Source organism: Corvus kubaryi, unplaced genomic scaffold (genome assembly GCF_017639235.1).
Source record: "Corvus kubaryi isolate FWS band 111438036 unplaced genomic scaffold, C.kubaryi_AGA036_p1.0 137, whole genome shotgun sequence".
NCBI lineage: Eukaryota > Metazoa > Chordata > Aves > Passeriformes > Corvidae > Corvus > Corvus kubaryi.
In genome coordinates this window covers 23861596-23933525 of record NW_024580671.1, presented here as the reverse complement: position 1 = coordinate 23933525, position 71930 = coordinate 23861596, and the positions used below count along the sequence as shown (strand labels likewise).

At 38.2% G+C, this 71930-nt stretch overlaps 2 protein-coding genes across 5 annotated transcripts; one reads left to right on the top strand and one right to left on the bottom strand.

Annotated features, from left to right (window-relative positions):
* Window positions 1-5897: 5897 nt before the first annotated feature.
* Window positions 5898-22490, bottom strand: MLC1 (modulator of VRAC current 1). The gene is made up of 13 exons (XM_042018237.1): window positions 22409-22490; window positions 21755-21892; window positions 20905-21088; window positions 18712-18801; window positions 16643-16696; window positions 16382-16483; window positions 12771-12872; window positions 11816-11887; window positions 11276-11392; window positions 10500-10556; window positions 9256-9378; window positions 7657-7824; window positions 5898-6457 (listed from the first exon to the last, which is right to left on the bottom strand). The coding sequence occupies exons 3-13, from the start codon at window positions 21082-21084 to the stop codon at window positions 6383-6385; spliced, it is 1140 nt and encodes a 379-aa protein (XP_041874171.1). The 5' UTR covers window positions 21085-21088; window positions 21755-21892; window positions 22409-22490; the 3' UTR covers window positions 5898-6382.
* A 3191-nt stretch (window positions 22491-25681) lies between these two features.
* Window positions 25682-61191, top strand: MOV10L1 (Mov10 like RISC complex RNA helicase 1). Of its 4 annotated transcripts, none has more exons than XM_042018235.1 (27): window positions 25682-25885; window positions 29900-30081; window positions 33124-33280; window positions 33676-33788; window positions 34588-34778; window positions 36841-36981; window positions 37867-38108; window positions 38242-38437; window positions 41074-41139; window positions 43257-43371; window positions 44819-44996; window positions 45598-45668; window positions 46046-46137; window positions 46855-46913; window positions 47467-47582; window positions 48685-48712; window positions 49849-50027; window positions 50541-50687; window positions 51404-51525; window positions 52322-52421; window positions 52816-52980; window positions 54361-54534; window positions 55297-55446; window positions 57113-57220; window positions 57914-58051; window positions 58846-58937; window positions 59448-61191. In XM_042018235.1, exons 1-27 carry the CDS (start codon window positions 25807-25809, stop codon window positions 59455-59457), a joined length of 3411 nt encoding a protein of 1136 aa, XP_041874169.1. In that variant the 5' UTR covers window positions 25682-25806; the 3' UTR covers window positions 59458-61191. The 4 variants fall into 4 exon arrangements, with proteins under 4 accessions (XP_041874169.1, XP_041874167.1, XP_041874170.1 ...); XM_042018233.1 differs by having other exon boundaries at window positions 40945-41139; XM_042018236.1 differs by lacking the exon at window positions 41074-41139.
* Window positions 61192-71930: the final 10739 nt, after the last annotated feature.

Here is a 71930-nt window from a genome sequence, read left to right as displayed (position 1 = left end):
GTGTCCTAGTGAAGCTCAGTGTAGTAGCAGACAGTATGGAGCAGGCTGAAGTTTTAATGCTATCTTTTTTCTTTCACATTTCAATCTTCAGTGTTTATATAATGCAAATAAAAATTACTCTGCTTTCATGTAATTTTTTATATAAATCAGATGTTGGAAAGAACACAAAATAAATACAAAAACTTCAAGATGAGCCATATTGAAATAAATGAGACTCTTTCCACATCCTTCAATGGAAATGGGCAAATGAGCAGCAGAACATGATGAATAATTTAAACCAGGATTGCTGGCAAAGAGTACATATCCTCAGAGCTGACCCTGAGTGAGTCAAGGCCTTTGTCTAGAAAAACAAGCTCCAGAGTAGTTATTAATCCTGGTTATTTGTCAAGTGGTGATCCCAGGAACAACCAAGAACCTGTGACTATCCCTGCACTGTCAATAGGGCCCAGTAGGAAAGTCCAGCTGATACAGACAGTATAGAGGTAGGAAACACAGAGGGAGGAGGCACTCCATCAGCACCTCCTCTCTGGGGACACTTCTGAAAACCAGAAATATTGGGGCAAACTCTAGCAATTCAGCCTCTGCAGAAGCAGTTGGCCTCTTGTAGCTGCTGGGAAGCAAGAGCTGGTAATGCAGGAAGATTCAGGAGCTGCAGAAATTTCCAAGCTCCTTCTGGATGTCCAAAGTCTGATGGCATAAAGCGGAAAACCATGCAATACAAAACAGCAAATTATCCTATTCACATGGTGCCTTAACACTTATTTTCCCTTTCCATAACATACAGGTAGTACAAATCCCTGAAAACTCTGAGTATTGGGATTTCAGCCTCTGTAGTTCAAAATAGTGGAGGAAGAAAGACCAGGGACTATTTAAACCTAAGCACTCTGCACTTTTGAGAAAACAGCCGCTACCAAACATCTATTTAAATGTGTTTCTTGGATTAGGAATGTGCTGGGTTTGGTTGGGATAGACTGAATTATCTTTACAGTAGCAAGTATGGGGCTGTGGTTTGGATTTGTGCTGAACAGTATTGGTAATATAGGGATGTTTTCATTGTGGCTGAGCAGAGCTTACACAGAGTCAAGGCTCTTTCTGCTCCTCACCCCACCAGCAAGGAGGCCGGGAGCACCCAAGGAGTAGGAAGGGGACACAGCCAGGACAGCTGACCCCAGCTGACCCAAGGGATATTCCAGCATGGTGTTATGCTCAGCATATAGAGCTGGAGGAAGAAGGAGGAAGTGGGGATATTCAGAGTGATGACATTCGTCTTCCCAAGTCACTGTTACATGTGATGGAGCTCTGCCTTCCTGAGGATACCTGAACACCAGCCTGCCCACGTTTTGCTTCACTTGTGTGTGCAGTTTTTGCTTTAAGCCCACGAGTTTTCTCACTTTTCTCATTCCCTCTCCCATTCCATTGGGGAAAGTGAGTGAGCAGCTGTGTGGGGCTTAGTTACTGGCTGGGGCTAAACCACAAAAAAGAGCTACAGCAGATTTTAAAATCAGAGTTGGGTAGGGAAAAAATAATTTTAAAAAAAAATCAGTATCACTTTGATTGCTTTTTTTCCTCCAGAAACAGTTTATCTTTATAGAACAGAAAACAATTAAAATCTGTTCATTACTGAAGCTGTAATTTTTGAACTAATGAAACAGAAAGATTGAGTAGGAAATAAATATTTAAAAAAACACTCTGAGAAAAGTTCTAGTAAGCATTACATAAGGATATTTTATACTTTATAAAATAAAATAAAGATATTTTATATAAAATATATAAAATAAAGATATTTTCATGTCTTGAAAAAATAAGTATGAAAAGCAATTTTTTCTTATATTTGATGGAAATAATTAGATATTAACAAAATACTGATTAGGAAATAATTAGCCACAAACTGTTCTCATGGGCATTTCTTTCTTCATTGCTTAAAGATAGAAGGCATGTTTTTCCTTTTGCATGAATCTCATTCATCACAGCACATTCAGCTCTATCACTGTTACTTCACTCCTTGGCTGCCTTTCCTATAAATATATGGGCATAAAAACAGTTTACTGTGAAATATCTCAGAATTAGACAGGTAAAGGGGAAAAAAAAAATCCAAAACTCATATTTTGAAGATACTTTACCTTGGATACTACTATTTATAAAATGGATTATACTAATATTTTCTTTTTCCTCAGTGTCTCCCTGAGGCACTTCCCACTCAGTAATAACCAAAATTACTTACAATGTTTGAAAAAACAGGAAATCATTATAAAACCCAAGCAGCTACCAGGGAAGCCTGACTATTCCAGTTTCTGAAACCAATTTAGATTCTGTTATTTTGATCCCATGTGTTTAAAAACAAAAGATCCAGATCACGAAACATGCAATCTTTTACCTGAGAGACTCCAGCTATTATTTACAGTGATCTACAGACAAACTGATTACATGGTCAGTTTGAAGTTGTCATTCCTGGTATGGATCATGTGCAAGTCTACTTTTTCAAACAGGGAATGGAGAAGGGCATATCATCAAGGCAAAACATAGACAAGGAATGTGATGGGAAAGGTCAAAAGAAGTGCTAACAAAAGACAAAAAACCTGTTGATCTTCCTCCAATGAGGTAGAAGTCCAGTTCTACATTCAGTTGGTATGAAGACATAGCCAAGATCTTATAGCCCCTATGAGTCTGCTTGTGTGCTAACCTGGCTAAATCAGCAGGATACTATTCAATTCTTAATCAATATTTATTTTCTGCCAGTCTAATAGATACCAGCCCCAGCTAGGACAAAGGAAGGGGAGACAACCCCATTCAGCACTGAGTTAGATCAGCTAATTCATCTTCTTAATATTATAAGAAATATCTAAAAAACTCCTACCAGTTTAGAGCTACCCATGCAGAACACACGTGCATAAAAAACCCCATATGCATGGTGCATTTGGCACAAGGTCACCCTTGGATACAGAGAGCTCTGCATTCCTGCTGTGGGAAGGCAGTGGGTCACTTCATCCAGATCTCTCATTCCAGCTGAGCACCCAAAGGCACTGTAAGCCCAGGTTCATATCAGTAGCTTAGGTCCAATGAACCCACAGACATATTGTTTTTCTAACCATTAACTAGTCAAGTGTCTAAACAGAAAAACAGTTGATAGAAACACCAAAGGTAAGATTTGATAAATTAGATCCAAACTGCAGTTTTCCCCCTCACGTGCCTGTTCTTATGAAGCAAGTTACTATGAAAACAAAAAATATATATCAAAAGTCGACGGTGTGTTCTTGTTTCTGGAGAGATGCTGCAAGAAATTCACCTGCAGAGAGGATCAAAATATGCTCTTAAAACTGCAAGTTTTCCCTTCACTTTCCTAGCTTTTCCTAGCTAAATTTTTAGCTGAGGAAGCATTCATGCACCATGTGCATACAATTTTTTTTTCAGGAGATGCTTTAGTCTGCTTTTTTGCTTTATTTTACCCACGGCTATATTTTTTTAAGCTAGGAACCTAACTCCTGGTATAAGCTAAGCAGCAGCCCATGGCATCAATTCTAGTGATAACCAGCAAGGCAGGCATTTCCGAGCAGAAACCCTTCTAACCTGGCACATACACATTTACCTTACCAGGCTGACCTCAGAGAGGCGTATGATTTTTGTCCTTTGAACAGGCTTTCTAGCTGTGTTGTGGAAACAGATCATCTACCAGCAGACCCTAATTAAAGCTTCAAGCCATCAAGATTTACTCTCTGTCAAACATCAATACAAAAAATTCCTTGGTAAAGAAGGGCATATGGGAGGGTGTTGTTTTGAGTTACAAAAACATTGGCCCACAGAGTGATATTTACAGTGAAACTTTCTCTGCCTGAGAAATGCTTTTCATGTCAGCAGCCAGCCCAACATCAGATATGATTTTAAAAGCCTGCCTCTTACCTCCATGATTTTCCTTCTTGCAGGGTATGAGAAAATTCAGCCTCCAGAGGGGTATCCATGGTGGGGCTCCTAATTTACCAGGCATGCAGGGAGAAGTCCTGGCAGCTGGCAGATTGTCCAGGCTCCACTGTGCTGAACAGAGCAGGAAGGGAGCCATGGCCAGGCAGAGAGCCCTGGGGTGCTCATCTTCACTGGAAAGCAGAATCTATGGCTGGCAGCTCTATGACAACCTCTTTTTTTATTCCCATCTATTCCTTACCCTTGTTAATCTAAGATGACTACAAAACCTCAGATACAGTCATATATCTCAACCATTACTCAGGGTCAATCCATATTTTAACTCAATCATCCTGTTTAGCCTATTTAGTTTCTCTCTTTCTTTTGATGAATGCTATTTTCTTCACTTCTTAATAAAACACTAAATCATTTTAGTTCCCCAAAAGAAATGCAAATATCTCCTATTACATATCCTGTCATTAGTTTCTTTGCAGTCAACCCAATAGCAAAAAAAAAAAAAAAAAAAAAAAAAAGGAGCTGTTTAAAAGAATCTCACTTTTTAGAAGAGAGCACCTCGAGCCATTTGACTCAAAAGGAGGTTAAAGTGCCTTTGTCTGCTTTGTTGGTATAAGCATTTTGTGAAAAGGAAATTCCATCAGCTGTGCAACTTCACTTAATTTCTTTTCCCACCTAAATCATTTACAAAAGTAGTATCTCCTTATATCTAACCTGGATAACCAAAGCTAATCATCACTTGACAGAAAAGAAACAGATAATCTCTGAAAGAACAAGATTCAGTTAAACAAAGGCAAAATGTTTTACCACATAAAGGAAAACAAAGCAGTAAGAAAACAGTTAAGTTACATTTGCACTATTCTGCATATTACTATCTTTTCACTTTACAATAATTCATGAAGAAATTCTACACCGTCTACAGTCTTTCTCCACTTTCATGTATGATATTTAGAAAGTTGTTTAGATGTTTATTTTTAGGTAGAACCGTCATTATTTCTTTGCAGCTTTAAAAAAATAGTGTACCATCAAACCCTAACTTTTCCTACTTGCAAAATCAGTAGGACTGTGGCGGATATAAATTCAATTAGCTGTTAGGTTGAGAGAATGTTCACACAAGTACCACCAGTACAGGCATGAAATTTTGCATTGTTTAAGAAACAGCAGCTGCAGCCTCTGGTTGTTGATGTACTACTCTGGACCAAAAGCATAGCCTATTATTTTAGGTGGACAGGGAGGTTGCTGTGTACAGGCTCTTAAGAAGCACTGCTCTAAACTTGAAAGAGTACCCTCCATGTATTTAAATCCCATAATAACTGCCAGCTTTCCCAAAATGAAAAGAAACATGCTAGTGTACCTGAAAGGCTCTGCACTCTACACACCTTTTTCTTTTTCTTTCCCTTTCTCCAAAGCAAAGAGTTAAGCTTTACAGCATGCTCTGAACAAATGAAATTATCTGAGTTATTTCAGATTAAAAAAAGAATGAACTTCGAAGTCTTTAACCTCTCAAAAATCATCAATAAAATGATAAAAACAGGAAAAAATAATCCCACCACCATCTTGTCAGCAGCTATCACCCTGGTTACACCAAAATTCCTATTAACATGGAAATTCTAATAGTGTTTGAAATCTACATGATCATACACACAGTTCAGCTATAGGAAAAGGTAATCTGTATGGGGGATGTCCCTTGTTTCAGGGCAGCTACGTTTCATAGGTTTTCAAGATAGTTAGGAAAATAAATAAATGAAAAGTAATATACCTAAAAATAAGCTTTCCTATGTGAAAAAATCCTCTTTTAATGTCAGTATTATCTCCCGTTATTTGGCCAATTGCTTCTGTTTGTTGGATGTTTTTGTTTTGGCTAGTAGCTTTTGTGTCCCAGCACTCAGAAAATGCCACTTCCCCTTTTAATAGTCCAGAAATTGAAGTTTAATGGGAAAGAATATTCTGTAGTCACCTCTCTGATTAGAATGTCAATCCACATTCTCGAGTTTCCACATAATAAAGACTTTTATTTATATAAAAGCAATAAGATGCAGAACAACTTTACAACTCCTACAAAAGTGAAGTATAAGCAAAAACATCAATTATGACTTGTACTCATAACTTTACAAAAGCATTTATCAGTCACACTGACTGCATAACTGCAGTTATAACAATCTCTTGCAAATATATGAAGCCTACTACGTATTGCAATATTTTACTTTGCCATCAGCATAAATCCATGTGACCTGTTTCTAAAGGTATCTTCTAAAGCAACTCTAGACTACAGATACCAACAGAAAAGACAGATACGTTAAAAATATTATCAAGGTATTTTGAAATTATTAGAAAGATACATCATTTACTGTGTTATTCCATGGCTCCTACTGCTGCAACTATATTGCTGTTTAAAAATTGAAAAGTTTTTAAACTTTAATTCAGTTGATTGACTGTATTGGATTGTGCTGTATTGGCTGCATTTGTAGAATCCAAACTATTGAGCCATCTGCACCACAACTGCTTTCCAAGCTTTATCTTTGTCAAAATCCTTTAAGGTATTATTGGAAACCTAAAAGCAAAAAAATTTCAGACAAATGCAAACATGAAAAAATGTTTTGATTAAAACCTGAAGTTCAAGCAAATAAATAGCTGAGAGAAGCTAGGAGAATGCAAATGTGAATAGTTACAGCCAGAGCTATTAAAATATTCTATACGTTTGTAAATCACATAGTTTTGTATATTACAGAGTTTATATTTAGGATATAAAACATAATAGTGTAAATTGTATAATATTTGAAACATTTGGGTCAAAGAAATTTGGCCAAATTCCTATTTTAAACTTGTTACTTAAGATACTTTTTCGAGATTCTTTCTAAAACATGACTGAAAGCCCTCACACCTAAACCTTTAAGCCCAAAGCCAGAAGCAGCCCCTAGTGGTGCAACTGAAGCAAGATTCACCTACATACATGCAAGCAAATTAAGGCCTTGCCTAAGAACACAGACTTCTGAGAAGCCAAAGGGACCTGCAACTTCACCTATAACATTATTCATGTGTTTAAATACTAAAAGGTAAGCAAAAAAAGTGTTGCTTTTGTGGAGAAAGTGCTCCTTTTAGCATTTAACTCGCCCAGTTTTTCAGTGACTCACAAACCAGGAATATTTTTGTAAATAATCCTCAGCAGAGACGTGTTCAGCCGTGCCATGACCTATGCTCCAAAATGTGACTTGCAGCAGTGAAGGGCTGCTGTGCTTCATCTTTTATACAAAACATAAGTCTCAGGACACAGATCCAGAAAATAAGCAACCTACACCAAATACCCTCAGCAGCCTGAGGGGACACAATTCCAAAGCTTCCACTTTCCATTAGCAGCTGTTTACTGACTTGACTGATTCCAGTCTCTGCTCCCAGTGCTTTCTATCCAGTGCTGTTTCAGTCCAGATGCTCTCCTTAGAGCAGGGACTGAATTCAGCACTCTCTTTCTAGTGCAGTAAGCATGAGTTACTCATGCTTAAGGGTCTTTAATCTTTAAGGGTGTAGCTCTGTACAGCAAAGAGGAAAGCCTAAGGGGTACAGTTCTGTGCTCTATGTCATGCCCAGTTATCATCCAACCAGCAAACTATTATCTCTTGATTACAAAATTCTGTTTCATAGAACAGCTTTTAATTGTCGTCTGAATTAAGATCAGAAATTAAGACCACAAAACATTACCAAAAGATTATTTTAAAACAGATATTTTCAAATTTTCTCATGGGTATAAATACATACCTCTGTTGTTCTGTATTCCTGTTTTTTAACCTGTGATGGTGTCCATGATGAATCTTGTAGTTTCATTTTTGTCTTGTAATTCACACACTGTATTACAGTTCCAATAGTAAGGCATGCCTGAATTAGCAGCATCAACATCAGAAGCAACAGGAGTACATCATAAGATTGCTGAAAATAGACATACATTTTTAACTAATAACAGAATAAAATATTTTATAATGTCCCCACCTCTATAAAGATTCATATCTAGATTTTTTAATTCAAATTATCATTTACAGTTTATTTCAGCATAAAGTTTCAACTAAAATTTTAGTGCCTGAGTTTGCTGAAAGTAGAAGAGATCTGTAATTTTTAAAAAAATGTTAATTTGCCAAATTATCTTTTCCTCTGGAAACAGAACAGAACTGAGGAAATCATCCTCTAAAACAGTGTCTTACTGCTGTTTCTGGCCTAAGCAATGTCCCAGCTATGCCTGGGCCTGGCCCTGTGCCTTGCTGGCCTGACCTTGCCCTGCTGACCTGAGTTCCTGGATGACCTTAGATCTGCCTCAGTACTGTAGACTTACCTGGCAATCACTGAAGCATTGATTGAACCTGGCTACCATGGCTGGACCTGCCTTGCTTTACTATTTTTTGGGGTGCTGTAGGACTGCCCTGCTTGCCAATGAAGTTACTGTTCTTTTTCTGCCTTGCTGTTACTCCTGCTCTATTGTTCGTCCTCCTGTGCAGAGCAGCCCACTGTTGCTGTAACCAGACACAGAGTAAGAATATAAGAAATGCTCTGCAGGGCATACCAACTGTCTAGACAGTGCAGTCATCTGTCTCCAACATGTGTGACAGGAGAAGCTACTCAAAGAGGGTATGTAAGCGGTGGCCACTCCTGAGGTTCAACAACACAGTACACTCCTCCAGAATAAGAACAGGATCACATACTCAGAAGCTGATTTTCCAGTCCCTGAGACACCAATTTAATAAACATTTTCCATCCTTTCTTCTAAAATTACAAGACTACTTAATGACTAGTGGATGCTAAGAGTAAAGACTCTTACTGACACTGGTCTAACGCCCATAAGTGGTTCTCTGAACATTGTCAGGGATTGGTAAACACTGCCAGTAGAGCCCTGGAAAGCTCTTCAGCAGTGCATGAGTAACACTTCATACCAAAATAATTTAAACTTTGCAAACTTTTTCTTCTCTGTCCCAATCCAGACTTTGAATGAATCCAGGTACAGGCTTACAATCCCGACTATTAGTAAACATCCTAAGAAACAGAAAAATGTATTCTTCAAGGAGACCTAGAATCTTTAATTTAAATGCTACAAATTATAAAAGCCTCAAGGAGTCTAGCATATTGTATATTATTTTTACTGTGCCTTTAAAATAATATCCTACTTTTTTTAAACTCTAATTCTGGGGTGCCAATAGATGTAACATACTTTCAATTATATCGTAAGTTAAACAAAAGTCGTTAAATATTTTCTATAACATTTCATTCAATCTTTATAATGCAGTACCTTGTCTTCATATATTGCCTAATTTACTACTAACTTGTTACTGTAATAGATAGAGGTTCATTTTTCAATTGCATAAAAACACCTACTTTAACAGCAGGTGGATAACTTTTAAAGATGTCAACCACTTGCATGATACTGAAGGATAAGTATGCTGAAGCGGTGAACAACAAAGGAGAGGTAACACTGCTAATGGCAATCAGGACCTCAACCTAAAAAATAAGATAATAAATGTTAAATAATAATTTTAAAAGTTAACTCTGGTTTGTGAATTGTTTCCTTGAAGCAAGCATAACAAAAGTGTGCAAAACTGTGTAAGATTACACATAAAAGGCAAATACTAAGAGCCATCCACATTTCATGGAGATACAGAAGCAAGCTTTGAATAACTTAAGTTTCCTAGCCAAAACACTGTTGATTTGTAATTCATATTTCATTCAATACAGATGATGATGTTTTTGCTTTATTTTACAAGTGCCTTTCATATGCACATAGAGGAAGCAATACCCAAACTGAAGAGCCAGTATAGAAGTACCATTTATTCTTCAATTTATATGAACTCATGAGAATTAACAACAGATATTGCAGACTTGCAACCTAAAAAAATCTTATGCAAATAAATTTGAGTTTCCCTGAGGCAAATTTATTGCCATACAACAGCAGCCAAGTTTCATTCAAATATCACCCCTACGGGATTATATTCTGACTTCAATTGTGGTCATGCATCATTACTCACTTAAATATGGTTGCATGACTATTACTTGGAACAGATATTTTAAGGAGCCTTAACTGCACATCTAGAACATTCAAGGAATAAATGCACTCTACTAAATATACTTAGTTCTTGTTGCTAATCATGAAGAATTTGTTTAAAATAGGTTCTAGGTCCAGTGTAGCCTGCACACCTAATTTTCTTCTTTCAGAAACCACAACTGATAATGAAAGAAAAAGGGAACCTCATCTCACAAGCTTGAGAGCAGTTCTGGGCATACCATATGAAGCATGTCATTTTTCTATAGTAATATCTTTGCCCAAGGAAGCACTACAAAAAAGAAAAAAAAAAAAAACCAAAAAATATCCAAAACAAAAAACAAAACAAAAAAAAAAAAAAAAAGAAACCAAACTCTTCAAATTCTTTTCTAGAACTGATGAAAGTAAGCCTCCAAAGGATCTACCAGAGTTCTTTTAAGGGATACCAGCTAACACATTTCTGTCACATTTTGTAGAAGCAGCTAAAAACAAGTGAGCAAACTTGATTAGTGCCCACTGTCAGGCAGACTTTCTTAGCATTATTCCACTCTAATGACAAAATCCAAGAATTTTACACACTTACCAGACATTTACTTGGATATTCAGCAGCTACATGACTTGCAATAGCACTTGGAAAGCACTAAAGAAAAAAGTGTAACAAAGTATTTATTGACTTGAAAACTACAAAAATTACAATTGAGTTACAGTAATTCCCACTATTCACAGCTTTTTTTCTTTTGTGAATTCTGAATGCTGAAAAGCTTGTTTATGAACTTTTCCCACTCCATGCAGAGGAATTTTACAGACACAGGAGCCATATATAAACCTAATCATCATTGTCTTCTTTCTCAATCAGTTCCTTTGTGGCAAGCAGGGTGGCACAACATCCTTTATGAATCCATTGCTCACAGGTACAGGCTGTTATTAGGGATAAGGGCTACCAATCACAGGCTCAGACTTTTAAAACAGTTAAAACTGAGAGGTTAAATAAGATGTTCTAAGGATTCTACCACGCTGAAACTAAACTCAACTTTTTCTTTTGCATCCTGAAATATTCTAGAACCTATGACTTTTTTGACAAAACACCTCATTTCTAATATCCTTAATACTCATTTCTATTTTACTGAATTGAGGGCTGAAAATGTATCAGAACACTTTACCTAAGTATTGCAAACCAAAACAGAACAAAAATATTGCATAAATATATTAAGTATATTAAAGTACTAATTCATTTGCTAAGCAGCAATTCCCAAACAGTATTAGAGCCAAATAAATACTCCGGTAGGGAGGAGAAAAGTGAAAAAAACATTAAATAAAAGCCATTGTTTTAAAAGAGTACCTTCCATTTGCACTACTTACAGCAACTAAGATCCAAAAGAACGTTACTGAGAGGTATGGACCTGAGACTAGAACATCCATATTCAAAGCAATTATTCCACCAAATACTGATGAAATTCCAATAATCACCTCAATTACCTAAAACAAATAAGACCAGACAAATTATTAACAACGTATTTGAACGCAAAATTTCCTACTTGCATATAGAAAGGAACTCACTGGAAAGAAAAAAATGCATTTATGCTACTAGCTAGGCATGAAGTCTACTTTCTCACAACTAAAATATGGAAAAATGCTACCTAGCTTACATATTTATGCTTTCATTTATTAGCTCCACCAAACAACAGTTCAGTTTACACTATTTATCCTTAAGTCATTAAATAGTCTCCTTCCCATAATAAAGAGCAGTTATGATTTATCTTGCAATTTTACTATGTATCTCTCATTTTGTCTTTATTCTTTAAGTTCTTAACTACACTGATCTCATCCTGGCTTTAGAGAACCTTAGCACTTAGAAAGATGAAGTAATAAATTGATTTAATGAAGCAATGCTTTTCTTACTGAGTATGATTTCAGAATTCGAGCAGGAAAGCTGACATTGCTCAAAACAATGGCACTGTCATATGCAGTATTCTAGAGGGAATAAAAAAATCATGATAAAAAAATATACAAAGCAATACATTTCTTTCTAATATCTTGTACAACCTGCTACAGATCCTAACAGTGGTATGCAACATCTGGTTGGCCCAGAAGAGGTGACAGTGACACATCAGGATGTCTTCCAGTGCCAGACCACATCAATTACATTAAAACAAAATTAATTAGTCCCAGATTAGTTGTTCCACAGCCACCATTTGATAACAAAATATTGTCATCTTGTCTCCCTTTTCCACTTTCTTCCTGAGCCTTCAGATTTTACAGATGTGGACTAGCAGGAGCCAAAGGACAACAAGACACTACACAATTTTATCAGTCAGCATTTCCAATGGCATAGCATGTTTGCTTCATTCTTACTTAAAAGAAGTACTGTTGTAGAAAAATGAGTGGAGTTTGGGAAAGTACATGTGAATAAAAAGAATTTTATCAATAGCCCCAAATCCAGAAGCCAAGATTCATTGTCCAGATACCACGAAACTGGCATACAAGACAAATACTTCCTCTACATCAGGCTTCAAAAAGGTATTGCTTGCATACATACAAGTTATCATACTCTAATATTTCACACATGACCAAGTTTCATTCTATAAAACAGAAATAAAACATTTGCCATGCCCATTCGTAAGATATTCAAAGAACTCTGTGCTGTATAATTTTGAACAGGTAATTTTGCAGAGGGGTCACTGCACTTTTAAAAGATAGAAGAAGCAATAACTGTTTTGTATGGTACTTTTATTTATAGTTCAAATATAGTTTTAGCATGCAAAGTTATATACTAGAGTTGCCAATAAATTGTCAGTGTATGTAATACAGGAAAATGGAAAATTTTTGGACATACACGATCCTTAAGGGTACCTACTTTCTTTCTTGTACAGCAGTCTTCAGTAGACCTAGCTGAAATGATCACAGTAGTTGCCATGAAGATTTCCAGCAGAATAAGTAGAATCAAGTTGAAATTTATCTGTCAGTAAAATCCCAGACATAAATGAGTTATGTCTTCCATACCAAAAATAAAGGAAGGGGCTGAGTCTAGCATGATTAGGCAGGTTGTCTGGTTTCTGTCAGATTTAGTCATATCTATTAATTACATACTTCATTAACTATTTTATTGGCTCTTGATGAATTTCAAGAACAACTCAAAATCATATTCAGAGTGCCTAACCTAAAAAAGAAATATTTACTTCATTTATGGAAATATTCTGCCTGGATTTTATCGCTGTCTTCCAGAAGAGGAGCTTATGACAAGGGAGCGTTTGCTGTGCACATTTGCTTTTTGCAGGCCCTTCCACGTGAAACTGGAACACTGCAGCAACTATGGAAGATTCTTCGGGGAAGGAGGGTCACAAGTCACAACTCCTAGGCTGCAATCCCAAATGGTGCGCTACCATAGTGGATGCTGAACAAAAACACAAACCAAAGAACTGCAGCAAGGATCCCAGTTCTGTGGCCTGCCTACTGCTAGTAAAGCATTCACAGACACTCTTCATGGTTTCATGACTCTCGCAGACTACACTGTTGTGCAAAAACATGGGTGCCACCATTGGTCATATCCAAGAGACAAGTAAGTAAATGCAATACTTAACATTGCTCATTTGTTCCTTATTATTCTTATGAAAAGAGGTAGATACCTACACTAAATGGACAGAAACATTTCCTAGAGGCACACAAGTTAGGCAGAGTGGATCTCCCTTTCTTGTCTTCAAAAGCACCATGTTTTTTCCACCAGCAGCACAAGAAAACATCTGGTAGTCAGTCAAGCCACTGGGGCAAAGTACCAAAAGTCTAAGGAGAACTGACTCCATTCCAAACCATACAATTATAGTAAACCATTGTTCGACAAATTAGAACAGATTTATATTGTTTCCTCATGTCAGACCTGCTTTGTTGATGATGAAATCTCAGTTTTTCTCTGACACCTATCTTGCAGCACGTGTTTTTTGAAAAAAGTAGTAAGTGGTAGATTTAGGAGGCTTCTTTGGACACTGAAATTCACTTTTGCTTAGGAAATGATAGTTGGAACTATGTGCCTTGCTGTACCCAACAGACTGTACAGTTGCACTAACTCCACAAACAGCAAAAAATGTCATTGTGGTAAACTTCTAGAAAATGTGCTACAGTGAAGAATACAGGAATTATTAGGCAAAAGAAGAGGTTTCAAATGTGTGACCCGCAGAACAATTTAAACCAGATTATAAATTCCCATGACTTAAGACATGTTTTAGTACAGCACTAATACTGATGTGAGCTGGCAAGGCCACACGTCACACTTGGCAGTGCAGTGCCAAGTAGATGCACAAGTGTGAGTCCAGAAGCAATGTAACAAAACTGATGGACCATCTCACTTAGTACAAGTGAGGTACAACCAGGTACAAGAAGTAAATAACAAAAATTAAAAAAATAACAGTAAACAAATTAGAGTTTTATCTTTCCAGTATTATTTTCTGATACGACATATCTAGAGTATCAGATAGATTCTTTCACTCATAAAATTAGTTCAGTACACCTAGAACAATACAAAACTATCTCATCTCCAATTTCAGAGCTTAGATAATTTTCTTGAGTTTATTTCTCAAAAAGAAGTACAGCTAAAGCTAGAAGTACCTTCTGTAACAATGGGAGATTCAATGTTGGATTTTTAAGAGCTAAAGAAAATTCCCTGTACAACTACTACTGTACATAGAATCCATCACTAGATACAGAGAACCAGACTAGCTGTGTCCCTAACCCTCTTCCATGACTAAAGAACATGCAAGTGCAACTGAGTAGAAAGTAGTAAATTACCACAACTTTAATCCAATTTTCTCTGAACCTGCATCAGGTATTAAAATGTGGTTCACTGAAACTGTATGAAAGGGTTGAATTAATGTCAAGTTTAATAATTTTAAGTTCAATACAGTTGTTTAAATCCACACTTTTAATATGATTTAAGATATCCTATAGATGTTTCAAGACATCTGCACAGGTCTGACAAATGACAGAGGATCTAAAGGACACTGGTACCCTCCTGGACCAGTGGCTGCAGCAATGCAGGACAAGCAAGCACACACCTAATGGAGACACACATTTATGGTTAGGCAATCAAATCAAGCACCTACACTCCAGGAGATGCATGCACCCACATTCTCTATATTTCCATTACTGTCAGTGGAGACCTTTTCCATAAGAGAAAAAAGAGGGAGCCTTAAAAGCTACTGGGCCAAGCAGTAACTAGAGGTGGAGTTCAATTATACCAGCTGCATGGAGAATGTGCCTGCATGAATGGGATGTTGGACACAAGACTGAGGGGAGACCCTCACCCATCCAGAGTAGACACAGAAGTCGGCCAGAATATCTCACAGCACTTTTTAAGGAAGAGAAGTGTAAGTTCAGGCCAGGGAATCCTGACTTAGCCATCTATGCTGAGGAAAACAAGATTGCAGGGTCCCACCGACTGTATCCCACAAACTATAATGAAGGTACAGACACTCAGCTTGCAAGGACAAAAAAAAAAAAAAAAAAAGCATGTACACAATTTGGAGTTAATTTGAATCCTGTTCAAGATCTGAACACTTTCAGTTGCAGTGGCCAGCATGCACAAGGTTCCACTTATTTCTGTCCACCAGGTTTCTTATTTTAAGAGCTGGGAAGGAACAGAGTGGCAGCTTGGATCTTTACACATCGCATCCATCACGTTGATAGCAAACTAATGACAGAACTGTACCCTCCTGGAGTGGTCCTACACAGTCATGGACTAGGGCATAGCTCAAATCTTGCATTCCATCTATCTATCTAAAGTTATTTCATGGAAATATGTATCAACACAAGTAACACCAATGAGGGATTATCCAGGTCTTTAATGTGAATTGACTTAATTGGATAAACTTACCCTTTTTATGAGTCTTACTGCTTTTAAACTACCAGCAGTGATTTCAAAGACCTACTATTAGTTTCTTGTGCAGTTTCCCATGGGAAAGCAAAATAAATATGATGATGAAAGAATAGTTAGAGATGGTATTCCACATCTTCTTTGTACCACATGGGTAATGGAAAACAGCTGGCAGTGAACCGCCTAACAGTGAGACTGTCTCACTGGAACAGTACCCTTTGAAGAGGAGGGCAAGTCAGCAGCTGAATTACTCTTAAGACAGAAGAGTTAAAAAAAAGCATCAGAGCCAGATTTGCACACACAGTTATTCTCCCTTATCTTTTTTCAGTAATCAACCACATAGTATGGACAAGAAATAGGCAAGTGAAAAGAATTAAAATCACATAATCATGGACATCTTGTGAATATTATTGCAAGTAACTAACATTGGTCAAAGAGAAATGTAAAGTTATGCTATATGATCTCTCCTCACAGACCAGGCAGGAACACCGGGATATTGGCAGCAAAGTAATGACATGTGATCTCCAGCCACCTAATGTCCCGCCCCGCCTTGTTTTTTAACAAACGTAAATGTATCACAATTAGTAATTGTTTTAGTAACTTACATTTATAGCTGATGGATTGAGGACAAGTTTGCATCCAAACCAAATTAAACACGTTGTTGTAACAGCAAATGTAGAGACAAACAGAATCTGAAAATTTGGTATCTGAAAAACAGTTTCAGAATGGGTTTCTCTCTCATTTGAAACATGTGGGGAATATGAACACACACACACACAGATATAGATATATATAGAGAGAGAGAGATACACAGATACAGACAGACAGATAGATAGATAAAATTGACAATAAAATTTCATACTTACCACATTAATTTTATTCCTTGCTATAGCAAAGCTCACAACTGCTGAAGGAATACACTGGAAAAATTAAAAGAGAAGACTAGTGGGATATTCTGCACAACAAATTTTATATATACTTTTATAGATGTATTTTATGTGTCTGAATTTATATTTCAGTACACTTAGACAAACAGAAGACCAAAAACTCTGAAGAAAATGTGTTACTTGACTGAGCTCATTAATCACAATCAGTGTCTGAGGATTACAAGAAGTTTAAATATACCTTCCATATCCCTCAGTTTTGATTAACTACCCAGCACAACGTGATGAACAAAAGAAAGAAAGTCTTTCATGAGGAATTTCATGGCTTTGTTAGTTTAAATTAACTCTAGAAGGCCTGAGATCCTTGAGCAGGAGAAAACAGTGCTACTCCCAAACTGGGCCTGCACATTCTTTAAACAGACATCATCCCAGTTGAGTAAGCTAAAATTTGCCCAATCTCAGAACAGTTCCGAAGGACCTTGTGAAAAATCTGCTGAGTCAAGATACACTTGGAGAATTGTGCCTGGGATCTCCACTCTGTTCACTAAAAACTATGTTTCCATACTTGAGGGCAAAGATAAATGGAAAAGTCATGCATAAATGAAAATTCTCACAAAGTAAGTTCTCTGTCCCTTAGCTGTTCCCCACCACAACAGACATGGCTCCATTACAGATCCAACTCTATTTTACACAAATGCCTAAAATAGTAATTAAAATGTTCTTATATTAAATAATGAATCATGCAATAAATGCCACATTTCTAATTCTCCTCCCACACATCTGAACACTGACAGCTTAATAATGGAATACTATAAAGAGATTAATACTGATATGTAAAATTCTTGGCAGCACTTCCTTAACACCTAAATGACCTTTACTGAACATAATTAAAGCATCCTTTTATGTCCTGGATACATAGGAATCTCTAGAACACTACAGGACTATGTTTAGGCAACTGAGTCCTAGTACTAGTCCAGATGGTGAATGTCTAGAGAGCAATTGAGCTTCAGGCTAAATGAGATACTTGGTGGCCAGCTGGCTCCACATCTGCCTAGGCTCTTCTGACTGCACTGATGCCATTACCTGCAGTAGGAGCTCTAACACTTTCCTCACATACAGACACACAACCATATACACCTTCAAACCCAATGTGATAACAACCTGCATCCAAAGATCCAGCAGGTCTTTGGAAATTCTCAATAAACATGAAGTTCAAAGAGTCGAGATTAGGGGCAGAGAAAGAGACATCTCAGTAACTAACACTAATGTTGCAGAGAATAATGTATCTGTGAGGATACTGACTGCAAAAAACTACTCCAACTTTATTTTAACACCTTTAGTGGAAACTCAAGTGATAACTTATTCACAGAGTAACTCCTGGGACTTGTTTGTTCCAAGTAAAGCACTAGTCTTGGACCTAACTTAAATATATAAGTCAATTTGAGAAAATAACAATGACAGAACAGAATACTGCCATAAAGCAAGTACATCAGACTCATGAATATCTAAAGTGTAAAATACAGTAAACATATATATGCACCCCTAAAAATATAGTAAAAAATACTGGGCTTTGGAAAATGTCAGGCATCTTTAATGCATACTTTACTAATAAAATAATAATATTCAACAAAACTTTAGTCTGCTTCACTACTTGGACATTATTGCAAAATAAACTCAAAAATCAATACTTTGAGATACAATCTGAAACAAATTTTGATACCATATAGCCAGAAAACTTCCCAAATGCATAGCAATCAAAATTTTCTTAAAATCAAGCACAGAGAAACTCCTCAGCAGATGAATATTGCATGCCAGTGGTGAGCTGATTAACAAAAATGGTAACACAAACCCAGTTGTCTTTATGACAACTGTTACTCCCTTAACCATGGGACAAAAATCCATTTAATGAACTGTTAAATAGAATTAAATCTTCCATGAAGAAAATTAGTTGTAAAAAAAAGACAGATAGAATAAAAGACATAAACCCACAAAAAATATTTACTATTCCATTTGCTGTCAAACAGCCGCAGCAAATAATTAAGAATGCTTACTGAACCTGCTGCACAACGTAAATAATCCATTTCAGATGGAAAAATATTTCCCAGATATAGTGAAAATCCAGAAGTAATAAGGAGGCAAGTCTGGAAAGCAAGAAATAAAATAAATTTATATTAATAAAACTATTTAAAAAATAACAACTAGTCAGATAAAAATCAGTAATCAATCCCTTTCAAACTGAGCTACTGATGAACTTTTAAGAATGCAGGTTTTGTGTGAATAAATTTGAAGAAAAACATCAAAATATGCTGACTTCCAGAGATATTTTGCTGATTACCAAGACTTAATAATGAATAATGTTCATGTTTAAATCAAGCATTTTGTCCTGACCTGGCAAATACCTCAATAAAATACTGAAAAGGTAACTGCAGTCTTTACTGGTACAAATGTTTCTGAAACCTCAGCTATGTCTCTACTTTGCATTCTCTGCTTGACTCCACCAACATTCATTATGCATATGGGCAGCTGGGCAATTGCCAGCTAGAACACAGCAGCAAAAATAGTATTGGGATACATTAATGAGGTTTCTTCCACTATGTTCCTGCATCCCTCCAAATTCTCTTCCTGCTTTCATTCAGCTGCACATCCAAAAATGTTCAATTGCTCCTCTTCCCTTAATAAGCCTTCTGTTTATTTCATAACTACCACAGTTACACACTCTGCAATAAGTGATTAGAGTCTTCTAGTAACATTATTTTGTTTTTCCTTGTCATTCTTCTGAGTAGGCATTTTTTTTAAGGGGCTGGGGAAGGTAAGAGAACGGCTCTTTTGTTTTATTTGGGTATTTTTTTCATGTTAGAAAATTACTGGAGGTCTTTAAAAATCCTTGTTAAATAAAGACAGAAAATAAGGATAGTATATGTGCATGTATAAACACAGAGAGAACTCTGGCAGACTGGAAGAACAGTCTATGGACCACAAGCTGAAATTGTGCTTGAAGCTCATCAAATTGTTTCTGCACAAAACCAGCCCATCAGCCACTCTGATATCACTCTACAGTTTGCAACCGCTCCTTGAAGCATCATTCTGTTCACTATGACTTACGTTGCTCAGCATACAGACTTTCTTTTCTGGACACTGTCTTTCAGTAGAGTTGATAGAGACTAAATGCTTGGGAGAAAAATCTGATAGGAATTTATTCCATTAGTTTATTAATAAAACTGCATTTTCATTTTTCCATGAAGTTTATTCTTCTTGATAATATGACTTCAGCAAATTATCATTAGACATTATTGTCTCCAAAAATTTACAACAACTCAGTAAATTACAGACAGTTGTCCTTTTTGACAAATAAGTTTGAGAAAATTTAGTGCAAAGAAGGCCAGCACTTCTTTTGCTCTCTTTTCATGTGAGAGTACATCTGAAAGGAAATCCAAGCCTTGCAGTTTGTCAGAAAGGAAAAAATGTTCAGCTGTTTCCACAAAAATAAGGCAATACTTTTATTCACTGTGTAAAAACAAGCAATTACCATATTAACAGTGAGACACTTTTAGCACTTAATAAAAATTATGCTTCAAAACACACAAGCTGACAGAAAAAGAAAAGATCAAATTCTAATTGCTATAATGAAGTTTAATTAACTTGGCTCAGAACATGGATAAGCATATGATGTACATGCAAGATGAGTATCCTGTGATTCTAGCAGTGACAAAAAAAATTCAAATCACTGTGATGTTCATGTAAGAAACACAAGTATACACCTCACTACATAATGATTATACCAAATAATTATGTGGCTATTGAACCCTGACAGATGAATGTGGCAAGTATATTTTTAACGCCAAAATGCTATCATGGCAGCCACAGTACATTTAATAGTTAAAAATATTTTTAAAAGAATGCATATGGTCAGCATACTCTATATGCTCTACCAAAAGGCACAGCTTATACATACACTTGGGCTGGTATTTACCACTATCATACTTATTGTCTGCTTATATGATTAGTGTTAATGATAAAAATAAGCCTAACATATCATCTCTGATTAGTAAAAAAATATCCAAAGAATACCAGTAGTCAGTGAATTACTACATTCCAGATTTGCTAATACGGTTTTTTTTTTACAAAGATTTTTTTCAACACTATCAGTGAAATTATGAGTCTTCAAATGATGTCAAACAGAACAGACTGCTGGGCACTAAGGCCTCACATATATTTTTAAATTTGGTATCATTTAAAGTACTTACTCCCATCAGCAAAGAAAATATCCATGTTTTGTAACTAAAGCAAGGATGCAGCCTCTTTGACAGCTGAAGGTCACTGGATTTGATATCTGGTATATAATTTCCATTCTCTTGTTTTCCTCGCTCCAAAGTTGCCATCCTATCATAGCTAAATTCTTCTCTGTAACCTTCTTCCCTGGTCATAACACTTCAGAAAGGCAATTAAATAATAATGGAAATTACGAAGAAAGAGAAAAAAATATTAGTTAGATCCTTCACATACTCAGATCAGTGCTCAACTAGGATTTTTTGTGTATTCAAGACAAAATAAATAAAAGCAATATTTAATTACTGGATGTATTCACATTTCAAAGTATGTAAGCTTTCTAACAACTTACTTGAATACATTAAGTAAATTACATCCTACAGTCACAGTTCATAATAATACAGTACAAGTACCAACAAACTGAAAGTTTGTGTATCTATGATACCTCAATAGATTCTTATTTCAAGACCTAAGAACCAGTTTTAGAGGTATTTAGTCAGTGCATACCTCTATAACCAAAGCTTTTTTCTTTTTCAACTCCAGGACAGAAAAGATAATCAAACAGGTTTCAATATAAATTCCATTTGATTTCAACACTTTTTATCACCTATGAGTCTTCCCTATGAGTCCCATGAACACACATACTCACAATAACTCAGCTACAGCAAACTGTTTCTAATTTACCCAGTATCAACCATTTCTCTCGTTCACTTCGTCCTTTTCTGTTCACCTCCCTGCTTGCCAATCTGTTAAAATACCTTGAGGAGTATCTTATATTAGAATTAAGTTACTGCAGATTTTTCAACAGTTAAAAACCTTTGTGCTTACCTTCCACTGAAAAGTTAACTGTCAGTTTAAAACAGCCCTGTGGACACAGCTGCCTGTACACTTTGTGATATTCTCACCGTTCAGTGAGTCATGCCGGCTTTGAAAAGTTCTCCCTTACACTTTGGCTTTCAACAACATCTATTCAGATATGGAACAAAAGCACAGCAAGAACTTCAGTTAAGCCAGGGAACAGGAAAATGCCTCCTGAATTTTAATTAACAGAACACACTAGAAAATGACTGTACTACATCTCATAGGGCTGCTTCCAAATCAGACCAACAAATTAAAAGTTTCATGTCTCTTTCTTGTTTGAATACTACGCCTTACTTAGCATCTTAAATAAAAGCTTCCTCACAGTTGAACAGTTTTAGCTACCATAATAGCCAGTGATCACAATATCCAACAAACGAGTTCTTGTTTCAAAAGAGCAAAATGTACTTACAATGCAATATTCTCCTAGAAAAAACTACAAATAAAAATTCAAGTATTACAGTAGCTCAACAAGTTGGGAGGTTCAAAAGTTAGAGGTTAGAAATCTATCAGCATTATGATTTTCACTGTAGAACACTTCTTTGTCCTTTTCCACTAACCCCAGTCTTCTGGATTGGTCAGATAAACCCCATACACTTCAATTGTGCCATCATTTATACTTACAGAACAACCAGATGACTAAACAACATATTTTAAATCTAGCAGGCAGCAGTGACATGCAATGGCCAGCGTACTTTGGATCCAGTCCTCCTGCTTATTAGGCAATGAAAAGGGAAACAAAAAAGAACATTTTTATCTTGAAGATGTTGGCACCTTGACAGCTACAGCAATGACAGGGTCTTTTGTCTAAACTTTAAACACTCTTGTAACCAAGACACAATTAAATCTTCAGTATTCTGAAGGGCATCACCTTCAAAGTATGCTAGAAAAACTTCTGAACAGCACAACTTCTCAGTTTGTACAGACTGTAGATTTTCCTTTTTTCATGTCAGCCAATACTGAAAGAATATTAAAATGTTACAGTTGTTTTAATAGATTTAAACAGGGAAATTATTACACTATACACAGCAGTAGACACAGCTGTAAACTGTGCTAGAAAAGAGGGGGAAAAAAGACTGCAAAATTGTCTGAAGTAATTAAGCCCTTCTGTTCCTCTGCTCATGGAAGGAACACTGCACAACTATTTCCATTATCTGTAACTTTCCAAAGACTATGGTTTAATGGAAAAAGGGTATTGTTTACCTGACAGCTTTTTCAATGAATGCTAACACAAATTATCATAGATACAAAACACAATCATATTTTAACCCTTTTGACCAGTTTAGGGAGAAGGTTTGTTTTGGGGGGTTTTTAAATAAAATTGGTGAGATATTCAGGTATTTGCTTGATCTAATCTCTTTGAATAAAAAGAATTTGTAAAGTCCTGTACCGCTGACCAGAGCAGGCTTCAAACCCTGAACAATTTGTTTACAATTCCAAGTGTTTGAGCCAGTATTGTACCTGAAAGTTCCCTCTCTAAAGCATGGTATTACAGTGTCTTCTCAGGTTATAGTGAAATTCCTCCTACCCCCTTTCCTGTGCACTTCTCAGTATTTCCCATTTCCCTTTTGCACAGAGGTTCACCACATAATTACTGTATCCTTTGCATCAGCATCAACAAAAAACACTTAAACTTCAAAGTTCAGCTTCTACTCTAAAAATTTTCTGGGGCCTTTATTTTAGGTTCCCTTCATTTCATGTTCCTAATTCCAGAAAAAGTCTCTTTTTTGCGGATACACAACTATAAGACAAGATCTGGTAACTAGAACACAAGTCACTGACCAAGACCTTGTAATGTTAAATAAGGTACAAATGTGCTGTACCAAGAGATTCCTCCTAATTCTAAAGAATGCATAGGAATCCGACACAAAGAATGCTCCATGTATAACAAATCCAACACAACATGACAGGCTTCTGAAAAGGATTTAAAAATTAAGTGTTTTAATTCTATCTTAGGCCAAAGAACGTCAAGGGACAACAATCAAATCAAACTGTGAGCAGCTATGAAGAACTACATACTTCCACCACAGGATTGACCACTGAACAAATGCAGCTGTAGCAGATACTTGGCCATTTGCCACAGGCTGTGCAATGCCCCCACAGTAATCACAAAAGATATAAAATAGATTAACAGTTATAACTCAAGTGCCAAGGGATAGTGTGACGAATAGGTACATAAGCTTGTCATAGTCCTACTTTTACTATCAAAGACTAATGAAAAAGAATTCTGTCCTGGGCCAGGTTCCCTAGTCCTAAACAAAGGTTTGCCACATGTTCCCAAATCTAAATGAAAACTGCACCTGAAGCTCTGGTGAAACTTACGTTTACCATCCTGACTAACTCTTCCATTTTCTGGTAAGTTAACAGCTGCGCTACACTTGTATTCTTCCACACGATATTTAACTACACTATTTTAGCTCGTTACCTGTAGTCTTTGTTCAATATTTTCAGCTCTTTTAAAATCAGCTCTTTGATGTATTTTCTCTGAAGCTTATTCCTCAGTCCATGATTCCTAGCTCTTGTCTTGGGGCATGTACTGAACCAAGATCAAAATGTAGAGCAAATAGCTTCAAACTGATGTCTTGCTCCCCCAGAATAACATCTACTCCCCCAGTATAATGCAAACTTCTTTGAATTTAGTCCTTCATGTAAACCATCATCTTCTCCAGAAACACAATTTCTTCATCCATCACATTTTGGCCAACTAACAGTCCCCTGCCAGAACTCCACTGGAAACTCAGTGAAAGAAAACAGTAGTTGAAATTCTTTAAACCAATGTATCAAAAGAGGCTAACACTCTCTCAGCACTTTTCTAAACACAGCATTGACTACAGAAATCATACATGTTTCTCCTTCCAATAGCACCATCTCAGTTACTTCAGAATGAAAACTGGAACCTCTGTGCAGTTACTAGCAACCAGAATTTATTCTGGTCTAAGAACTGTACAGAACTCTGTGTTAAAGCACCTCAAATGCATTCCTAGCCCTTCTTTGCCTAAATAACGCTGAGTGAACCATACAAGCAGAAACCAAAAAGTTGCCAAAGACAACTGGTGCTTCAGTCACACAACTTAGGCAGTGTATTCTGTGATTTCTACAAAAAAGCACACACTGCTCTGCTCAACCTCCTGAAACCACCTCCTCTAACAGCTTTATATGGCAGTTCCTATTGAAACTACTGGGATGCTGAGCTCGTCAACTCAAAAAGCTTTGCCTTGTGAAATACTGTTAAACAAAATGCAAAGAGGGCTTATACGAGATATCTGATGTGCACTGTGTGAAGAGAACTGGCGAAAGTATGAACTACAGACATAGTAAGCAAGTCAGTAAAATTCTATTTCCGCTAGCACTACAGCGGCTCCTTCATTCATGATATTAAGACATAACCACCGGTTTTTTTCCTGTTCGGCAAGTTTATCATGTTCTAGAGCTTATCATTTTGAAACCGGTTGCTACAGAGAGCATCAAACCCCATCAACATGCCATTTGCACGTGAATACTCTTCCAACCCACTCCGTTTCACCACACTGGAAGGACTCCATTCCTGGCTTATTCCCAGGGCCACGGAAGGGCACGGAGAGGTCTCAGCCCAGGCGAGGTGAGATCCTGTCCTTGGGTTCTCCCTGGGCGTCTTACCAAAGAAACCCCGTCACACACTGCGACCACAATTTCGGACAGCACCACCAGCAAGCAACAAGCTGCACGCACCCCTTTGCTTTAAGCTTTTCTGTGGTAACCTCGTGCGACACCACCTCTAGAGTGCCCCCAAGCCCGCCAGCCAACACCCCGGGACAGACACCGCGCGCCTCCCGCCGCTCCCCAGGGGCTGCGCTGAGGGCGGCTCCCGGAGCGAGCCCTGCGCGGCCGCGCGGGAGCCCCCGCGGCGCACGGCGCTGCCCCGTGACCGCAGCGAGCAGCGCCATTAGCCGCGGCGGCGCGGGCTCGGGGCGCTGCCGGGGAGGTTTCACGCCTCGGCCGGGCGGACTTTGCAGGGCTCTGACCCTGCGCTGAGGATCTCGGGCATGCTGTCTTTCCTTTCTAAGGCGGTCTCCTTCTTCTGGAGACGCGCAGATGACGAAGATAAGAGATGGGTTCCCTCAGGTAGGAATTCCGGGCCGGTTGTGGGTTTGTGGTGCAGCTTCTGAGCTGTTAGGTGTGCTTGTCCCCCACGTGAGTGCAATTGAGGGCAGACCTGTTTCCTTAAGAAAAGAAGCGTTAGGAAAATTAGTCCACAAACACCAGAGGTTTATGTCCAAAAAGCAGACGGAGGAGTCCTGTTACATTATTCAAATAAAGGGAGAGGTCTTGGGCATTTCCTATGGGGTCTCTCAGGCTGTTTGAGGACGCGGCCTCCTTTTTATCCTAATTTCCCGGCCGCATTTCCCTCGCTTTCCCCATTGGCTGAGGTACTTGAGAGGCACAGACTTCCCGAATTGCCTAGTAAAGACCCTCTTCTAATGTGTACCCCCCCTTCTTTTCTTTTTTTTTTGTGTCTCTGTTCTTTTTCTCTGAATCGAGGGATTTAACGAAGTCTTGAGTGACAGTCTGTGTCAATTAGTGGAATTCCTGTGGAATTTATGGTTCCTCCCATTGCTTCTTTCATCTGTCAGTATCTGGCTTTATCTACAGCAGGCCCACAGTTTGTTAAGACACCTCCTTCTCACTCCTTTCAGAAGTAAGGAGAAGATTGAGATTATAAGCCATCATTTTGAGTACACAGCATGTGGAAGTTTTCCCCGAAGTGCTTTTTTGCCGTTTCCTGGGTAGGACAGGTTACTTTTGCTGCTGAGAGTATGGAGTGAGGTGTAGGAGCAGTGTTGTGGTGAAGCTTTGGGCTTTCCCTTGTGCTAGTATCCTAATGAATAAACTTTCGTTTTACTTGGGCTGTAGAATGGAGATGATAGTGTAGTTTTCATATTTCAAAATTATGTACATTTAAGAATGCTTCTAGTAGCATTATTCAATGTAGCAGGAAATGCCTTTTCATATTTATGAATGCTTGAAAGAAAAAAAGACACTTTTTGTCTTGACTGTGAGTGTAGCTAGTAATATATTCGAAGTCTAAACTAGCATATTTCAACCCACGTTTAAGTCTGAAGTTGCAGGGCAGTGCAGTTGAGTTGTCTGTGTGATACATGAGTAGATAGTACGTATAATCCAAAAGACTAAAAACTTCTAGGTTTACAGAGAAACATCGCTACATCTAGGTTCAGAAGTATATTAACTATAATATCATTTAAACAAATCTGAAGAATTGATTTGTATAGCTTGTTTGCTTTTCCTGCTTTTTCAGTATAGAAATCTTAACTATGTTGGAGTCCCCATGCAAACAGTGCTGACGAGTTTCTTTTGCTGTAGGAAATCTTAAAAATAGTTGATGCCTCACAGCTTTTGGGAGAAGCTATTTAGTGTGCAGGTATTTATTTATTTATTTCAAGTTTTTCAGCATATTTGAATAATTTTTTTAAACATATATATTTGTATTCAAGTGTCAGATTCTGAAATGGAGTAATCCTGGCCTGACTGAACAGAAGGCTTTGGCTGAACCTCAGGAAAAGAACAAGAGAGTTTGACTTTTGGAAGAAGGCGCAGGCAGCTCAGGATAACTACAAGGATGTCATGAGGTTATGCAGGGAGTAAATTAGAAGGGGCAAAGCCCAGCTAAATGTTTCTGTAAATGTAATAGCAACAAAAGGAGGACTAAAGAGAGCCCCCATCTATTTTGGGTCTGGAGGGAAACACAGTAATAAAGGATGAGGAAAATGTTGAGGTGCTTGATGCCCTTATTGCCTCAGTCTTTAATAGCAATGCCAGTGGTACCCAGCCTACTGAGCTGGAAGATAGGGGTGAGGAGCAGAATGAAGCACCTGTAGCCCAAAGGCATGAGTCCATGGGATGGGACAGGATCCACCCCAGAGCACTGAGGGAGCTGGCAGAGAAAGTCACCAAGCCACTTCCCATCATTTACCAGCAGTCTTGGCTAAGCAAGGAGATCCCCATATGCGAGATGGCAAATGTGACAGTCATCTAAATGAAAGGTGGGAAGGATGGTCTGGGAGCTATAGGCCTATCATCCTGACCTCAGTGCTGGGGAAGACTGTGGAGCAGATCATCTTGTGTGGCATGTGCAGAACACCAAGGGATCAGGCTCAGCCAGCATGGATTTGTGAAACACATCAAGCAACCTCATCTCCTCCTAGGAGGTGACCCACTTAGTGGATGAGGAAAATGCTGTGACTATTATCTTTACCAGTGATCTGAAGGGATGAAGGGATCAAAGACACCCTCAGTTAGTTTGCAGATGATCCCAAGTTGGGTGGGAGTGTTGATCTGTTTGAGGGTAGGAAGGGTCAGCAGAGGGCTCTGGACAGGCTGGATCAATGGGCCACGGGCATGAGGTTCAACAAGTTCACGTGATGAGTCCTGTATTTGGGTCACAACCCCATGCAGAGCTAAAGGCTTGGGGCAGAGTGGCTGGAAAGAGGCCCAGCAGAAAAAGACCTGGAATGCTGGTCAACAGTGGCTGAATATGAGTCAGCGTGTGCCCGGGTGGCCCAAGGAGGCCAATGGCATCCTGGCCTGGATCAGAAATAGTGTGGCCAGCAGGACCAGGGCAGTGATTGTCCTCCTGTATGCAGCACTGAGGAGGCTGCACGTCAAATCCTGTGTTGAATTCTGGTCCCCTCACTACAAGAAAGACATTGAGATGCTGGAGCATCAAAGTGTCCGAAGAAGGGCAACAAAGCTGGTGAAAGGTCTGGAGCACCTGCTGAGGAGTGACTGAGAGAGCTGGGGTTGTTCAGTGTGAAGAAAAAGAGGCTCAGGGGAGACCTTACTGCTCTCCACAACTGCCTGAAAGGAGGTTGTAGTGAGGTGGGGGTCAGTCTCATCTCCCAAGAAACAAGGGATAGGATGAGGGGAAATGGCCTCAAGTTGCACAAGGGGAGTTTTATACTGGATATTAGAAACTATTTCTTCATGGAAAGGGTTGTTAAGCATTGGAACAGGCTGCCCAGGGAAGTGATTGAGTCAACATCCCTGAAGATACTTGAAAAGCTGTGTAGATGTTGCTCTTAGGGACAAGGTTTAGTAGTGGACTTGTTAATGTTAGATTTACAGTTGGATTTCCTGATCTTAAAGATCCTTTTCAACCTGAATGGAAAAAAAAGATGGGTACAGAGGCTGGACAGCACCTGTGTAGAATGAGATCAGGGAGTTTGGGTCAATGGCAAGTTGAATATGAGTCAGCAGTGCCCTGGCAGCCAAGAGGGCCAACTGTGTCCTGTCCTCAGGCACAGCATCGTTGGCTGGGTGAGGGAGGGGATTGTCCCACTCTGCTCTGCACTGGGGCAGCCTCACCTCAAGTCCTGTGTGCAATTTCAGATGCATCAATATAAGAGCTACATCAAACCATTATGGTAGGTCTAGTAGAGGCCGACCAAGATGGTGAAAGGTCTTGAGGCTGTGACTTAGGAGAAGCAGCTGAGGTCACTCGGCTTGTTCAGCTTGGAGAAAAGAAGACTGAGGTGTGACCTCATCACAGTCAACACCTTGGGTGTGGGGGATGGTGCTGATCTCTCCCTGAGGACCAGTGATAGGACACAAGGAAGTGGAAGGAAGCTGCATCAGGGGAGATTCAAACTGTACAGTAGGAAAAGGCTGTTCTCCGTTGGGAGGGTGGTCAGTCACTGGAACAGGCTTCCCAGGGAAGACACCAAGCCTCTCAGAGTTCAAGGGGCATCTGGATGACGCACTGAATCATATTGCTTAGTTTTAGGTAGTCCTGTGAGGAGCAGGGAGTTGGACTCCATGATCCTTATGGGTCTCTTTCAGTGTGACATATTCTGTGATTTTTTTTTTTTTTTTTTAAATGGAGCTTAGAGCATGTTGGTTTTAAAATGTAGTTTGTATTTAACTAGCTTTATTAATTGGTTGAAACCATAAATGGCAATAAGACTTCAAGTCTTAATTGTGAAAATAATTAGTTGGCAACTGTTGCTATTTCCGTTTGGCTTTTTGATGGAATGGATGTCCCTTTCAGTAGCATTCATAACTTTTTGCATAGTTCTATAAACAAGTGATTTGAGTTTGTGAACACTTTTCCTTTTGATGCAGGTGATAAGGAATTGAAAAGGATACAAGGAGTAGTGACAAGACTTTGCCATGATTATGGGATGATAGATGACATGATAGTCTTCACGAAGGACGTTACAAAAAACATGCTGCTGGCTGTTGGACAAGAAGTCATTGCCACTGTGGAAGAGGATATAACATCAGGTGGCCTGAAGGCTGTCAGGGTAAGAGGTGAAGATAAATAGCACTCTCACTTTTTCCATAAGCACCTTGAGGCTTTGTTTTGGAAGTTGCTATAGTTTTAGCCTCACAAATTCTACAAAATAGGAGAAATCGCAAGCCCTTCACCTAGTGGGAATAAGCTGGATTTTCTGGGTTGTTTTATTCCATCTTCTTTCAAATTATGTGTAATACTGATTCTCTGAATACACGTGTAGATGTAGTGAATAAGAAGCTATTAGTTGAGATAGTTGCATCAGAATTTTAGTCATAGCTACTCCAGATCTGTACAAGTTTTCCGAGTTTCACAGTCAATTTTATGTTACTGTTATATGAATGGATAAGAAGATCAAAGCAGTTTGATCTTGTGCAAAGTTTGCTCTTTTTGCACTGAAGTAATTTATGTTCTTGTGAATAAGAACAGAAATTTCAAAACTTCTTGTTGTAAAAATTGGCAAGTTAATGTTATAGACAACTATAAAAATGGAGCTTTTGCTACCTTTCTTGCTTGACATTTCATTTGCAAACCTATTTCAACCTTGATTATATCTTGTCACAAATTTTGAGGGGAGTTTTTGTTAGCGAATCCATTTCATGTTGAAACCAAATGTAGTTTCACTGATTAAATAAAACCAAAGAAAGATTTAGTGGGGAGACAGTTTTATTCTGCAATCCAAAATTAAACGTAGGAGGAAAGTAAATGGGAAGACTTGTTTCTAAAGTATTACCAGCTCTAGTGCTATCAAAAACCTAGTGTCTTGTAAGATAACCTTATGTCTCTTCTTATTTGGTTCTGTTTCTCCTTTTTAAATTTAAATTACTTTCTTGCATAAAAACTAAGTATTGTTTGTCCAACAAGCAATTGCAATGCTATTTGGTAAAATAGTACTCACAGTCAGAAAATGGAGTAGTTTAAATCTTACTTTTTCTTCCTTGTTTTTCTTCTGACTGACAGCTTTCACCATACTGATGAAATACTGTCATTGCTCCAAAATATGTAAACCTGGTAACTGAGAAACTGCATATGGATCTACAAAGCAACTAGAATATTTTAGCAGCTGTGGCATGTTTTGCTGTATGTTCTAGATAATGGCAATTTTCAAAAGTACTTTTTTTCAAAAGCATGATGATTTATCTTATTCCAGTTCATGAGCCATAATCCTGCAGGCATCTTGGACTGTTGGCAGTGTAAGCTGGTGGCTGGGTGAAAAGCTTAGAGACAAGTTTATGTCAAGAGCTGACTGTACTCTGTAGAAAGTCAAAGTCCAAGGGCAGTCTTAATACAATAAGCAAGAAGAAAAAGCTCATTTCATCAAAGTCTGTTCTAAGAACATAACAAAAACCCCTAAACTGTTCTGTACTTTGTGATGTATTGTGTTACTTTCCATATAGAGGCACAAACTTGAGATACTCTGAACATTTGATAAGAAGAGATAACAGTATTTGATTAATAGTTGTCTTGGATGATGGAGAACTAAGTCCCTTTTAAACCCATAGTTAGAGGAGAAAATTTAGCTTCCTGACAAGCATAATTATTAAATACTATACAAAATGATGCTTGGATACCAGTACTATCTCCTTCCAGATAACTGAGATACTACCACTTAACTTTGTTTTTTAAGTGATCTAGAAGGTACTCCTCTAATTGCAGAGATGAGTGCAAGCTCTGCAGCCTGGACACTGCAGTTTGGGGGAGAATCTGGAAGGTGCAGTTTAAACTTTGGTGCTGTCAGTGTGATTATGTTACTTGCTTTAAGAAAGAGTGTGGTCAGCCTTGGATGGCTCTCTGCTCAATGTACTGTTTCAGCTGCTCTTTGGAGGTTCTGGCCATGTGTTTTGGAAAGATCCTGGCTCGAAAGTCTGGATTTCAGTTTATTTGAGGTCAAGTCCTAATTAAACTTTGCATGAAATGATTATAGGTTCTGTAGCAAGCTTTAAAACCAGGCTGCTGCCAGAGGTAGTAGGAAGGCCATTTTGATCAAGTATGAGAAAGAACTTTACAGTTTTATTGGTAAGGAAAAATTGACAAGTATCAAAAGAAAATGTATGTTGGGAGTTTTAAGGTGTTTTCATGTCTTAAAAATATTTCATTAGGTCTACAAATTACTTTCAAGTATAACTCCATGTGTAATTTACATGAAATGTAAATTTACTAGTCTTCTGAGGAACAGTTTGCTTACTCATGTTCTATCCCTATGAAGCCATAAAAATCACTTAGGAGAAAGTTTGATATTCTCAAATCTTCTCGGTGAATGTGAAGATATGACTAGAACAAAACATAGATTTTTTTTTTTTCAGTAAGTTTTCTTGTCATCAAAAGGAATATTATGTAATAATAGTTCTTTTAATGAAGTAAAACAGTATGGACTAAAAAATAAATAGCTTTATATCGTGAACTGTAGTGTTTGCAAAACTCTGAAGTATCGGTAGACACAGGCTATTTATTACTATTGTAAATGGTAAGCGTTATGTTCAACAAAATCATATAAAAATTAGTATGATAGTATACTTCAGATTGGATCAGACTTCAGTAACTTACATGTGAGGTGGTGATATGAAGAGTCTGTAAGAAGTAGCTCTAGGGCTTTTCTTAATCAAATAATTAAAAAATGGCAGAGAGTCAGTTTGAAATACATGTAGTGTTTATAAATACCACCTTGAAAACATGTTTTTTGCTTTCTGAAAGAGTCATTTTCTAGTTCCAGCTGTGTGTAGTCACACTGCTGGGGATGGTCCTCTTGTTAATATGAAGAAAATTCTGAAGCAGACCTAAAGAGAGGAGTGTGTGAGAAAGATTTGAAAAATCAGCATGTAATTATAGTAGTTGTCAGCACTGCAGTGTGTAGAGTTGTCAGCACTCTTTAAAAGGGAAGTAACTGTTTGTTATTCATTGTTTTTGTGTACAAAGTCACAGCTACAGTAAGTAATTCTCTAATAAGAAGCTTTGCCTCCATAAGCAGTTGAAATTCTGTATATTTATTGTAGCAATATATGTTTCATTCTAAGTATCAGCTGTTTAAATGTTGGGGTTTTTATTATATTAATAGGTAGACACCATCCGGAATACACAAGAAGATTTCAGTCCTACTTGTGACGCCTCTGAACTAAATAAGAAAACGTTAATTGGCAGTATTACCTCTCTCTCTGTGGATGGTGGCTATATTAATCAGAATACTTACTTTGCAATGCAAGACGTCTGGGAAGGTGTGTAGGGACTTCTTGTTTCCTCTTTCTTAATATTTGTGTGTATACAATAGAAATATCTTCTGATAAAGTTGCCATTGTCATCTCAAATAAGTTCTGATGGAGTATGCAGTGAAACAGGCAGACATGGATGAGGAAAGCTGCCTGTTGGTTCTCACTGAGCATGACCTGCATTTAAGCATAAGTTACATGTAAGCAAGTGTATTTTTCCACTAGCATCTCCTACGTAGTTTGTCGTAACCAGCAAGGCGAAGGTCTGCAAAAAGAACTTTGGACTCAGTGGGCCTGAATAAAGCATTGTTCTGGCTTATATTTAACTTACACTAGTTCTGTAGGGGAGTATTGTATATGTTATCAATAGTAATTAACCTTGAGAAATGCTCTGTTTTGTATAGATTTCAAACCTTGTGAGGGTGACTGGGTGCAAGCAAAATATTATATTAACTCTAAAACATGGAAGAGTGAAGCAGTTGCTGTAAGGCCTTTGAGGTATAAACAAGTAAACAAGGTAAATGTTCTGCACATTGTTTTTGGCAAGAGGAATCTTGGGTGAAGTGAGGTTTCCAGTTGGTTTCAGTTTACAAATATTGGCAGATCTTCTATAACACATCTTTAATTAAAAGATAAAATGTATCAATTCATCCATTTAGAGGATGTTTCTAAAATAATAAGGCATTTTGAAAATGTATACACATTTTGGGTTGAACAGGAAGAGTAACTTACCTATTATGAATTGCTGATTTGTATGCTTACTGTTGGTTATAATGAGGATGTGTCATGACTGGGGAATTTATTATGCTTCATTTATTCAAGTGTTTTGGCTTAAAAACCACCATTATGCCTTTTTTTTATTTTAATTGAAAGTATTTGTTCACTCTAGTAATGCATAGGCTATACTAGGCTTATGGTTTATTGTCTTTGTCTTAACTGTATGTATTGAATATTTGCATGTCAAGCATAGGAAAAAAATTCTTCTCATTACTGCTAGTATGGAAGTATAAATTAGATAAGTTGATATGTTACAAGAGTCATGATTAAGTCAAGTGCACATTTTGTAGTATGCACTTCAGTGAAACTTAATGCCTGTCTGAAGTACTTGTGTTTCTTTACACTTCTAAATCTGAAGACAAGCACAGGGATTCTGGGTTAGAGCTCTATGTTTACCTCCTGTGAATAACTGTAATTTCAGAATGCCTTTTTATTAATGGTAGAAGGGCTGTTTCAGGGGAAAAAAAAACAGGCAATGTTGGTACGTCTGTTAGCTTAAGAAGGTACTATCAAGTAACAGTGAATACAAACTATTACAGGTTCGCATTTCCAGCATCTGTGGAAGAACTGGGACAGTAGATGACAGTATATTTTTCACTTTGGATTCACTGAGACTTCCTGATGGTTACTCACCTCATAAGCATGATCTAGTGAACACGATTGTGGTGGAGAGCAGTCAGTCCTGTTACATTTGGAGAGCTCTCTGCTTGGTGCCAGTCAGCCAGGATGGGTAACATTGTTTTGTTCTCTTTATAACTGTTAGAGACATAGTGCTTACATACAGCTTACATTTCATTGCATCTGTTAAGCAAGAAATACTGTGAGTATTTCCCTAGTTGACTAGAAGGCATAATAGACCATTGGAAAAACCAGAGCATGATATGATTTGGCTCTTTTTGTTGGTTGTTTTTTTTTTTCTTCTTCCAGTAGGTGGGGACATGAGTGCTTACTAGAGAACCAAAACTGGTAGCAGCAGAGCTACTAGGAGCATGAGGGATATTGCTAGGCAGGAAAGGAGTTTGGCATGCATATTAGAAAAATGCCAAGTGCATGTGTTCCTACTAGAGGAGCACAATTCAGAAGAGACTTTACTGTTTGAAAACAATTCTCAGCAAAACTCATATAAAATTCATGTTTCTTTATTTGATTTTTGCTTAAGTTACAGTGATGGTTCAGATATCTGTCCTAAAAGGAAAGGTTTCATAATCTAAATAATAGAGATTCATTGAGCTTGCAGGTACTGAACTGAGAGGTTCTGCAGGCACTTTAGGTGTTATATGTGGTGTGAGGAGGATCTGAACAGACTGCAGAAGAGGTTGGAAAATGTAGATGATGTTCAGTATGGAGAAGAAGCAAAACTTAGTGAAATAATCAAATACACAAAGGTAAAATAGGCAACTAGTCAGACCTCAGCAAAGATCTGGAATATGACGTGCGAGTTTAAGTGTCTGTCCTGTGAAACACAAAAATATCACCTAAATAAATAGATCTATTACCTGTAAAATCTATCACTTTCCATGCTGAGGTCTTGGCAGGATTAGACAGTCTAATTCTGCAGGCCAAAAATAAATTGTCAATCAATTGGAAAGTCCAAAGGGGAGAGCAAAAGGACATTCTGATATTTTTTAAACATAGTCTTTGGGAGTTCTCTAGGAAATTTAGCCAAGGCAGTATGTAAGTCTTCAAAGGATCTTTAAAGAATGGAATAAGCTGTTTTCTCTAGAGATAACAGATACAATAAATTGTACCTAGATGAAACTTGAAATGCATACATCATTTTGCAAAACAGTACAAACTGTTCACATATTTTGTTCAGTTGCACCTATTTTTAGTGATGGATTTTATACATAAATTTATTACTAAAGCCAAATTACAAAAGTAGACTTTCGGGTTGATTTCTCAGGTTGAGTGTACATCCTACCATATCGAAAACTGCAGCTTAAGCTGCAGTGGGAGACACCTAGTGGGCTTGGCTAGTGAATTGATGTAGCTAATGAAAAGCAGCTGCGCTCACTTTCTACTTCAGTATGTCAGATAACTTGGGAATACTAAGGGTGTGTACATATTAGTGATATTATTAAAATATTTCTAATTTATTTCCGTGCCACTTTATCTAAATGAATAGTTTCTTAATTACAGAATAGAAACCATGTAAAAAATTGTTTCTACAGGTAGAAGACACCAAGATGTTAGACCTGTACTCAGTGTTTCTGACAGGAAAGAGCATGTGCCTGGTTTCATAGGCATTTTTCATCAGTTGTACGTGATAAAAGTTTTTAAGGGCACTTTTTGGTTTCCAGCTGTTTTTTAATTTTGTCTTCAGCTTGCTGATTTCAGATTGGAACAGTAAGCAGAAGACACAAGTGCATAGGTTGAAACACTTCCAGTCTAGTCATTTTATCTCTTAGCTGCAGTGCTAATCTTGACTCCTGCTAAGGAGCTGGTCTTTGTTGTGTCTTTGTTCAGCCCCCAAAGAGAGCCATAATGACTTCACTCACCATTTGATTCAGCTCTTCATCAGGGATTAGTTAACTTCTCAATCATTTTAGTCTTGCATCCAAAGTTTTATGCTGCTTTATTGTGCTACTGACAAAAGACTTGTTGCTGCTTAAATTAGTAAAGTTAATCTAATTGTCATCTAATAAATGAACAAAATGAACTGTCTCACCTGCTTCTTTCTAAATATTGTGACTATGCCTTGGTATAGTGTTTCTTAAACCTGTGCTAAATTAAAGATACTTGCTGAGTCTCTCTTAGTGTTTAAAATTTGGTACCTAAAATTATTTTTACAGACAGTCTCACTCTAATGGAGGTAATATGGATGAAGCTTATGAAGACTTAATGAGAGACAAAGGAGAGTTGAAAGTATCAAGAATGACTAACTTTGGAACTCTGAAGCAGGGGGAATCTAAACGAATGATCGTTTGGATAGAGTAAGCCTTTCTGATTGTTTGAAGATTTCTTTATTTCCATCACTCCGCAGTCTGTTCGCCTGTCTTACATACAGAAGCCTTTTCTACTGGAGCCTTGTGGTTTGTGATCTTCAGTTAACCTCCAGATATTATGGAATTAAAGAATTTCATGCTGAATTTAATGTCTGTAGGATAGCCTTTTTGATATTGAGCATTTATCCTGCAGATAGTGCTTTGAGACTCCCCAATCCTATATCTCTTTTCAATCCTAGTAAAATCCTTCTTAGAACGAGGATTGAAGTAAAATAGATTACTTGTGTGTTTAATTTAAACTGCAGATAGTCTGCCATCTTCAAAATCTTAGAACAAGAGAACTGGTGCATATTCATGTATTAAAAGCAGACCAGATTTTTTTTTCCTGGGGTTTTTTTTTTGTAAACTTTGATGCTGAAGAACTATGTTGGTGTATCCTTGGGAGGTTTTTGTTTTGGTGGGTTTTTCTTTTTTTTTTTTGTTCTTCTTTTTTTTTTTTTGGTGCTTTCTTTTTTACATCTGGGTATAAAGGCTTAAATGAATACACACGTGAATACCCATTATTTGTTCTTCTATGTTCTTTCCTTAGAGTTAGTTACCTGAAGATGAATTTTAAGCTCCCATTGGTTTTTATTAAACACAGTATTTGTATATGCTTTATATGGTAGTTGATGTGACCTAGGAATATTAACATAAAGCAGAGGTACTTGTCCTCATGAGTTAGAAGCAGCAGTGCGATTTCTTTCTGATAGCAGTTATGAAATCAGGGTGAGCTAACGTGCTACAGACAATTTTATTTGACTTCAGGTAGAAATCAAATAAGAACATTTGCCATGAACTTAATTATGCAACTAATCACATAACTACTTCTAGGAATAAAGGGAGTGTACCACAGTCCTTAATCAGCTGCAGATTAGCTGGATGGGTGAAAGACAAGCAGTTCAGTGTTGAGATTCCTCAAAAAGGTGAAAACAGTCCAGAACCATGTCTGCTATCTGTTCCAAAAAATCAAGAAAACCTCTCAAAAGCTGAAATTAATTCATTTAACAACAGTGGAGGAACAACATATGAGTCATTGAACCATACATCCATTATGAAGAGTGCAGTCATTCCAGGTACAGTGAAATGATAACATTTGAGTGCTGAATGTTAGCTCCTCAGAAGACCATTAGGTTTGTTGGAGAAGACTTGCCTATGTTAGCAATAGAAATTGTGATAACAAAATCTATTGTTATGTGTTTACTACAGAAGGAATTAATTTTCAAGATACAAATTTATCAAGGACAAAAGAAAACATTTCCTGGGTGAAAGATGAAAATCTACAAAATGGAGAAAGTGAGCAAAAAGATGATGTGCAGCAACCAATTAAGCACAGCAATATTACTGCAGAAATTGTGATACCGCCAGGTGAAAAAATATTCGTAGTGATTATATGCACAGCTGTGTAAGTATTTCTGTCCATTATTTCTAACTAACACAATGGCAACAAGTAATGAAAATAGACTTAACAGTTCCCTCATTCTGGGCATAGTTCTCTTCTTGGCATGTTGTGCTTTAACCCCAGCTGGCAACTAATCCCCATTCAGCTGCTCGCTCACTCCTTCCAGCAGAACGGTGGAGACAATGGGAAGAGTAAAAGTGAGAAAACTGATAGGTTGAGATAAAGTTTAAAAGGTAAAGCAAAAGCCTCATACACAAGGAAAATAAAACAAGGAATTTATTTACCACTTTCCATGGGTAGGCAGGTGTTCGGCCATCCCCAGGACAGCAGGGCTCTGTCACACATGATGGTGACTTTAGAAGAAAAGTGTCATCACTCAGAATGTCCTCCCTTCTTCCTTTCCCCAGCTTTATATACTGAGCATGATGCCCTATGATGTGGAATATCCCTTGGGTCAGTTGGTGTCAGCTGTCCCAGCTGTGTCCCCTTCCAACTCCATGTGCACCCTCAGCCTCCTCGCTGGTGGGGCAATATAAGAAGGGGAAAAAGCCTTGACTCTGTGTTAGCCCTTTTCAACACAATAAAAACATCCCTGTGTTATCAAGACTTTTTTTCAGCACAGACCCAAAACAGAACCCCATACTAACATACTTCATAGCTACTAGCTATGCAGAAAATAACTCTACCCCAGTCAAAACCAGTACATGGTGTAGTGTAAAGTAAGCCAATACATATCAGCAGATTATCTGGAAAACTATGTTAGACTTTGAAAGTAGTTAGCATTTTAGTGCTTGATCCTGAATATTTACTGAAAGAAAATGGTAGTAGTTAATGAAACAATATTAGTTGGAGTAGGTAACATCTCTAAAATGACACGGTGAGGTGAAGATAATGCCTACAGATGGATATATTCTTTGCAGGATATCCATTGTTCCATGAGCACTAGAGCTAATGCAGATTTCCTGGGAATTGCTGTGTTACGTCTGATACGTTTCTTCTAGTCTTTAGTGTCTTGTATTGCTACATGCCCTGATTTCAAGTTTTCCTTTTTTGTGATAGGAGATTAAAGTTATGTATGCTGAAATAACAAAGAAAAAGCTTTCTTCACTGAAGATGTAATTCACAGAGGAAGTAGTTTGCAAGTCTTAGAAAACCCTTCAGAAACAAAAAATACTCTGTACAAAATATTTTATTAATTTAGTTAAGAATGGAAGGTGCCTTTGTGGGAGCGCTTTCATTCATGTAGGGGTAGGAACCTTATGCAGCAAAGCTTACGTTTGTGGACTTTTCACTTATTTCCAGCTGTAGCTCTGCAGACTTTGTGTTCCACTGCCATTGATTCCTAGGATGGTAAAGTAAAAAATTGGACAGAGGAAAACCAGGTTTCATTCATCAAAGTAATGCTGCAATAGTATTCACACTACTTCTCTTACCATTTTAAATAGCGAAGCAAGGGGTAGAAAATTTCTTAGGAGGATGATTTAGCTCTAGTTTGGAAGAGCTCAGGCCTGGCTTGCCTTAATGGAGATAGACATGTAGAAAGAACAATTTATATTTCACTGTAAATCTGTAAAAGCCATAAAGTATAAAGTCTTAGAATATTCTAATAATAGAGAGTAATCCACACAAAACTCCGTGGAAGGCTACAGCATGAACTTACAAGTGTTTGCTGTCCACTTAAGAGACTGTAGAGGCTGCAAACTTAGACCATAAATTTGGACACTTCAGTGTCTGGTTTGAGTTTTTATAACAGAGAAAACCAGGCTATAGTTTTAACCTGAGCAGGTAGTGTTAGTTGGCAAAAGTTTAAGAAGTGGCTCTCCTGCCAAAGAGAAGGTAAACTGGAGTCCTTCTGGGATACATTTGTTTCAGACACATGGAAGCAGTGTTGGACCATGTAGTTAGAGAATTGCACTGTAGTTGTGCTTAAGTTTCTTAGAAACACTCTGAAGAAACCTTTCCCGCCTGATTTCTTCCCGTTTGTCACTCCCCGAGCAACACTTGTAGAAATAAAGTAAGTTTTTCAGAATTAAAGGGTTTTTCTTACTTTCTCCAAGTGTTTTTAGTTAGGATTCATTTCTGGGTAGCCTTTCGCAAAGTGCTGCAAAGCTGTTGCTGCAGACAGTGAAAGGATTTGCATCAGGTTCGTCTGATGGAGCTGTCTGGCTCATCTTTTTCAGTAGCAGTAATTCCAAGATGTTCCTTGTGAGAGAAGTATTAATTCTGTACCCTAGTATGTTGAGTGGAGGAATCCTGCTCTTTTTTTGATGAAATTGTGGGGTTGACATTTTTGCTGTGGTTTTGGGTTGGGTCTTTTTGGTTGATTGGTTGGTTGGGTTTTTCAATTATTTATAATACCTGGATTGAACTTGAGGTGGGGAGTAAAGTGTGAGGGATTACCCTAAGTTAGCAATTCTCATATATAACTGAAATGGGAATCTATCTCATGGCCAGGGAAAATGAAGTGTGAACATGTTGGTTTTAAGAAGATAACTTCTGTTTACTTGAAGGATTCAGGGACACAGTAAAGAGCTTCTGTTGCTTGGCTTTCCTGATTTTACTGTTGGCCGCTATATTGAAGCCACTGTAACAAATCAAGAAGAATTACTTATAGCACCTGTACAACCTTTTTCTCCAAGAAAGCCTAAAATTACTCCAGATTGTCAGCCAAGGAAGACAACAGTGGCTGGCCCTAAACACAGAAGGTACTGTCACTTAGAGCAAAAAATAACACCTAACAGTGCTCTGTTTGGTGTTGCTATATCTGTTCTGTAATGCTGAGAAAGAAGATATGAAACTGGGAGAATCTGTACATGTTAAAATATATATATATATATATATAGTAAACAAGATGGTCGTGAACATTGCTGATAGAAGAGGTTGTTTAAGTAATTAACTGTGATTTCTTTGTAGATTTTTCAAACAGGATCTCTAATGTGTAATGTGGTAATAAACAAGATAAAACACTGTTGCTTAGTTATCTACTTAGTAACAACTGTGTTATTAAGAAAACAGGAAACTGAAAATAGATTTCTGAAATAAGCTTCTTAATTGTTTACACAACTTTAATGTCTACATCTGGCTAATGTTTCCTATCTTTCATTCAAAACTTTAGTTTTGCAAATAAGCTTCCATTTTAATTACAGTATTTGCTTAGTTATAAAAATATACCTAATCTGAAAAAGCAGAAACAGTGTTTTCAAATGATCTGTATGAATAACACTTATTATACAATAGCCTGAGCTGAAAGGGACCCATAGGGATCATCAAGTCCAGCTCCTGGCCCTGCACAGAACCACCCCAAGAGTCACACCATGTGCTTGAGAGCTTTGTCCAAACACTTCTTGAATTCTCTCAGGTTTGGGGCTGTGACCACTTCCCTGTTCCAGTGCTTAGCCACACTCTGGGTGAAGAATATGTTCCTAATATCCAACTTCGACCTCTCCTGACACAGCTTCATGCCATTTCCTGAGGTCCTGTGCGCTGGTCACTGGATCGGTGCCTGTCCCTCCTCTTCCCCTCGCAAGGAAGTTGCAACTGCAGTGAGGTCTCCCCTCAGTCTCCTCCAGGCTGAAAAGAGCAAGTGAGTCAGCAGTTCCTCATAAGGCATCTCCTCTATGCCATTCACCATCCTCGTGGTGGGACAGTCCCTTCCCTTGCCCAGCTGGCAATGCTGTGCCTGATGCACGCCGGGACACACTTGGCCCTCCTGGCTGCCAGGGCACTGCTGACTCATGTTCAACTTGCCATCCACCAGGACCCCCAGGTCCCTTTCTGCAGTGCTGCTTTTGAGTGTCTTGTCCCCCAGTCTCTCCATACATCCAGGTGGACCAGGTGCAGAATCTGGCACTTGTCTTTGTTCAGTGTCATACATACAGTTGGTGGTTGTCCATCTTTCTAATTTGTGTAGGTCTCTCTTCAGCACCTCTCTGCATTTGAAGGAGTCAGCAGGTCCTCCCAATTTAGTATCATTGGCAAACTTACTCCGTATACCTTCAAATCCTGCATCCAAATCATTTGAGGAGATGTTGAAGAAAACTGGCCCTGAGATGGAGTCCTGCATAACCCCACTAGTGACAGGTCACCAGTCAGATGTTACCCCCTTCACTGTAACCCTTTGTGCCCAACCTATGAGCCGTTGCCCACTCGTCACATGATGTATTTATCCAGCTGTGGGCTAGATATTTTGTCCTGAAGGGTGCTCTGAGAGACAGTATGAAAAGCTTTACTGTCTTGTGACATCAGCCAGCTCTTTGAGTACTTCGATGAACACCATCAGGCCCCATAGACTTATAGGGATCCAGCAGGAGCAGCAAATCCTGCAGAAGTTCAGGTTCAACTTGGAGTTCATCATTCTCACAGTCATGGCCCTCCAGGTGAGGGAACTGGCACCCCCTTAGTCCCTCATTGCTGTTGAAGATGGAGGCAAAGAAAGCATTAAACATCTGTGCCTTGTCTGTGTCCCTGTGTGTGAGGTGACCATCCTCATCCTGTAATGGGCTGATGTTGTTTCTGTGGTGCTTTTGGCTACTGGCACATTTTTAAAACCTTTTTATTGTCTCCCTCAATGCTGGACAGCTTCACCTTCAATTGAGCTTTGGCCACATGAATTTTTTCCCTGCAGTGTCGAGTAGCATTTTTGTAGAGGATCTCTTTTTTCCCAGTGTAACAAACTTCTCAGTTGTCCCTTTGAAGGAGTCATTAGTCTGTTATGTGTGTGTGTTTTGGCTTTATAATCTTGGTGATGTGGCATGCTAATTAGCTGTTTTTCACATACATTACTTGAGAAAGCTAAATGATATGTCATACATTTTCATTTTAGAAATAAGAGATGGTGGTGTTCAAACTTTCTCCCACATTATACCATACCGGATGAGTTAAGAAAATGTGTAGAACAGCACTTGGACATACTGACCTTTCAGCCCCTCCTAGCAGAGGTATGTAAGTGTAGCTTTTATAAAAAAAAGTATTTTCTTACATGGTGCTTTTTTTAAGCTTCCTTAACTTAAAAAAATGTGTAGTCCCTAGTGTAAGAGAAGATGACATAACTCTGTTGTTGGGTCGACTTAGACTTCAATCTGGATCCCATAACTTCCATGGTTTTCAGTATGTTACAGAATCCAAGCTTACAAAACCACAAAAGCATAAATGTGAAAAGAGAGTAGAAGTATAACTTCTGTTTATGTGGGGGGGACATCAGAGAAGCTGAACAAAGATTTCTCTGTATTCTCGCTTCTTAGGCATCACTGGAAAGGGTTTTTTGAGGTGTCAGAACAGTTATTTCATAGAAAATGAAAGCACAATTTCTTAAATTACTGCAGTAACAGAGGATTCTTTTCTGGTTGTTCAAAGTTGCTTTCTTAAGCATCTTCAGCTTTAATTCACTACAGCATGTTCAAATTCTTCCACAAGTATAGCAGTTTCAGAATACGTACAAAACACCCCCAAAAAAGCTATAAAGTCTTAACAAGAATATTACAATGATTCCTTTTCCAAAACTTTGCCCTGATTTCTGGTAGAACATTGCTGCAACTCACTTTTTTTTTTTTTTTTTTTTTTTTAATGGTAAATTTTTAAGTACTTATAAACTGGAGCTGACACTTTTTTAAGAGGCTATGTTGTCTGCTGACTGAACAGCTCACATTAAACCTGAGGTCCCAGCATTAAGCTAATAGGTTAGTGATCCTCTCTCTGAAAGAAGATCTGTAGTGTTTAAAATAATTTTACACTGAAGGCCTGCTATTAATGGCTACTTCTTTTTAACCACACCTTAAGTTCTGGCTGGTACTGGTGACTTAAATGTCTGCATCAGAAGGTGCTGCTTATTGGCCTTGTATTTGAATGAGAAGATACCAAGTAAAAAGCATTCTGTGCTATCATTGTTTAGATAGGACGTTGTACTGTTGGAGAATACCTCTGCAGTGAGATTCATTAAGCTCTGAGTGAGAAAATTCAGGTTATTTCAGCTTGCCATAAATTTTATAATCATCAGCCAAGGCCAAGACTGACATAGCTCTCTCTTTTCAGCTGTCTCTGTCCATGTATTTAGATTTTACGCTTTTTGGGAATAAACTGAGCATAGAACTCAGTTTGTAGAGTGCCCCTGAATTCAGATGTTGAAACTGCCACTGTAGTAGGGAGAGACTTGGTTAACTCTTTAGCTGAGTGGCTATTGTATTTGAGCTCCAAGGACTGTACTAATTTTGCTTTGACTATTAAGGGAGTTTAAAATACTATCTAGTGTATGGATGCATGTACTTAGGTATTTTATTTGGCAACCCAGTTGCTGTGCAGTCTATCTTAAGAGGTGTTTTGTATAACATCAGCAATAGTGGGTTCCATATCTTAGTGTACAACAATAATGTATACTGTTTTGTTTTTCAGCGTCTTAACCTAGATAATTATAAAGCAAACTTTTCTACTCTTTTATGGCTTGAAGAGATCCAAGCAGAAATGGATTTAAAAGATTACTACATGAGTGGGGTTATTTTAAAAAGGAATGGGAACTTATTAGTGCTGGAAGTGCCAGGAGTAGAAGAGGGCAGACCTCGCCTGGTTCCAGGTAGGAACGAACATGAGATAAAATCAAACAGCATGTTGATCTGTATTTTCACTCCAATGCAAACTCTGTTGTTTATTCACTTGTTTAAAGAAGTCTTTCACATATTTGAGCACAAAGTTACTCATTTAGGTGATTGGGGACACAGGAACACAGTGTCTCAGTCTTAAAGGTGCTGCTGTCTGAAGCAGCGTTGCCCGTGTCTGTTCTTACAAATGTTTCAACACTATAGGATTTTTCTTTTACAGTGTAAATCAGTGGGGTTTTCAGCAACAATAAACTGCAGTGTAGCAATAGCTTAAAAAGCAAAAAGCTGTGAAAGCAGCTAAAATTAAATTCAGAATTTCAAGTAATATAATAAACAAGATAGCGTTTTCAGGAGGTGTTGTCTGATGGCATCAATACTAGATGTCTTTTAAAATGTAATATACAACTACATATGGCATTTCAGAACAGTACTGATGGATACAGCAACTTTGCTGAAGTTAGCCTCTTCAAATTCCTAATTTAAACATGCAGAAGAGAAAAAGAAATTATATGCTGCAGTAAAAATGTTGCTATTCCTTGTAACAGTATTTTGCCTTTTAACTTTTTTTACAATTAGGTGATAAGGTGATACTGAAAAGTCAGATCTACTCGGAGCATATCATAGAGTACATCGCTTATGTTTCTGAGGTAAGCAAAGTGTCTCTCCTCTTGAAAATACTGTGGTCCACAGGTTTTATAAGAGAAGCTTGTAATTCATGGAGTCACAGACTAGTTTAACCTGACTTCGGAGAAGCTAGGTTTATTTATCTATATTTTGAATGGTGATTTTGTATTTTTATTGTATTTTTGAAGACTCTGCCTTCCCTATTCTTTTGAGATTATAATCTTTGCCTGCTCTGAAAGCACTTTTAACATAATCTAGATTTGTAATATGTTGACAGTAGGTACACCTAGATGTACTTTTTGGTGTTGATGGGGGGTTCAGTGCTTTCAGAGGTGCTTCTTTATGTTTAAAGTACTAAATCTTCATGATTATCCTGACTTTTTTTTAATCTTTGTAACAGATATGTGAGGAAGATGTTACACTTAAGGTTAATGCAGACTTTGAACAGACTTACAACTTGGAACCCATGGATGTGGAATTTGTTCATTGCAGGTGTTTTTATAAGCTTCCAAAGCTGCATTTAATGATTCCTCTAGTAAAGTGACTTTTAAAATATGATCATTTATTTTGGTAGTTACAGTCCTTTAACAGTGAATATGATGGCAAAATTGTGTTGAGGAAAATAAGTGAAAAAATTGGCAAGATTTTAAGTATGTCCTTCTCTGTAACTGTACAAGTGTACAAAGAGCTATTATCTTAATCATTTCTAGGTAGTCACACTGATGTCAGACAGTGAAATGAGGGGGAATGAGGTGAGGTGTTCGTAGGTATTTTTCTTAGTTTTTCTTTTTTAAAAAATGTAACAATATGGTTGCAAGACTATGCAGGACAAAAAAATAGCTGGTGATAATCACCCACTCTTTTATGCTTTTGTTTTATTCATGGGATGTTGTTATCTGTTTGAAGTTACATAATCTTCTCTGTAAATTCAGCCTTGTAAAGAAGTTCATTGAAAGTGTTCAACACCAGGCCATCTTTGTATCACTGAAAAGCTAGAGAATATGTGTATCAATATTATCCATAGCAAAGATGTTTATACTTCTGCAGCATATTTCTCAATAGGTGTTTTTTTTTTTAAATACGCATTTTATATAAAACTCTTTTTTTTTGCATAGTAAAAAGTACCAGATACCTCATAGGTGTGTGCTGTCATAGTATATGAAAATGTAAGCTTTTACTTTAATCTACAAATCTGTGTTGTGGTTACAGGATTCCTAGCAGGCGATGCCAGTTGGCCATTCAGCAAGCTCTCTACCTGGGTGAAAAAGGTACACTTCATTTGACTATTAAGTTGTCTAGAGGAGTTTCTGTGTGCGGAGTCTTGTGGGTTTTATTGCTTTCACATCAGGGCATACTGAGAAGAATGCATTGTAATTTGTTCTTACAGGAGTTTTCCATGTGTTGTTGGGGGCTTTTTGGTTTGGTTTTTAAGAAAAAAAAATGCTGAATGTAGTGAAGGTTTTGTCCAAATTATTTCATCTGTTGGCCATCACAGGCAGGGTGGGTGGAAGCAAACTTTGTGAACTGTTAGAGCCAACAAGAAATGTAGGACTCGTACATACTGCTATAATAATAGCCAGTGAAATGGCCATGTTTTGTGTTATCTCAAAATTTGTTAAAAAACACTGATTTTTTTGTTCTGTGGTTGAGTTGAATGATGCATATGACCTTCATGCAGGTCTTTACCACATTAGTTCTGATAAATCAATTTTGGCAGCTCAGACTAAGCTGATGTATCACAGTAACATTAATCAGTGAAACATAAAGTGTTTGTGTGACTTTGAAATTTCTCTACTTTCTTTTTCTCTGCTAAATGTGAAGTGTTATTTCCGGAAAGGCTTGTGTTACAATCACCACAAGCTGTCAAGACCCAGAACACTGCAGAGTATTGTGCTGTTGATGATGGCCTTAAACAGCCTTCACAGCAGGAAAGTAAGGTATCTATTCTGTAAATGTTCCTTAAAATGTTAACTTCCATTCAGATTGGTTACAGATACTAACTGTACAGCTATTGGCAGGAAGGAGTTGCATAATGGAGTATCAAAGAATCAAAGCTGTATTCTGATGACAGAAGTTTTTGTTTGCTGCCTGGAGATGGGGGATTTTATGATAACTGATACTATAAAGCTAACAAAATGGAAAGTGCGTATTAAAAAAATGTGTGATTGTGATGGGAATTATCAGATTTGCCTTAGACTAGTTTTCATAGCTACTGTTGAGTAGATACTTAAGTCCAGTCACTGTGGCAGGAAATAATATTGTGATAGAAGGTAATCATCCTCTTCTGAGTAGATTTACCCAGGTTCAGCTGCCACTTCTATTAATAAAATGTAGAAATACTTCTTAGAACAGACTTTAGGAGGCTGCCTAATTCTCTTTCCTTTTTGAAGCAGGACTGTCACCAGCAGTAAATCAGTCAGCTTGGGAGATGTGGGCAGCATTTCTTTACTTTTGTCTAGAGTTTTCACAGCGTCTGCATAACCTGTGCTTCACCACCTTTACGCTCAAGATTTTTTCCTAATTCCCTAATTATTTCAGCTGCAATTTGTCTTTTGCAACAAGGAGTAATCAATCAATCTGGTTTGAAATCAGTATTATTAAGATGATTGAGGCATGATGTCCAGAACCTTGCCAACACCACATTCCCTACAAGCAGTTTTCTCCCATGCTACAGTCTGAAAGGACATGTCCATTAAGGAAGATGCATGTATCTGTGCATCTTATGTAGTGGTCTGGAATGTGGCTGCTTTTGTGGAAGCAAACAAGTTGTGTAGTCATGGCTTCAAAATCCTCATCTGAGCCTGCAAAATATTTGTGGAATATATGTTTAATGTTAGCAGAGCCAAGCTATTAGATATCTTAAACTTAAAATGCCAATTCCTGGCACCATCATCTACTACTCTTACCTTTCTGTCTTAACAGTAGATATTCTATTTAATGGGAAAAAATTAAAGCTTAGCAACTTCAAAAGTATTAGGGAAGATAGTTGCCTGTCTTCTTAAGGTTATAAATGCATTTGTCTTCACTTACTGTTTTCAGGTCAAAAAAAAGAACAAACAGACAAAAGGTATGACATCGAGGGAGGTGGACATAACAGGTGTGATGGAAGTAACTCTACAAACAAGCCAACTTGGTGTATTTTCTGTGCTTGAATAATAAGTATCACATCAGTAAATCAGGGCTGAGTAAGATACCTTTAACATGTCCTTGTGCTCTGTCTTTTAAAGACAGATTCTAGAACTACTAACAGGAGGTTTCTATGGAGACTTTTGGTGCATTACTTAAACATCGCTAATTCACAGAATCCTAGAATGGTTTGGGTTGGAAAGGACCTTAAAGATCACCTAGTTCCAGCCCTTCTGCCACAGTCAGGAACACCTTCCACTAGACCAGGTTGCTCAGAGTTCCATCCAGGCTGGCCTTGAACACTTTCGGGGAAGGGGGAGCAAGCATCTGATGATATATTTTTTAATGAATAAATTGTCATATCCCAGTCATTTACTCAAAACTTTTTGGTCATACTGAGGGTTTTCAGTTTGTTACTGGGATGCTGTCTTTCATCTTTGGGAAAGCTTCGCTAAAGATGCTAAAACTTTTTCAAGTATCTCAGATTATTCTTACGCTATTTTTGGAAAATGTGACTTTAAATATCACTGTACTGAAATGCCTAAGAGGGTAATTGTGTCATTTTTTTATCAAAAGGGTGCTAAAGAATTACTGAGTAATTACCTAGAATGCACTTCTGTTCAGGGGTTAGTAAGATTCTGCTGTTGAAAGCTAAAGCTAGACTAATTCAGACAGGATTAAGAAAAAAATTCCGGCAGTTGTAAGAGAGGACTGATCATGTAGTACTGGTACCATCCCCGAAGTGCCAGTTACTGGAAGTTTCTCAAGTTTTGCTATTCTAGGACAAGAAAGTGAGCTTGATTCTAAAATTACTGAATAGAGCTTTTATGGATTGTTGGGTTATGTAATCATGGTCCTTTTCTGGCTTTCAATAAAAAGCCAGTACACTTCGGAAATATTAATGGCTTATTTTCTACTTGGTATTCTATGAAAACTGATTTTTGAGAAATTCATTAGTTGTTACAACAAAAGGAAAATAAAAATTTGCAGAAGCATATTGTGAATTGGAATTGCTTTTATCTACGTATGTTAAAAATACATATGTGAAGTTCTTAGATATGCTTGTCTTGATTATAGTTGGTGAAACTGTGGCACTTAAACAGAGAGATGGTGGATTTTTCAATCCTGTGCTGAATGTGCAACAGAAACTGGCAGTGAAAAGGATACTGAGCGGTGAATGTCGCCCCACACCTTATCTTCTCTTTGGACCACCAGGAACTGGAAAAACAGTAACAGTAATTGAAGCTATTTTACAGGTAGTGGTGAATGACAAATCAGTCATCTCTAGTCTTTTCCATGTTGGAACATTTATAGTATTTCCGTAAGTACCATCATATATTTTTCCCAAGGAGTTTTCAAAATACTCTTTTTAAAATCATTTTCTATAGCTCCATGAAGGAGGAAAATCCCATCTTCATATGGATGTAACAGAAATCTGAATGGCTTACTTTCAAGTCTTTTTGTCTTTAAAACTTCAGTGAACAGTGTCTACCTTGTGATTCCAGTAGTCCATAATGTATTCGTGAAGCACAGGTATACATTGATATGATAACCATGAATTAATTCTGTTGTGGATACACTCAGTTTGAGAGGACTTAGTCGTGACCATTGACAGGAGTGTTACTGAACTGCAGAAGAATGAGTGGATATCACACATGTGCAAAACTCTTCTGGGTTCCATATTCAATGAAATAAAATGGGAATGTTGGTGCTATTGATGCTTCTTAAATAACCTTTTTTTTTTTTAATATCTGTATTCTTTAATATAGATACATTTTAGTCTCCCAGATAGTCGGATTTTGGTATGTGCACCGTCAAATGCTGCAACAGATCTGATCTGCTTGCGGCTGCATCAGAGCAATCTCTTAAAACCAGGAACTATGGTCCGAGTTAATGCTGCCTTCAGGTCAGCAGAGGTAAGTATTACAGATACCTGCCACTTAATATTTCCATTTTAATATTTTTACCTTAAAATGCTGATTTAGTATTTTAACTCTCAGTGGCTATTAGGCTGCTTAGGCTTGCTGAGGATCCAAAGTATTGCTTCAGCTTTTCCAGAAAGTGGAAAATGTTGATCATAATCCTTAATTTGACTGTATGAGCATACGATCTTCACCTCTTTCTTGTAGTGCTTAACTCTACAAGCAGCAAATAGGCATTCTGGGGATTTTTTATTTGATTCGTTGTTTTTGGGTTTTTTATCAGTCCAAGTTAAGACTACTTAGACAGAAAGTAAGCAAGTAGAACCATCATCTCTATGCAGGACACATACATTGTGGGTTCATTACATATATACATATATATTTATACATATGTATATATATTTATACATATGTGTGTGTATATATATAGAGATATATTTGTGTATATATATATATATGTGTGTGGATGTATATATAGATACGTATATGAAGTATCCCAGTGTTCCATATTGATCCTTATAATAAAGCACAGATGTCCTGCATATGTACTGCTTTGCTTAGGCTAATTCATTCATTCATTTTGGTGTATGAATGGGTCTAAATCTATGTGTTTTGCTCAGCTTTTAAAATAGTCTTCAGAGAGCTTTTCTATTCAAATTTTAAAATTCTGGTTTAGGCTGGCATTTTGTTACACCATTTTTGTTTTGCAGCAAATTGATGACATGGTGAAACCTTACTGCAAAGATGGGGATGATATTCAGAAAGCATTGTGGTCCAGGATTGTAGTTACAACATGCAGCAGTGCAGGATTGTTTTATCAAACAAATACACGGTACAGTACCATAGATAGGAATATCACTGAAATGGCTGGATGACACAAACCCCAGAGCTTTTAAAGACTGTCTGAACTGTAACTTGGGCTGTTTTAATCGTTTATTGCGTGCACCTTTATTGTGAAGAAAGCAAAGCACTTGGTTTTGGTAATGTTTCAGCAGGAACTTTCTTCATGGTAAATTTAAGAATTATCTTGAGTAGTGTTTAAGGTTTTTGAAACAATAACTTCTCTGCCACCAGTGGAAATTGTATTGCTCTTGACAATCATTTTGGCTCAAAATGATTGCCACACTAAAAATTATATTGTATTTGGCTTTTACCAAGCCACCTTTACTAACTGTAAACAACTATCAATCATATCAAGTGCTATTAACCAAGGTTGTCTCTGTCTTGGATTTTACCTTTGGAAAAGGACACTCTGAAGCCTTACTATCTTGAGTTGTTTGGCAGAAACAAAGCTTGGGGATTGTCTTTGCTATATCAAGTGCATTGTTTTAACTTAATACCTTAAGGAAACCGAGAATAAGGGAAGCTTATTGGTACAAACAATGTTTTAATTAAGGGTTATGTATATCAGAGTATGTAAGTGAAATCAAAGATGAGAACTTAAAGTTACAGAGTTGTTTTTTCTATATTTCCTTCTGGAAATACCCATCTTTGTTCTGTGTCTGTGGGGTTGCCTGGCATACTTGCCTGTCAAGGATGTTAACAGAATTGCTGAGGTCAACCACAGGGTGGCAGAATGAAGTAATCTGAAAAGAGCCCTGTTTCAGGTTAATGTTGTTTAATTACAGGCTTGGACATTTCACTCATGTGATTGTGGATGAGGCAGGCCAAGCAAGTGAACCGGAGAGTCTGATTCCAGTTGGGTTGGTTTCAGAAGCTGATGGGCAGGTAGTTCTCTTAACATCATTTACTGAAAGGAAAAAAGCTTGTTTTTTATTTTCATATTTTGTGAATTATGTAGAAAGCAAGCAGCCATTTTCGTAATGAGTTTTTTAATAGAGATTATTAATGCATAATATCAATTCTCTACACTAAAACAACTTTCTTTACATCTAGAACAAGTCTATGTTGGTAGGACTGGGTCAGTGTGTGGAAGATATCAAAATAAAAGTATGCGTTCCGTTTAAGACAAAAACACACTTCTGTCCTTTGCAAAAAAATGTTTGAAGGAAAGCAGATATTAATTGATCTCTGAATTCTGAAATGTGTATGTCATTATAAAATGAAGTTTCAATAACAATTGTTTTAATCTAAGATGGATGTTTTTAAATTTCGTATACAGATAATTCTCGTTGGAGATCCAAAGCAGTTAGGGCCAGCAATAAAATCGAAACTTGCGCAGACTTTTGGATTAAGTATGTCCTTGCTAGAAAGACTGTCATCAAGAGAGCTATATCAGAGAGATGAGGATGCTTTTGGTTCCTGTGGAGCATATAATCCTTTATTGGTGAGTTAAACTTTCCATTAGCCCTTTTCAGCTCAGTCAAAAAAGGAGAAGTTGTGGTTACTTACCATGATTTTGCTCCCTGATGCTTAGTGACAAGTCTATCTTGAGCATTAGTTTTCTAGAAAAGCTTGATTAGTTTGCATATGTAGTCTGAACAGTAAAGATGCTGAGCCCTCCAGCATGTTAAAACTTTTCCTTGAAGGGGTCCTCTATTCTTAAGCAGTATAAGTCAAATATGGTGCACAATAATTTCAAATTCCCTTTCATCTTCATTGTCCGCATTTACCATACCATCATAACTTATTTTTTCAAGATGAAAAAATGCAATTTCTGCTTTTAATGTAAAAAGACAAGCAGAATCTCTTCTTTGATGATAAATTTTGCAAACATCATGTTTCACCAAGGGAAGAAGAGAAACTGTTCTTATTTCTTGATCATCTCTTCCTTTGAAGGATAGCTTCCCCAGACTCTTGTATGGGCAAGTAGCTAAAGTCCACATTAAGTGGCAGAGGTAGCATAGTATTTAAACATGTACAGATGTTTGAGCTGCTTTCAATTACTGTCTGAATCTGAAAAACAGGGCTGATGTTAAGCTTCCTAAGATGCCTTCCTATTCTCATGGTAACATATTTCGAAGAATTAAACTGAGAGCAAAGGATGACTAGATGACCATGGAAGTAGAGAAGGCAGGAAATCTGATGGCAGATTTAAGGTGAAAGTGAGGGTATTTGGCCCTCCTCAAATCTGTTACCACAAACTTTGGTTGTTGTGTTCCATATGCAGTGCTTAAGGAGATTTGGCATAGTGAGAGAGCAGGAAGTGTGAGGGCTTTAAGGATACGTTTCAACTGGAATATCCTACATTATCCTTTCTACAGCACTGGGTTTTTTTGAGCTGGTTATTACTGTCTGGAATGCTTCCTTGAGACTGTTCTTTCATTTAAAGACAAATAGTTTCAGATGTCTTAAGGCCAGCTTCTATCAGCTGTTCTGATGCTCCCTTTTTGCCTGTCAGTACTTCCTCAGAAGAACATGTTACATCCATGGAAACTCCATGGAAATAATCTGTCCCTTAAAAAAAGATGATATGTCTGTAGATCAAATGTTTTAAGAAACTGGAGAATGACCAATTCATCTATCATGTACATTCAATTCTCTTGGTTTCCCCTTTGGAGGGGAAGGAGATGGTCCTTCAAAAAAACTGCTTTGGTGTACTTTTTACTTACAGAACACCACACCTGCAGTTTTTGCCTTGAATACAGTTCTTCGGCAGCTTTAGAAATGCTGAATGCTAGCAGATGGTAAGGTAGTAGGTGTGTTCTGAGAAGTCTGATGAATAATTACCTGTTTCAGTTACCGATTTTGGGTTTTGTCTTTGCAGATCACTAAACTCACAAAGAACTACAGGTCGCATTCTGCATTGCTTGCCTTGCCATCTAAATTGTTTTATCATAAGGAGCTAGAAGTTTGTGCAGATACTTCAGTAGTAACTTCTTTTTTGAATTGGGGGAAATTGCCCAGGAAGGGATTTCCATTAATTTTTCATGGAATAAAGGTATGTAAAATGTTCGTACAGTGAACTGTATAGGCTTGCTAGCAGTTTGCTGATTTCTTTAGAATAAATTCTAGAAAGGACATGAAAAAGATTGAACTGTCTCTCACAAGTAATGTGACTTCCTAGCCATCTGGTTTTAGAAACAACTGCTGAAGTCAAATGTTTGCTAAGAACTTGAGCAGCTGCCTCTTGAGGTGCATTGTGGAGACATTTTCATACAGGTTTAAATTCATAGCAGATGACCAGGATGGAGTTACCATCAGCTGCTTTAGATTGGTTTTGATGAGAGTTTGCTATGTTAGGATGGATACAAGCCTCTAAAACTGAAGGATCATGAGGGTTTAACTTGGCAGAGGAAAAAATAGTACCTTGGAAAGTAAGGTTTCTTTAGTCTTCCAAGAAGTTAGTAAGAAGTGGTAATACCTGCTGCTTGGAGAAGCTTGGTTTTGAACTCTTCTGTCTTGCACAAAAGCAAGATACCAGCTTGTTAGCACATGTTACTCTGAGTTGAGATGTAACTCCTTTGTTGCATACTTATAATAATGTTGTCATATCAATTATATTTATAAATGTATAAAAAATATATATAAATTGTGAGGTGATACTTGTTCATTAGAAAAGGTGTATAGAGAGGAAAAGAAATTATATATAACATTCCATCACTTTTTTTGCATTCTGGAGGTATAAGAATAATCTATTAATAAATACATAGTCATTTCTGCACCTGATCTCCATCGTGTCATTTCCTTTCCCCTAATACAGGGCAGTGAAACACGTGAAGGTTGCAGTCCTTCATGGTTTAATCCAACTGAAGCAGTTCAAGTAATGCAGTACTGCTGCCAACTGGCTAAAAGTGAAGCCTCTGCAGTATCAGTGACAGATATTGGAGTGATTGCACCATATCGTAAACAGGTATAATGTTTAACAGGTCTGATGTCTTAAGAGCTTCAAAGTTGCTGTATTTCATCTCATGTATTTATATGGTGGCTGTGGTTTGTTCAAGCAGGAGGGCGTATGTCAGAATTTCACTGTGGTGTGAAATTGTGACGTTACACAGTGTATTATCAGTCATCAACGGTGCTGCCGTTGAAATCTGAACCTAGAGAAAGACAGCAATAGTGACGTTCTACTGGTTTTTTAGTTTTAAAAATCAAGCAATTAAGGAGACCAATTTGGAAATAGAAGAGATTTTTCAGTTGCTGAAACTAAAGAGTGCAAGTCAAGAATTTATTATCCAACAGCTGGAACAGCAGTCTGATTCTGTCACTCTCTGCACTGAAGACTGGAACAAAAGGGAATTATTGTGAAGTAGGTGGCATGACACCTTGTTGTGGCCTTGAGGAGACTAGAGGAAACAATTACTGTGACTTCTTAGCTGTCCTGTAGTCAGACTTGAAGTTTGTACTGCTATTGAAACCTCTAGAGAATGCTGAACATTAACTTGAAATGCTGTGCTTTATTTTTTAATGTATTTGTATCCAGGTGTGTTAAATATGTGATGTTTACTTTCATTTTAAAAATAAACTTAATCCCCTTTCTGTTGCAGAGAAGGTTTTGGACAGTGCACATAATTCTTTTTGGTACTCACATCTCAGCGTTCGTAACCTTGCACATGTGGCTTGGGGGAAACACTGGGAGGTGTGTAGAAAAGACCAAGCGCTTGTGAAGAAACCTCACTTGCAAATTAAAGCTTGTACCGATCCGGCTGGTCAGGTGCATGCACCTGCCTGTGTTTGCAGTCATTTGTTTTTTTCAAATATGTATTCATAGAATTGATATGACTGAATTTCTTATACTCCCTAAATGATGATTTCACATGATTTAATGTGTCCTTCATCTGCCTATAATACAAGGCATGTGATAGTATGGTCCACATTAAGAAAGTCACTTTGTATTGCAGGAACACTGATTAGAAAGTAGTGTTTGACCATAATCTTCAGCTTAGTCAGGCATGATTTCTTCTTAAATCTTTTGGAGCACTTCAGTTAAAATCTCTAAACAGCTTTTAGCAGATGGCAGCACAGCAATCCCACATGTACCAGGATCGCAGTGCCTGAAACTCCTTGTTCTCTTTCTGGTTTGGGAGGGTACTTAAGATCATATCTCACATCTGCCTTTCACTCTGCATGATGCATCTGGCAAGCAAAGGTGGAATCTTTGTAGTCTTCTTGATGGGCTAAGGGAAGCTGCTTGCCCTGCCACGTCTGTGGTGTGCATGGTTTCGGATATGATGCATACTGGAAAAAGAGAGTTTAAGGATCTAAGTTATTCTTTTTAAAATCTGGACTACTAAAAATCTCTCACCTTCTGCTCAATTTGTGGTAGAAGGTGAAGGAGTAGTCTCTAAGTTGTGTATTAACTGTGATACTTTCTTGTAGGAAAAGTTACTATTTTATTCTAAAATCTTGCTAATGATTGATGGTTAAGCTCGGTGTAGTCATTCCTTTCGACATTGCCATGTTGAAGCACATACATATATATGTGGTATGGTTTTCGTTTTAAAGCAGCCCACTCTCAAATGTAAAACTAAATTCAAACCCTTTGGTTTTGCTTTGGTTTTTTTTTTTTTTTTTTGTAGGTGGAAAAAATTAGATTTCTTCTCAGAAGTATTGATTTGGAAGACATAAAAGTTGGCACAGTAGAAGAGTTTCAAGGGCAGGAGTACATGGTTATCATCTTATCAACAGTATGTAAATTTACTGTGGTCCTTTTGAGAATTTTTACATGTGTAGTTCTTTGTGTCTCCTTTTTGATATAGGCCTCTAAAAGAAAATTTAGAAGCCATATTTTTGTCAGTCTGTCACAGTATTTGAAAGCAGAGCTTATTAAGTGCATGCATGTAGAGTTATTTTGCTCTTTAAAATCTGGATTATTAAAAATCTGTTGCTTTCTGTTTAAAATATGGTAGTAGTATTTCACATTTGTAGCTTGGAGGAAGAGTCTGGGGTTTTCTCACTTGTGGTTTTTTTCCTGAGGGCAATGGTACTGAGCTTACTTTCAGTGTTCCACATCGTACCATAGCTTTTCAATCCACCATTGGATCTCTCTTAAAGTAGTTCTAAGTATGTACTATGCTCTTATTTATAAGAACTCTTTATTTAGGTTATGAAAATTTTCTTTTTTCAAAGATAGGTTCAAATATAGATGAAATATGGGTGAAAATCTAATGAGTCATAGTTTTAGCACACTACTTGCTTTGGCTGTTTTTCCTATGCTAAGTCAAAGCACACTGATGAGGCTATTGAAGAAGGCGTACTGAAAGACACATTGTGAAATGTCATTCACCTGAGTGGATTGTTGGAGTAAGGAAATATGTTAAAGTTACCCTGTGTTGTGGTCTTACTATTTTATTTCTAAAACTATCTATAATTAATTTTAGGTGCGATCTCAGAAAGTCCTAATTGATGATGAAAAACACTGTTTGGGCTTTCTCTGTAACCCAAAGAGATTTAATGTAGCAATTACTAGAGCAAAAGCTTTGCTGATTGTCGTGGGAAACCCTCACGTTCTTGTGAAAGTAAGTTTTGGGTTCATATCTTTGAATTGCATGTGTTATTTGCCACAGCAGTTGAATGAATTTGTGGTTTAACCTGATGTGAGGGAGCATCAGAATATGCTAGGAATTTGTACATTGTCCTCAGTCTGCATTTAGGAATATCTGAACTCCCTGGGTTCCCATACGAAAGGACAGTTCAGGCACACATACAGTAGATTTCCAAGTGCAAAGGAAGTGGTGCTCTGTGCATACAGACTCCTAGCTCCTTTTTGTTTCCAGCATGGAGGCTCTGACCTCCTCTAAAGTTCTCCAGCAGCCTGCAAGTCCAGTAAGCATGTTCCGAATAAACTCATGCAATCAGATTCTTCACAAAATGTAATTGCTTCACTTTTTAAATGGAGTGTGGCAGAAGTGATTGTTCCCAATTGATGCAATGAGTGCCAGGGAAGAGGACTCCTTTTGAACTCATGCATAGTCCTTTCACAGGAATAAGTTGAGCTTGTCTTAATATCTCATTTTATTCTATTTTATTTGTTTTATTATTTAGTCTTACTTCAGGAACAAGAAGGAAAACAGTATTCCAGAAATGGTCTGAGTAAAAATTTAATTCACCCATACCTAACATGTAATTACATGTAATTTAGAGTAGCTGTAGATACCTTCCTCACATGTTACACCATGCTTGCACCATTTGTAGAGTTGTTTTTGGAAGAGGTCCTATTAAATCTCTTACATTCATGTGCCATGTTAATTTGTTTGAAAATTCACTTCACAGTGCACCGTGATTACAGTTACATATTAATCTTCTCTTGTAGGATCCCTGTTTTTGTGCACTGTTAGAATACAGTTTAATGAACAGAGTTTATATAGGTTGTGACCTCCCCGCAGAGCTGGAACACCTGCAGAAGTAAGTGTCTTGTCTTCACTTTAACCTTGCTAGATATCGATCCATTTACAGTATTTTTAGAGCTAGTGTCATTTGAAAGATTGATCAATACAACAACCTGTGATATCATAGTAGGATTGGATTTTGCATTCCTAAGTAAATATTATGTGAACATAATGACATGTAATGTAACTCTGTTTTCTCCCATCCCATAAGAGAGTCTGAGTATTAATTATTAAATATGAGCTGTTGTTGACTTTGGTATCTTATGTATCCCCAAATGATGATGGCATATTTGATGATCATAAGGTGGGGGGGTGTACAGCAGAAATGGTTAAGGTGATTTCACTGTAGTTAAAAACGAAGTGCTTGGAATTTGATTTAAGTATGTCCCTTCTGATAACATGTAATAAATACAGTGTTAAATGGGTATTATACACCAGATTATACTACTGGGTTTTTATAATCAAAAAATCATGTTGTTTATGGAAAGGTAAGCAAAATTTTTATGTGACTCTCTTTAATTGACAGGTGTGACTAGTTTTTTGGTATTCAGGATGCAGTCACGGTTTTAGTATTCATCTGTTTTGAAACTAACACTTAACAGAAACTCAGTCCTGAGCAGATCAAGCGCCTGTTGTCCTCAGAGAGAGGCACATGTTCTGAAATGGATAGAAGTTTCTGCAAACAAGATTTTTTTTTTTAAAAGAAGTGAAAAAGTTGTAATTATAAGATAAAATAGTACTGGCAACTTACTAGCTTCTGTGTTTAAAATGTGTATTACTGTGCCTCTGCAAAGAACAGGATGCCTGAATCCTTCAGGCATCAGGAGAAAAGTATTGAAGGACTCCTATGTAAGCTTTTCCTTATTCTGTAATTGTTTCAGCTTCTCAGTTTTCTTGGACTTGTGTAGTGCCACCTAAAACTGGACTGTCCCAAGAACGTAGATGTGTCACGTCATTGTTGTGGGAGTGTTACAGTAACATATCTAGGATGTGAACTGGAATGATACATTAAATGTCTCCATTCAACTGATGCTGAGTACCTTAAGCCAAAACCCTACTCCTAGTTTTTAAGGCCTTTGTATATACAGCTGAGATCACACAGGGTGTTCTTGGTTTCCACTGCAGTCCATCCATCTGCTGTGGTGTATGTCAGAGCAATGCCTTAAGTGGCAGTTAAAGAAAAAAAGAAAATTAAAACTGTGTTTTGCCTTTCTGTAAACAAGGTATAAAATAAAGTATTGTGTTTTATTTTGTCAAAATTAAAACAAAATGATAGGTTAGCAGTATTTCTGCTCTTGGCTTAATTTGGCACTGTGCTTTCCCATTAAACAGTATTTTTCTCTCTTCCTTGTCCTCTCCTTGGTGATTAATTCTTGCACTTTAGGAGTAGCTGGACAACTAGACAGTGTGTTTAAGAATTGCCAGTACAACAAGATGGCTTTCTGTAACAAACAGAAGTGTGTTAGATAGGACTATAGGCTACAGAGAAACAAATGAAGGAAGAAAGAAAGCTTTTGTTTGCCTTGTTTACAGTCCTCTCATGTCACTTCTGTTCTTGGTGTGCACTGTGCTTCTTTCCCTTGCAATGCACAGTATGCAGATACTGCAACTTACAAGATGGCAAGTGGGGTAAAACATCAAAGCCAGGCAGGATATAGGGTACCTGCACTTATTGTGATACAGGGTGGAGTGCCCAGATCTGCCTCTCACCCAGACTGCACTGTCAGAGTGTATCCAGGGTGTCACAGCTGCATTTGAGCAGCACTCCAGACTATTCAGCCCAGTATCTTTGATGTTGTATTATGCTGCTTAAATTGCTTTCGTTCATGACAGGCCAGGATAGATGGTTTGTGTTGTTGCAGTATGGTGCTGAAAATACCAGCACTGATGCCATGTCAATATTCTACATTCAACTCAAGAAATTGTTTAACTAAGATCTCTTCTAGTTGCCTTCGGAAAGACCTCTTGCTTCAGGATTGTGTTAGAATGTACCACATCTCACAAACCACTGCTTCCAACCTTGGATTTTGTTAGTGTGCTCATGCTCTCTTGAGAGAACAGGGAAGAGATCATAATGGAGATGGATTATGCTTACTGTATTGCAAGATACCATCTAGAACTTTTGACTAGTATTCCCATGACATCTGCAGGGCAAAGTAGCAAAGGACTGATTGTGATACTTAATAGCTACAATTTAATAACCTTTTGACTGTAATAGTTTGCATGTTGGCATCAGTTTCTGCAAAATAAACTACTTGATTTATATTTGAGCATTGGGCATTTATTACTCAGTAAAAGTCAGATTACAAATGCTTATTATCATACATGGTGTTCGGTTTTTTTAGAAGAGCTCTCAGTTTAAAGAGCAAGTACAAAATAACATTCACATGTAGACAAGTCCTGGACAAAACTTGGGTCCTTTTGCACTTGCTTTTGTACGCTTTAATATTATAGAATGCAGTTACCATCTTCAAGGAAAATACTGCTTTTGTTTTTACACATGTATGCACAATGTAAAAGGTAGAAGTATGTCAATGTGGTTCATGGGTCACACTTCTCAGTTGGGAAAAAATGTGTGTCTAAACAATATCAAAATTAAGGGAAGGCGAGAAGTGGTGGAAATGCAGAGTAGGAATGATTGCACAGATAAATAATGGAGAAGTATTTCCATGTGCACTCCTCTTAAGGAAAAGTAGTAGCATTGAATCTGCACATGGGTACCTGAAGGTGCTATTCTAGCGGGTGGCTGAGGGAGCTGGGTGGTGCTTTGTGGCTTCTCAGTTCTTTCATAAAATCACACAGGTGATAATGCAGAAGGTCCATGAAACATATCCTGTGTGTCAGGTCCTAACATGCTTGGGCACGTCTTTACTAGCACATGCTAAAGCTAAGGTCCCAAAAACTATTTTGCTTCAATAAAAGCTGGGGTATTTGGTGTGAACACAGAGCTCTCTGTTAATGTGCCTTTAGTACAATGATGCTTAGCAGAAGTCTGTGTTTTCATTAGAGGTCCATGTATTCCTAACAATATAACATTTCCCCATCTCTGGAAGTGTTCACGGCCAGGCTGGATGGAGCTCTCAGCAAGCTGGTCTAGTGGAAGGTGTTCCTGTCCGTGCAAAGGGGTGGAGAACTAGATGATCTTTAAGGTCCCTTCCAGCCCAGGCTCTTCAATAGCCTGTGGTGCTCTGTCTGTCAAACAATAAAACATGTCTCTGTATGAGTACTAGAGAGATGATCCCAGTCACTGACAACCTGGAAGGTGATGGCTATCACAATATTTGTGTGGGTTTAGAGGGTGCGTAGCAACCAAAAGAGCAATGAAGCTGCTGTAAGGGGAAAGGGGATGCAGTGTTGTGCCTCATAGTGAGACTTTAAGCAACAATGTGTCCCATGTTGACAGAAAGACAAAACTGTGCTCCAAAAGGGAGCAAGTGCTAATGCTGCAAATTTGTTGTTTCAATTGGTCCTTGACAGCAGAGTGGCCCTGGGGCAAGGGAGGGTGGCAGGGCCTGCAGCATGACCTGGCAGAGCAGCCCAGCTGGAGCAAGGTGCAGTTCCTGCTGCACTGGAAGGCCTGCCCTTGGCACAGAGCAGTTGGCCAGGCCAGCTGGGACAGAGAGCTGAGCCAAACCCATACACAGCCCTGGCAGCAGGGAGCAGGGAGGGAAGAAACATGAAAGTATGCATATTGTCAGCTCTTGGCAATTTGCTGAAAATAGCTTTTGGGAAGTCAAGGGTCTTTGGTGGTTTCCATTCTGTTTCTAAGAGCTGTGCCCTGGGGCAATAAAGAGGATGAGGTAGTAAAAGTCTCACTTTTGGCTTCCCTTAAATTAATGAGCAAACTTCCCAGATGGGATATGTGAGGCAGAAGAAGAAATCAAACATTCCGTTTAGACTGCCTAAAATGAAGCCATTCTTTGTGTGGAACAGAATAGTGACCAAAAGGCATTTTCACCTTGCATCATTTCAGTTTTGGGGAGAGCTCTCTGCAGATTGTTCAGGTCTTGTTATAGAAAAGAACTGTGCCTGTAGCCCTCCAGATGAGTATTTCCATCCTTGAAATAGCATGCTGGTTTTCTTAGGCTCCCTACCTCTGCCACCAGCACAGCAGCCTGTGCAGGAAGGGCAGGTGCTGGCATGGATGTGGAGCCAGTCAAGCCCAGCATGTGCTGGACTGTCGTTTTGCTGGCTGGTGATGCAGTTTCTTCTGTCCAAATTTCTGTAGTCTTGAGGTTGTGCTGGAGTTGCCTCTTTTAAGACGTGACATTTGTCAGATGCGGTGATTTTTAACTTTAGACCCAAGGAATTGCTGGTAATAGGCTGGAAAATACCTGCTATTAACTTTCTTAGGCTGTTCACTAATTTTACTTAAGCTATCACCCATTTTTAAAAACAACCTGTTTGCCAGTCTTCTGTTCGATTTCTTCATCTGAATAATACAATCAAGGGTTTTTTTAAGTGTGTTATACTAGGTACTGCTAGCCAGGCAGTAAGTCATCCCAGATACATTCTGTCCTGTTTGCACTGAAAATGGTAACAATAGTTTATCCCTTTTTACTTTATTATATCCAGAAATTAAGTCTTTAAAATGATTGTGTGCTGCAAGCATGTGTGGCCTCTATGGTAGTGCCCTGTACATGAACCTCATTTGTGTATGGAGTCATTGCTACCACCATAGAAAAATCTAGCCAGAGAAAACTTAAAGAACAGATTTAAAAAAGAAAAAAGGTGGCTCACAGCAGAACATGTAAGGAAAAAAAAAGGCAGAATTAATTTTTACTGAATTTATTAATAGTAGAAATAAAAATTAATTACAGGCAGACTAATGCTACTGTTTGTATATTGCTGTGTAATCTTCTTTCTTACTGAGTATTTTTGATACTTTGAAATGCAGCTGCTTTATGCAGTGCAGATACAGGCTCTGTGTAAGGACATTTTCCACTCTCCACTTACTGCAAAGCTAAAAATCCCATTAAAAGCCCAGGAGGTAATATGATTTTTTTTTTTTTTTTTTTTTTTTTTTTTTTTTAGTTTTCAGGAAGTGCACTGTATCTACATCAGTGTGTATTTGCATGCATGGGGCTGAAAACATTTAAATTATGACTTTCAGGCAGGTACACGTTGAATCTTTCTCCCTTTTTACCAGGATATTACAGTTTCAGTGCGAATTTTTGAGCAGCTGCTGCCTGTTTTGTGGTACATGTATGCAGTATCTTGATCCATTAACACCTGAGTGGTTCCATTAGCAGAGATAGAATGAGACAGGTACCTCAGCAATTATTCCACCTCACTGACATCATCTGCATCAGCAGCGCCTGGGGAGGCACACACCTCCCTGTCCCTGGCAGAGCAAGGAATTGCTGCACACCCTCTGCCAAGCTGCAAATGCATTGTGTTTAAAGAAACCATGTAACCTGAGCCAGCTCCTGCTGCCAGCAGTTCCATGCCATGTATTTCAGATTTTGGTAGAGTCACTCCTGCTTTCCATTGTGTGGTGCAGAGCAAGGTTTATACAGCACCTTGTTCCTTTGTTCAGAAAACAGGTTTTTGCACGTTTTACTAGTTGACATTCCTTTAACACTATTTTCCAGTTTCATTTCTTTTACTAATCAAAAATTTGTATTTCTCTTACATTCATATAAGAAAATACACTGTGATCTAATATCATAACGACTAATTTTCCTTTTGTGGCTTTAGGATCATGATGAACAGCTACAAGCCCACAAACAGCTGAATGCCCAGGGGCAGCATTATATTTTCTGCAGATATTACCTGTCTTGCTTGACTTGACTGTAATTTTTTTAGCTTTTCTTCTTACGTGAAAATATCATTATATCCTAATTTAATTCTGCTCCAGCAGAAGCTTTATTTTAAAACATATGCCTATAACCTTTCTCCATCAAATATCTATGCTGCTGTTGTCATATATCTAGCAGCTTGTGAATCAGCATGAAAGTTATTCATATGCTGTAATTTTCTGTATCAAAAAGCTAACAAATAAATATTTAATATCTTAGAAAAGCCTTCAAAAGAATCTAGTACATCAGGTAATTATTTCTGAGTATATCAACCAAATTTGTCATTTTGTCCAAGTGTATTTGATACAGTTGGCTTCAGATGTGGCTTTCTGGGTTCCTGGTGTAACTCCTGCTCTTCTCTCTGGGTTCTCAGCAAAATGTATCAGTCACAAGAGGCTATAGAGACATTACAGCATGGTGAAGAACTGGAAAGCTTTCAGTTCTTGCCAGTAGAAAATACGACATGATCTGACACTAGCAGAGTTAGGAAGAAGGCACATCCATTCCACAGCCTTCATACCAGGAGGGTGTCTGCCCTTTCCTTGTTGATTGGCATTAGCTGTGATACTTACACAGTGTGATCTCTGCAGTTTCTCTTCAGGGCAGACTATGTGGCCCATAGTTCCCCATGTAAAATGGTGGGGTTTTTCCAGTCTAAATAGAACTTCTTCAGGGTTCAAGCAGTTGTTTGGGTTGAAAATTATTGAGATTGTTTTTTAATTAAGTCCTTAATAAATGGATTCCAGACTAGCTGTTTCCGTTAATATGGTGGGGACATGACTATTCTTCATGACTGTTCTAATCACATGACTATTTCTTAATAAGCTCTAGTAGATAATGAGGAGATATAAAGTATCTCCCCTTACTGTAATATATTGGTTTGATCTTCCTGCTACTTTCCGAAGAAAATGCTAATTTAGTGTAACTTTATTTTCTGCATCATGACTGACAACTTTACCATCCCTGTCCACTGTTTCCTCTTTTCAGTTCTCAGGGTTTCATCTGTTCCAAGTCTGTATAAGGAACTTTGCCTCTTGTCTCTGTCCGGACAAACAAAATGGCTTTGATCCATAACTTCTCCTTATAGCTTTAGGCATGCTCTAGCAATAGGGGCTTGTGTCAAAATTAGTATTTCATAATATAAATAATAATGAGAAATAATGAGAAATGATGCAACCACTGATATTTGCTAGTCAGAGGTAAGTAGTTCAGTGCAGCCAGGATAATCCTGGAGACCTCCACATTACTATACCTAGATTACAGAGCACCCAGCTAAGCCATGCACAAATGCAGACCATTTACAAGCACATGTGCAGTGGTTTAGCTTTACTAATTTCCACTTTTTAAATGTGGCTGACTATGTGGGGCAATAAAATAAAGCGTGTCGGGTTATAGAAGCAAGGAGGTAACCATCGGTACCTGCAGGTTTGCCAAAGCTAACAAAACACCACATGAATTTAAAAAGTTTTGCCCAAGGCTACATTCACAGAATTTCAAGAAAAACCTGTTATGTTGATAGATGAGAATCCAGCTCTTCATTAGATGTGTTGCATGTAATCTCACCCTAATAGCTCTTAGGGGGAGCATGCCTTACAAAGCTCATGTTTGCAGCAAGGAATAGAGGAACATGATTTGCAGCTACTATACAGCACTTAACCACACTGCATCCCCAAGGTGTATTTGCTTTCTGGGTTTGGGCATCTTTCCAGATGTAAGACAGACATGAAATGCTACCTCTGTAACATAAGGCCATACAAGAGGTTTAGTGTGAAAGAGATTTCTGGAGATCACCTAGTCCATCCCCCTTGTTCTGAGCCTGTCCAACAGGGTCTGGTTGCTCAGGGCCATGTACAGTTGGATTTTTAGTAGTTCCAAGGAGCCAGAGTCCACAGTTTCTCTGGGCAACCTCTTCCAGCATTTGACCACAATTATGGTAATTTTTTTCTTATTCCTAATTTGAATATCTGCTGTTCAAATGTGTCCTCAAAGGAACATGAAGAGAAAAATGTTTCTTCAATAATCTGAAATAAGACAAAGTTGATTTAAAAAAGTTAATGTTGTCTAAACTGTCTTAAGCAGGCAGAAATTCCTTGCAACATATCTGGGAGAATATGTTTGCAATTTTGTCCTGTAGAAGGGGTGCTGATAATTACTATCTCAGGATCAAGATAGAATTCATATTATTTCAGTATTATTTATCAGCTTAGTTTGCCTTGTGATAATTTTAAGCATCAAATTTACTTACACACCATTTTAACATAAAATCAGTAGACCTGTTCAAGAGGATGTAAATTACAGAAAATATGTTTATTATTCAGGTTTTGAACTGTAATTTTACTTAGTTCAAAGTCACAGGAGGATAGGATGCTCTGAGATATAGTCCTAAAATAGTCCTAGATAACACAGATGCTGGCAGCAAAAATGACAGTCACACTTAATGACCTTGTGTGACATTGCCCAGCCCTCCAGATTCAAGGGTACTGGTTCCTGATCCTTCCTTCTCAGGCCAGACAGGATTCTTGCCTTTGTCCCATACTGCACATGAGCTACTAAGCTTTGTCAAAAGCTGGGATAAAGCTACTGAATGAGTAGAAGGAATTCACAATTTGTCACTTACTTCTGAGCCTTGGACACTTTAGTTACAGCAATGGTTCAAACCCAGCTGCTGGACATTGAATCATAGAATCATTTACGTTGGAAAAGTAAAGATCATTGAGTCCAGCACTGCTGAAGTCCAACACTAAAGCATGTCCCGAAGTGACACATCTTCAGCTTTTTTAAATACCTCCAGGGATGGTGATTCAACCGCTTCCCTGGGAAGTCAGTTCCAATGCTTGATAACCCTTTCCATGAAGACATCTTTACTGATGTCCAATCTGAACCTCCTCTGGCACAACTTGAGGCCATTTCTTCTTGTCGTGTCATTTGTTACCTGGCAGAAGAAACTGACTCCCACCTGGCTACAACCTCCTTTCAGGTACTTGTAGAGAGTGATAGGGTCTCCCCTAGCCTCCTTTTCTCCAGGCTAAACAACCCCAGCTCCCTCAGCTGCTCCTCATCAGACTTGTGCTCCAGACCCTTCACCAGCTTTGTTGCCCTTCTCTTTACTTGCTCCAGCACCTCAATGAATACAGGACTCAAGGTGCAACCTCACCAGTGCCAAATGCAGGGATCCTGAAGACAAAGGTACAGGCCAGCTGGAGACAAAGAGATCTGGTGCTGGGGATGCTGTGTTTGCAGATACAAACACTGCTGTAGCAGAGAGCCTGCTAGTGCACAGCAAACCTGACTTGGTCAGGCCATACTGGGCTGGGCAGGTAATAGGTGCAGTGTGCATGTAGAAGTTGTGAGGAGTCTCATCTGTGGCAGATTTTGTGCATTTCTGTCAGAAACGGAGCAGGATGCAGTGTAGGTGCTGCCTGCTGTTGCTGCCAGTTCTAATGGGCAAAAACATGTTTCAGCTGTGAAACATAAGGGACTATCTGTGGCTCTGATATTGCTCATTGCTGTTAAGAATTGACTCTCACATATATTTGAGTTCTAATATTTTTGAGAAATGCTGCAAGAATTTTTTCATTCTCAGCTCTTTACTTCAGTCACTTCTAAATCTCTGAGCTGAAACTAAGCCAAAATACTCTTGTATAAGCTATAGTCAAAGGGGAAAAGATGATTATGAGTTGTTGAATAGTAAAACCAGATATTTTAACTCTTTCTCTTTGTTGCCATATTATTACTAAAAACGGCTTTATTATAAACTTGGCAAAGCACTGGTTTTATTAGGAGTTTTTGTCCAATCTTGTTGAACATGTGTATTTTGGCATCCATGAGGAAATAGGCCTATGTCTAGAAATTAATGCTAGGAAATCTCCATTTGTACATGCCCATTTGCAAACATTAGACAGCAGAAGCCACTGAAGATTGTATTCTGGTTCTTCATTACCTTTTCTGAGATATAAAATGAAGAATGTCACCAGCCAAAGTTCCTGGACACTAAGGTCCTTCCAATACCATATTCAGTTTACACTGGAACATCTCTTGTGGGTAGGCCAATGCCCAAATTGATATGCAGGCATTATCTGCCAGAAGATGTGAGAAAGGCTGCCTGACCCCCACAACTCAATATACAAAAAATAATTGACCTTACAAGCCAAGTAGATGTTAGCAAGTATCCACACATCTGCACATGTGGGTGCCAAGCTTGAGAAAAGTAAATTGCCTTGGCACCACGCATGCTGCCATGCCTAACAGGCTGCAGTCAGCAGCTCCCAGTGGTCATGCTGTGCCTAACAGTCTTGTGGCAGTTGGTAGGAGCAAATCCACCCTTCGCCATGGGAGTGCAGAACTGCTCCCAGGAGGACACGTTCCTGTGGTGCATTGTGAGACTTGGTTTTTTGTAGCGGGCTCAAGGGCAGAAGTTTGTTGGGCTGCCAAGGCATATGGCTTTGCAGGGCCTGGTTGTGTTTGCTGGCAGCTGTGGTTTGGGACAGTGGATCAGAGGGACATTTCGACATTATGTGAAGGCATTGAGTATGGAGACTGAACACAGAGCATACGATAAATCTGGCAAACAAGGCGAATGCTGCATTCTCATCCATCAACACTTCAGGGACAGCGGAACAAGACACAGCATGGTAGGTGGGACAGTACTGCCTCGCTGACATGGGATGACCAGTAATGGCTCCACAGTGTCTGGAGGATGGCGTGGCTGCAGGGGGGGTACTCCAGGCCATGGAACATGACTGACAAAGCCCATTCAAGTACTGAGACAGGCTCTCAGCTATTGTACTTTGCAGTCCAGTACATTTAGAACATTCAGAGTAGGACTGGCCTATGCACGTGGAACACAAAAGCAAAATGGTACTGGCTTGAAAATCACCTGGTTGTCAAGCCTGTACATACAGCCATGACTTGGTTTTGTCACAGTCTGTAACTGCAAAACTAGACATGTTATACTGATAACTTAGAGATTTTAATGTTCTTCTGCCTTTTGGGGTTTTTTATTTGAGCACTCCTGGGATGAGGGCACTGTTAATCTTTATGGAGTATTTTGTGCCTAATTAATTGTAAGGACTTAGGTAGCTGAGGGCTTTTATTTTTCTTTACAGAATAAGATATCAATTAAAATGTAAATCTTTACAATTGCTTTCTTAGGGACACGGGGATCCCTATAATTGAACCGTGTAGATTACTCACTGTTTTCAAGTACATTAATAATAATGTGTTGGCACAGCTGCTCTTTCTAAATTCCTTACAATTAAATGGACAATACAAAGAGTTAAAAACAAGTAATGACTTGTATGGATTTTGTCAGTGTATGCAAGGGGGTTAAAATAGTTGTGTAGTTAGATCAGTTGATTGATAATAACATTTAACAATCCCTATCAAAAAGACTACAGCCTGCATGAACAAAAAGTGATGAAAAATGCAGGAGTGTCACTTACTTCCTCATCCCTTCTCATTTCCTTTCCCTTTTACATCTTTACTTGGACATGTGATGCAGGGCTGGCTAGAGGCTACCTGGATGAGAATTGTTTCTCCCCTTCATTTCCTTGAGCTGTCCTCCCTGGAATTGCCTTCATACTGCGGTAGCAAAAATATAAAGGCCAGATTATCTCCCTCTTAAGCATCTGCAAAGGCATATTTGCAGTGAAAAGCACTTGCCTCTCTCCAGAATAAGACAGAGAGGTCAGACCCCCACCACAGGGAGAGGGGAGCTGTGTACTCATAGCCCTGTACAGGATCACAGACCCACAAGAAAACTCTCCTTTTTTCTTTATTTTTCATTGAAAATTCTAAAATCCAGTAGCAGAGGAGACAGTGTGATATCCTAGGGGTTAGAGCACTCCCTGGAAGTGAAAAATCTGAGCCCTCTTCAGCCTGAAGAACTTGAATCTGTAGTTTTCAATAAAATGCCTAATCAGGCTATGAAATGGGCTACAGCAATGGTGTTCTCCGTCTGCCTTGTTGAAGGAGAGCCAGAGTGCAGCATAGTGCAGGATTAATGGGACCAGGGAGAGGGGACAAGCTATAGGGGACCTGTGTGTAGTATAGCAAGATGAGGACTCCCAGCAGTTTATGAGTTCTGGAGAGTTTTGTTCCTTGGCTCCAAATTACATTTATGTATTTTACCTTGTGATGCTCAATCAAGCAGGACTTGGAGCAGATATCAGGACTCTTATTCCTTCACTTAGGGCTTAACAAAAAGAACCATCATCATCTCATCTGTGCTTCCTTGTTCACTTGCATTACAAGTTTACTTCAACTTTAAATGCTCCTTGCTACAGTGAACTGGAATTATGACTGCCTTCCATGTGATACTTAATACCACTGCCTGGCAGAATGAAGCCTTTCCTTTGCAAGCTTCAGAGTGGAATTTGAAAGAATGTTGCTGATTACAGTCTGTACTGAGAGTAAAGCATTCAGTGTGCTTTGCTTCCTTTTGTCAGAATTCAAAGTTTGAAGCAAGACACTAAAACAAGAAACAAGCTGTCCTGTGTCAACAGAAAGATACAAGTATAAAGACACCCTTAAGTCAATATTGTCATGGTTTAACCCCAGCTGGCAGCTAATCCCCCCGCAGCCACTCGCTCACACTCCCAGTGGGATGGGGGAGACAGTTGGAAGAGTCACAGTGAGACAACTCATGGGTTGAGATAAAGACAGTTTAAAAGGTAAAGCAAAAGCCGTGCACCCAAGCAAAGCCAGCCAGAGAATTCATTTGCTACTTCCCATGGGCAGGCAGGCAGGTGTTCAGGCATCCCCAGGAGGGCAGGGCCCCATCGTGGGTAACAGTGACTTGGGAAGACAAATGCCATCACTCCAAATGACCTCGCTCCTTTTTCCCCCAGTTTTATATACTGAGCATGATGCCATGTGGTCTGGAATATCCCTTGGGTCAGTTGGGGTCAGCTGTCCCTGCTGTGTCCCCTCCCAACTCCTTGTGCACCCCCAGCCTCCTTTCTGGTGGGGCAGTATGAGAAGGGGAAATGGCCTTGACTCTGTGTAAGCACTGCTGAGCAACAGCTAAAAATATCCCAGTGTTATCAACATTGTTTTCAGCACAGATCCAAACCAGAGCCTACTAGCCACTGTGAAGATAATTCACCGTATCCCAGCCAAAACCAGCACAAATACACAATATATTTATGTCTTTAGTCTTCTCTGAAGTAATACAGATTGACAAAATTAATTTCAAATACATTTTTAAG

What these genes read in the sequence shown, in the direction of transcription:
- MLC1 (XM_042018237.1), bottom strand. Translation starts at nt 21,084, where the DNA reads ATGACCAGGGAAGAAGGTTACAGAGAAGAATTTAGCTATGATAGGATG. An exon ending in CAAGGAATAAAATTAATGTG is followed by an intron (nt 16,484 to 16,642) that starts GTAAGTATGAAA and finishes ACTGTTTTTCAG; the next exon opens with ATACCAAATTTTCAGATTCT. An exon ending in TCTTTTGGATCTTAGTTGCT is followed by an intron (nt 10,557 to 11,275) that starts GTAAGTAGTGCA and finishes TTTTTTCTTTAG; the next exon opens with TGCTTTCCAAGTGCTATTGC.
- MOV10L1 (XM_042018233.1), top strand. Translation starts at nt 25,807, where the DNA reads ATGCTGTCTTTCCTTTCTAAGGCGGTCTCCTTCTTCTGGAGACGCGCA. An exon ending in TCTCTACCTGGGTGAAAAAG is followed by an intron (nt 46,914 to 47,466) that starts GTACACTTCATT and finishes CTAAATGTGAAG; the next exon opens with TGTTATTTCCGGAAAGGCTT. An exon ending in GAGCATATAATCCTTTATTG is followed by an intron (nt 52,981 to 54,360) that starts GTGAGTTAAACT and finishes TTGTCTTTGCAG; the next exon opens with ATCACTAAACTCACAAAGAA.